The sequence below is a fragment of the Trachypithecus francoisi genome, unplaced genomic scaffold (assembly GCF_009764315.1).
Source record: "Trachypithecus francoisi isolate TF-2019V2 unplaced genomic scaffold, Tfra_2.0 Contig01461, whole genome shotgun sequence".
NCBI lineage: Eukaryota > Metazoa > Chordata > Mammalia > Primates > Cercopithecidae > Trachypithecus > Trachypithecus francoisi.
The window spans coordinates 6,623,353-6,695,441 of record NW_022681433.1 but is presented as its reverse complement, the minus strand read 5'-3'; the positions used below and the strand labels follow the sequence as shown (position 1 = coordinate 6,695,441).

The window sequence follows — 72,089 nt, the reverse complement described above, 5'->3', positions numbered from 1 at the left end:
CCTAGAGGGAAAGGTCAAAGGAGCAGCCCAAACGTCTGGATTCTGACAGTGTGAGGTAAAGGTTCCGTTTAGGTACCATAATGATTCAACTACTGTCCAACCAACATCAAGCTTCTCAGGGGTTGTGGATGATGTATTACATCAGGAGTTGGCTAAATCTGGCCCACCATCTGCTTTTGTAAATAAAGTTTTATCGGAACAAAGCCAGATCCATGTGCTTACATATTGTTTATGGCTGCTTTTGACTATAATAGCAGTGTTGAAGAATTGTCACAGAAATTATATGGCATATGACTTCCAAAGCCTAAAGTATATATTATCTGGCCATTTACAGATTAAGTTTGTTTACCCCTGTATTATATCAATGGTCTTCAATTTGCACTGTTTCTATTTATTTTTCCCTATAAAATTCCAAGGGATGACATGTTTTAGGGATAAGACACTTTCCTTTTACTCCCTCTTATTTTACCCCAATCAACACCATGTATAGGTAATCAATGCCAGAAAGGTGGCTGGATAATATTTCGAGATATTAATTTAAATGGTTTTCCTTCCATTTTACCTCTTTACTCTTTTCTCTCTTTCTAGCAAGCATAAGCTCACGGTCTCGAGAGAGAGGTAATAAAGAGTATTGCAGAAGTACCTACAGGATTCTGTGTGCTAAATGCCTCCCTACTTAGAGAAGAAACTTTCATGACCACTTGGAGAGGGAGAGAGGGAAGGGGGGTCATTATCCAATCCTACATCTCTGCCTAGAGTAGAGTAATTATCTCATAACCTGTAGAGAGAGCTCTGTGCACAGAGCTGAACACCGTCAGGATCATAGACAAACAGCAAATATGTCCCAAGCACAGAAATGAAATAGCCCAAGACCCAGACCTGAAGGTGAGCAAGCAGAGATAATGGATATATGGTGGGCATCCTGTTAGGTTAAGTCATGAAGACAAGATGCGCATTCTTAGCACTATGTAAGATGTAGAAACCATGTACAATCTCCAAGAAGTGGTGAAGAAGAGGCAAGAGAATCCCTAGAAAGACTAAAGTCAATTGATTGAAAGAGGACTTAGAGTCAGAAACTAAGAAGAATTATAAAAAATAAGGAAACTATTTTCTGCTTATCCCAGTTTGCAGCCTGAGATGTTGTTCATTATATAAGCATCACTGGCTAGCTGAAGGCATTCATTCATTTCTTTATCCATACAGTGAATAATTATTGAGCATCTACTACATGCTAGACACTAGATATACAGACATGCTCCCTGTTCTCATGAAGTTTATAGTTGATACAGATAAGACAGTTTGAACAAACACAATATGAAGATCTAATCATGGTAAGTACTATTCTAAAACATACCTGAGTGTGCATGTACATGCAGACGCACACGTGCATGTGTGCGCACATGCACACACACACACACGCACACACACACAAACTAGAGACGTAACCAAGTTCTGAAGCTAGAACCTGTCCCAGGAATAGTCCCTGACAGCTGCCAGTTTCACTCTGTGCAGAGACAGAGCAGGCTTTGGGTCTGTTGGAAGTAAAGAATCACAACTGAAACTCCAGTCATAAAGCTACACACCCAGTGAAAGGGCAGATCAGTAAAATTCTACCTGTGGCAAAAGAGAGACTGCAAGGAGATGTGTCTGTTTCCTCTATGTCTCTGGGTGGGGAAAAGAAGAATCCCCCCTCAAAACTCCTAATTACAAAATTGCCCTTGCAGGTTTGGTGTAGGGACCTACACAGTCAGTGATAGTGCAGGAAACAATAATCTAAAAAGTTAGATTAGTTTAGAGTGACCCTAACCTGGAAGAAATAAAATTAAGTTCTGTCTGGAGAATAAACTCTCAACCAAACCCTTTAGGTTTTCCTAAAAGGAAGTAAGCCTTTATGAGTAAAATTCAGCATGAATGAGAAACAGTTAAATTAGACCCTCAAGTAATTAAGATATTGCAATTATCTCATAAATGTGGAAAATAAGTATGTTTACAATGCTTACAGATTGATATATGATGCAGCAATTCCATTTCTTGGCATATATCCAAAAGACTTGAAAGCCGAGACTTGAACAGGTATTTGTACACCCATGTTCATAGCAGCATTACCCACAATAGTCAGAACATGGAAGCAAACTGAGGTTCTCCCAACAGATGAATGGATAAGCAAAACATGTTATACACACACCATGGAATATTATTCACCCTTAAAAAGAAAGGAAATTCTGACGCATGCTATAACATGACGAACCTTGAGAACGTTGCTCTAAGGGAAAGTAGCCAGTCACAAAAAGACAAATGTTGTGTGATTCCATTTATATGAGGTAGTTAGAGTAGTCAAAATCATTCAGAAAATAGAATCATGGTTGCCAAAAGCTAAGGAAGGGGGGAATGGAGCATTACTGTTTAATGTTTTTAGTTTGTACAATTTAAAGATGGTAGATAGATGGTGATGACGGTAGCACAGCAATGTGAATGTATTTATTTTTTAATCATTTTATTTTTGACATGTCATTGTACATATTTGTGGGGTAAAATGTGATGTTTTGACACATGTATACATCGTGTCATGATCATATCAGGGTAATTAGCATACCCATCGCCTCAAACATTTATCGTTTCTTTGTAGTGGGAGCATCCAATATTCTCTCTTCTAGCTATTTTCAGATATATAATACCTTACTGTTTACTATAGTTACCCTGCTGTGTAATCAAACACCAGAACTCATTCTTCCTTTCTAATTGTAACTTTGTACCCATAACAATGTGGATGAACTTAAAGGACCTTATGTTAAGTGAAATAAGTCAGACACAGAAAGCACTGCATGTTCTCACTCACATGTGGAATCAGAATGTATTTGATACCACTGAACTTACATTTAAAAATGGTTTAGATGGTAAATGTTATGTGTATTTTAACACAAAAAGATAAGTTTTTTGTATTATTATACTTTAATTTCTGGGGTACATGTGCACAACGTGCAGGTTCATTACATAGGTATACATGTGCCGAGTTGGTTTGCTGCATCCATCAACTCGTCATTTACATTAGGTATTTCTGCTAATGCTCTCCCTCCCCAAGCCCCCACCCCCTCAACAGGCCCCAGTGTGTGACGTTCCCCACCCTGTGTCCATGTGTTCTCATTGTTCAACTCCCACTTATGAGTGAGAACATGCAGTGTTTGGTTTTCTCTTCTTGTGTTACTTTGCTGAGAATAACGGTTTCCAGTTTCATCTATGTCCCTGCAAAGGACATGAACTCATCCTTTTTTATGGCTGTATAGTATTCCATAGTGTATATGTGCCACATTTTCTTTATCCAGTCTATCACTGATGGGCATTTGGGTTGGTTCAAAGACTTTGCTATTGTAAATACTGCTGTAGTAAACATACGTGTGCAAGTATCTTTATAGAATGATTTATAATCCTTTAGGTATATACCCGGTAATGGGATGGCTGGGTCAAATGGTATTTCTAGTTCTAGATCCTTGAGGAATCGCCACGCTGTCTTCTACAATGGTTGAACTTATTTACACTCCCACCAACAGTGTAAAAGTGTTCCTATTTCTCCACATCCTCTCTAGCATCTGTTGTTTCCTGACTTTTTAATGATTGCCATATTAACTGGCGTGAGATGGTATCTCATTTTGGTTTTGATTTGCATTTCTCTAACGACCAGTGATGATGAGCATTTTTTCCATAAGTTTGTTGGTTGCATAAATGTCTTCTTTTGAGAAGTGTCTGTTCATATCCTTCGCCCACTTTTTGATGGGGTTTTTTGTTTTTTTCTTGTAAATTTGTTTAAGTTCTTTGTAGAGTCTGGATATTAGCTCTTTGTCAGATGAGTAGATTGCAAAAATTTTCTCCCAATCTGTAGGTTGCCTGGTCACTCTGCTGATAGTTTCTTTTGCTGTGTAGAACCTCTTTAGTTTAATTAGATCCTATTTGTCTATTTTGACTTTTGTTGCCATTGCTTTTGGTGTTTTAGTCACGAAGTCTTTGCTCATGCCTATGGCCTGAATGGTATTGCCTAGGTTTTCTTCTAGGGTTTTTATGGTTTTATGTCTTACATTTAAGTCTTTAATCCATCTTGAGTTAATTTTTGTATAAAGTGTAAGGAAGGGATCCAGTTTCATCTTTCTGCATATGGCTAGCTAGTTTTTCCAGCACCATTTATTAAATAGGGAATCCTTTCCCCATTGCTTGTGTTTCTCAAGTTTGTCAAAGATCAGATAGTTGTAGATGTGTGGTGTTAGTTCTAAGGCCTCTGTCCTGTTCCTTTGGTCTATATATCTGTTTTTGTACCACTACCATGCTGTTTTGGTTACTGTTGCCTTGTAGTATAGTTTGAAGTCAGGTAGCACGATGCCTCCAGCTTTGTTCTTTTTGCTTAGGATTATCTTGGCTGTGCTGGCTCTTTTTTGGCTCCATATGAAATTTAAAGTAATTTTAAAAAGAAGTTTAAAAAATGTTTACAGATTGAAAAAGAGAACAGAAAATATTTGCAAGGAACTGAGATCATCAAAAATGACTAAGCAGATTTAAACAAGAAAAAATAGAATTTCTGTAAATGAACAAAAGCATATGTAAAAATAAAACCTCAGTGAACAAGTTAAACATAATATTAGATACAGCTCAAGAGAGAATATGAACTGAAAGACAAATCTGAAGACATAATCCAGAATTATTTCTGGATAAGAAAGGGTGCAAAACACCGAAGAAAAATAAAAGACACTGAAAACATCCAAAGAAAAAATGCAAAGTCATCTAAATGGCAATTAGATTCACAGCAACATTCTCAATAACCCCATTTAAAGGTATCAAACAGCAGAATAACATCTGCAAAATGCTGACAAAAGTGTCAACCTAGGATTATATGCCTGGCTACATACACACACACACACACACACACACAGGCGGAAAAAATAAAACATTTAAAAAACAGAAAATTAAGTCTACCACTAATTGATCCTCACCAAAGAAACTTCTAAAAGCTTTACTTTGTTGTATTAGTTTCCTAGAGCTGTAGTAACAAAGTACCACAAACCGAGGTGGCTTGAAACAACAGACATTTATTCTCTCGCACTTCTGAGAATTTAAGTCCAAAATCAAGGTGTTGGCAGGGCCATGCTGTCTCTGAAGTCTCTGGGGAGAGTCTGTTCCATGCCTTAGCTTCTGGGGTTGCTAGCAATCCTTGGCATTTCTTGCCTCATAGATATATCGCTCCAACCTCTGCCTTCACTGTTGCATGGCATTCCTCCTGTCTATTTCTTTGTGTTTCTTATTATAGGATACCAGTCGTATTGGATTAAGGGCTCACCCTACTCCACATGACCTAGTCTTAACTAATTGCTTCTGCAAGAACCCTTTTTACACATAAGGTCACATTCTGAGGTACTAGGGGTTGGACCTTCAACATATCTTTTTGGCAGATGCAATTCAACCTGTAAAATTCATAAATTTATTAAAAATGACTCTAAAAGGAAAAAGTGAAATGGAAGAAAAATATTGTAAGCAAAGAAATAGGTACACATGTGAGTAAAACTAAACAAATATTAACCATATAGAACTATGAAGGAATGCCTACACTGAGTGTAAAAAATTAAATAGAAAAATAAAATATAAGATAGGGTAGAAATCAAAGCTCAAATTATCTAATATAATATTCAGGAAAAGAACAAAAATATTGAAGAATTTTAGATCTTTGGTCAAGTGTGCAGTTTAAAAACTTAAGAGTAATCATTAAGATAATAGAAATTGAGAGTAATATATCTTTCAAATAGTATTAGAGAAAAAAAAAGTCATTTAAAAAACTCATTCCAAAAAAAGTCAAGAAAGGAGAAAAAACAAGTAACATTTAGTGTACACGTGATAAAATAATAGAAATTATTCCAAATATACCAATAATCATGTTAAATGTAAGTACGTCAAACTCCCCAATTTAAAGGCAAAGACTATCAACTAGACAAGGGATGCAAAGTAAAAGAATGGAAATAATTATATTAAGCAAGCAATAGTATAGATAAGAAAACAGACTTTAAGACAAAATCATTATTAGAAATAAAAGAGTAACTATACAATGATTAAAAGTGAAAATTCACTAAGGTGATAGCCAATTCCAAATTTATATGTACCTAACAACATGGTCACAAATATACAAAAGCAAAATTTCCCAGATTTACCACAATAAATTGACAATATACCATTATCATAGAGGATGACTCCTTTCTCAAAAACTCAAAAACTGATCAAGACAGATATTAGGAAGGATAGAGAATATCTAATTTTAAAAGACAATTAATAAGCTTGCTTAAACTCTTAGACATCCTGCCAATGAGAACATATATTCTTCTTATCTATGAAACATTTTCAAAAATTGGCCAGTTATTAGGCCACAAAGCAGCTTACAACACATTCAAAGAATCAGTATCAAAAAGGCCATTTCTCTCCCCATAGTTTGGAAATCAATAATAATGTAACTTTTTAAAAACTATTTATTTGGAAATTTTAAAAAAATCCTTCTAAAAAATAAAAGTTATCATATTGAATATTTTAATAGTTGAAACTACACAATAATAAGAATTAAAAGAGGACAATGTGGTAGAACCTCTTGACTTCTGCTTCCAGGATGATGGTGTAGATGTACTTTTCCCTACTTCTCCTGCTAAGTACAGTTAAAATTCCTTGCTGAGTGCCATGGCTCATGCCTGTAATCCCAGCACTTTGAGAGGCCAAGGCAAGTGGATCACCTGAGGTCACGAGTTCGAAACCAGGCTGACCAACATGGAGAAACCCTAAAAATACAAAATTAGCTGGGCATGGTCGCACATGCCTATAATCCCAGCTCCTTGGGAGGATAAGGCAGGAGAATCGCTTTAACCTGGGAGGCCAAGATTGCAGTGAGCCAAGATGGCGACATTGCACTCCAGCTTGGGCAACCAGAGCAAAACTCCACCTCAAAAAAAAAAAAAAAAAATCCTGGACAATATATATAAAACAACAGACATATGAAGAGACAGGGAGATAGAAAAAGGCAGACCAATTAGGGCATCTCAGAACTCAAGGAACGACATGCTCATGTATTCCCTGGATTTTCATTTGCTTCATAAATCTCAGACTGTGTGCTGGAGAAGCCAACCACGTGGAAATGCTGAGGTGCACATAAAGGAACAAATAATTAAGACCTATTTTCTCTAACCACAGGACTAGGAAAAGGGGCAACCCAGCAAGACAGAAACTTTTAGACAATAACCACTCTACTCCAACCAAACACCACAAGAACAACCGCTCTGTGTGATTTTTCAACTTATCAGTCTATAGTTACCTTAAGACGAAAAGTTTTTTTTAAGTGATGGTGATGTGATAGTAAGTAGCTGAGTGGCTAGTTTATTTTAGAGGTCGGAGAAGCACTTTCTGATAAGGTGACATTTTGGTTGAGACCTGAGTATCAAAAATTGAGGCAGATGAAACATCTAGAGAAAAGTCACTAAGGTGGAAGTGAGTTTGGTGTGTTCTAGAAAAAGAAAAAGAAAAAGAAAAGTGAGTTTGGTGTGTTCTAGGTTGAAAAGTACAGGAATAATGGGATATGATACAAGACAAGTAGAGATGTGAGCAAGACCAAGACATAGAGTGATTTGTATATCTAATTAAAAGTCATTTAAATGATTGAATTATATATTCTGATTTAAGCTATTAAAAGGTTTTAATAACTTAATTATGCAAATAACTTTAATCATGCAAATAACTTTAATATTTTTAATCTTTAATCATGCAAATAACATTAATATTTTTAATCATGCAAACTTTTATTGGAAAACAATTATTGTCCAGCCAAGCTGCAAGCAGAGGAACTAAGGAGTCCCATGAGTTGGTGAGAGATGGTGATAGCTTAACATTTGAGATAACCATGGAAAAATTATGAATATGTTTTGAAGATATAATAGACAGATTTTTAAAAATGTATTAGATGTAAGAAATTTAAAAAAAAAAAAGAGCAGACGGAAGGGAAACTGCTCAGTTGTGGTTTAAGAACTGGGTAGATGGTCATGCATTAACTGAGACTGAATATAGGACAGAATACAGGCATGGGGTTGGGGGTGGGCAATAGAAATTCAGAGTTCTATGCTGACCAAGTTAGATTTGAAATTGGATATGTAAATGAAGGTGGTAGGTGGGCCTTTCTGGGGAGAAGTCCTATTTGATATATACATTAGAGACTTATTAGCATAAAAATGGTATTTCAATCACAGGATAACACCTCCCAAAGCAGATGTCTGTTGATAGAAAAGAAAAAGAAATTAAGACAGAGCCAGGGAGAATTCCAAACTTAGAGATCAAGATGAGCAGAAGAAAAGCAAAGGAGATTGAGAAAAAGTGGCTAGCAAAGTGGAATAAAAACCAGAAGATTGTAGTGTCACCTCTTCTAGAAGGAAGAGGTGATCAATGGATCTTAGACAAGAACAGAGAAGCGGTCACTGGATTTGGCAATATGGAAGCTATTATTGTCCTTGATGGAAGAAGTCTCCATGGAGTGGTACAAAGGAAGTCTATTTGGAGTGGACTGGGTCAACAATGTAAAGTAAAGAAATAAAACCATGACTATAGAAAACCCATTTTTGAAGTTTAGCTATGAAGGAAAGTAGAGAAATGGGGAGGGCAAGGTATGGAAATGGGATGAAGAATTTTTTTGAAATAGAATATACAAAAGCAGGCTAATTAAGCTAATGAGAATGATAATCTATAAAGAGATATTGGCAATGATCCAGGTAAGAGAGGATGACTGCAAGGAAAATATTCTTAAGAAGCTGAGAGAGAATGGGACCCAGAGCATAAGAGGAAGTGTTGGACTTCATCCATAGTAACAAGAGGGAAGGGAGACTACGGGTGCAAGTGGAGGCTGCTAGAGGAAAGATGAGACAGTTCTTATTTTATCTCAACCATTTTCTCAAGGAAGTATGAGGTAAGGTTGTAAGTTACAAGTTGAGATGTGGAAGAAGTAGCATAGGAGTTTTGAGGGGGAGAAAAGAAGGTGTGAAATAGTTGTTTAGAAGTGAGAATTTGAACATGCCGGAGAAGACCAGAGCATTGCTAGGCAGCATGGTGTGTCCTTCCAAGAGCTGTGATCATGGACCCAACGTGAAACCAGTCAGCCTGGCCTCCTGTTCCTCTCTAGCAATCCTGAGCTACTTGAGTGCAGGATTGATGTTGGCAGGTATTTGGGTTTAAGTCGAGCTGGACAGATGAGCCGGTTGCCAGATGAGAGATTAGTGCGATGACAGAAGAGAAGAACGAAGGACTCAAAGGTGTTTGGGAGAGAGTGACTACAGTGTTGCGTGGTCTTCAAACTCTTTTGCTTGCATAGCCCCTAAAAATAGTTTTGAAAAACTATGTACCCACACATTTTAAGATAACATCTAAATTTTTCATTGTGAGTCTAAATGTGATATATTTTTGACATACAGTACACTTTTATATCTCACTTTTTAAAAAATGTAACCAATGAATTTAAATACCATATAATTTTGGTACCTACCATCATCCATTTAAAAATACATTTAGAAGTGCTTCTTAAATTGAAATTGTACATCTTTTCTTTCTATTTGAACCTGTACTTTCAGTCTACTCCCTTCACACCTACCCCCACAACTAAATTCTACAATATATTTTTGTACTCATAAGATTTTTATTTATCATTCTCACACATTCCTCTGCAACAAAAATATGTATATAAACTAAAGTTCAATGTAATTTTTACATTTTCCATGAGTATAAGCCTCTAAGTGTTGAAAATTGTCTTCTAGACTGACTTACTATTGCAATTATGATTGATATACAAGTGACTAAAATAATTTTTATATATTCAGACTTTTATGAAAACACAAATATGTTAACATTTTTATAAGTATTAAACATAAAAATAAACATTTTATTGTAAGTTCTTCTCTTCATACAAACTAGAACAGTTTAGATAAGTGAGGAAACCTTTTGCCAGTCGATTGTTTCATCCATGGGAAAAGTTACTTATTTCTAGATTAAGTCATAGAAAATATAGACCATCATTATATATTTTTATCGCTACATATACATGCTGAGAAACTTTTTTCTCATAGCTACGTAGATAAGAATAGAAAAACATTTTATAGCAATGTCACTCAACCTTTTGAATTCCTTTTGAGCTGAAAGCCAAAAAAAATCATATAAGGATCTATCATCCTTTTGTTATATGGAATATATTAATAACCTATCAGCTGAAAACTCAATTTATTGGCAGTCAAGAATTAGAAATCCCCTAACTTGCAAATGGACTTGTTATCCAGTTATTGGAATCATTTATTTTTCTGAAGGAACATATGCCAAAAAAGCTTTACTAAGGCTTATCTGAATGTAAATTACAACTTGCTACTCTTTCACTTAGAGGCACTTTGTTTAATTCAATATATTCAGATTGAAATTTGGAAAAGTAAATAATGTTAATTTGATTACGCCTTGGTCAATACAATTTGTTTGATAAAATGCTTTAATCTAATCACATTTTGTTTCAACTAAACTTCTTTTTTTAATTTTTAATTTTTGTGGGTATATAGTAGGTGTATATATTTATGGCATACATGAGATGTTTTGATGCAGGCATGTAATGCATAATAATCACATCATGGAAAATGGAGTATCCACCGCTCAAGCATTTATCCTTTGTGCTACAGTCTAATTATATTCTTTTTGTTATTTTAAAGTGTACATTAAATTATTATTGACTATAGTCACCCTGTTGTGCTACTTCTTATTTATTTTTTCTGTTTTTTAATACCTGTTAAACTTCATATTTTGAGATAATTGTAGATTCACGTGCAGTTGTAAGAAACGATACAAAGAGATCTTGTGTGCTCTTTATTTGGTTTCCCCCTCTCATCACATGTTCTTTGTACATTTTCTTTTTTGAGACAGGGTCTCGCTTTGTCACCCAGGCTAGAGTGCAGTGGAAGCGATTCAAGTGATCTCAGCTCACTGGCACTTCCACTTCCCGGATTCAAGCAATTCTCCAGCCTCAGCCTCTCGAGTAGCTGGGATTACAGGCACTCACCACCACACCTGGTTGATTTTTCTATTTTTAGTAGAGACAGAGTTTTGTCATGTTGGCCAAGCTAATCTTGAACTCCCAACCTCAGGTGATCTGCCTGCCTCGGCCTCCCAAAGTGCTGGGATTACAGGCATGAGCCACCACGCCCAGCCTATACATTTTCATCAATACTTCAAAGACGTAGACTTGGCTCTTTCAATATAAGGAAAACGCCCGCCATGCAATCTAACTGGCAAAGCCAATATCAGTGCCAAATCAGCAGCAATATCAGACTTTATTGCATTCAGAAAGAGGCTGACTTTTTACAATTGTATCTTCACATGTATTTTGTGGATAATACTGAGATAGAAACTACTGAATATATTTTGCAAACTAGATTACTTGTTTCTGCAGCCAAGATTAAAATGATATAGAATTCATATAATTATTTTGTATGTCTTTCAGCTATTATAAAAACAAGACCACAATAATACATTGTTTCTCAATAGTTATCTGGTATAATGAAATGTAATGTGCAATGAGATGGTAATTTTTTTATGAAATGAGAAGTATTATGATAACATGAATGACCTTCCTCTGGTAAGTGAGTTGTGTACATGAATCAAGTTTGTTCTCATCCTTTTGGAATGAGTAAATAAGAATTAATATGAAATTAGAAATTTTCTCTTTTTTTTCTCCTTTTATAGCTATGTTGCCAGAAGAGGTGAATAGAACATTTTTTTTAATTAAAAAAAATTTTTTTAACTTTTATTTTAAGTTCAGGAACACATGTACCTACATAGGTAAACTTGTGTCATGAGGATTTGTTGTACAAATTATTAAGCCTAGTACCCATTTTCTATTAATTTTCTTAGATACAGTAGTCTTCAATAATAAATTTAGACTTTTCCTCTGAATTAAGGAAAAAGGTACATATTGCTAAAAACTCACTAGCCCAGCAGCCAACACATAGTACTATTTATTGTTAACAGGAGGCACAATTATTAAACATTTTATAAGGCAAAATCTTAAATTTGTTAAAAGTAAATTTTAGCTATTTTATTGAATAATGAACATGAGCTTAAATTATAATTTTTTACCTTATATATCTTGAAAAATTGCTAATCTTGAAAAGCATTCCACTGATAGTTGTAAGAATCAGTATCATGAACCTATTCTACTTTGACAGTTCAAAGGTTCTTTTCATTTCACTTGATAAAATGTGCTAGGAATGGGGGCAAGAGTAACTCTATGGAAAAGAAACCTGCCAAACAGTACTTTAGTCAGGTGATCAAGGCTAGCATCAACCGTGATAAGTCATGTTGATAGTGTGTGCCCTGGATATGATGTGAAGAAAATGGCACTTTACCTCTGAGATTTTTCTCCCAAAACCTAGAAGCCCAGTGTAATCATGAGAAATTCATCAGATGAATTCCAATTGAGGGACATTCTACAAAATACTTGGCCAATATCCCTCAAAATTGTAAAGGTCATTAAAAGCAAGAAAGTCTGAGAAAGTGTCACAGCCGAGAGTAGAATATAAGGAGAGATGAGTGCAGTATTCTGAATAGGACACTGGCATAGAAAAAAGATATTAGGTAAAAAATAAGAGAAATAATATGGCCCTTAGTTAATAATGACATCATTATTGAAACATTAATTGCTTTATTAATTATGACAAATATACCATAATATTGTATGATGTTACTAATAGGGGAAGTTAGGTGTGCACTAGATGGGAATTCTATTTTTGCCAATCTTTGTAATCTCTCATTGTTCTAAAATTTTAAAATTTAATTTAAAAAATAGTCCTAAGGATAAGTATCTTGAATAAATAAGGTAAAAAAAAAATTGTTCAGGTATGTTTTCTAACATGTTGTTTTTAATTCTCAGCATTTTCTGATGATATCCTCTTTGCTTTGCCTTCATAGGACTCTACTTTCAGAGCAGTAGTTTCCTTGGTAACAGACCAAAGATAAAAGAGTCAAAGTAATTAAACAAAAAAGATTATTATTCTCTCCATATCATTCTATCCGATATCTGACTCCAGAACATCCCAACATGGGAAAGATACACTATTTACAGGACCAAATACATAGAAGACAGGAAAACCAGGAAAGTCCTAAGTGTTTCAATTAACTGTTAAGAACATTCTCCTAAAAATAATACATTGATGTATCACTTCATTTGGCACGCTGAAGGTTTTATGGCCCAGTTGCATACACGATAGTAAGATTCAGGATGGGTGACGTATGTGTCTTTCTCATGTAGAGGAGGTGAAGGGGCTCCACACACACCTGTGAGTTCTCAGGTGGATCAACTTAAGAAGAAGTATCTATATGATTAAGAGTTTCTTTAAAACTCTCTGCACAATTCCTCCCTTGGAAAGTCTTCCTGTACCTGATAGGCACCTAGTTTGCAGACCACTGGAGGGATGAATTATGGTGTCTAAGCTGGACAAGAAGGGAAGTGAGAACAGAGGGGGATGACCGACTGAGAAAAGCAGTGGGCACTGGTTTGGAGGGTCCCATGAAGGTGGAGAAATACCTGGAGAAGTAGGAAAAGAAAAGAGAGAACAAGAGCAAGAAGATGGGAAATGAGATTTCTTTAAAAAGAAATGGAAAAAAAGCATAAGAAAAGGCAAGACTGGAGTATGCATGCTGTTGTGGGCAGGACAGTACCAGGACCAGCAGCATTTTCAGGCAGGCCTGTCTTCTCACACACCTTCATGGCAACTGCCACTGCCGGTGCTCAAGTCTGTCTTCTCCACAACTGTGTCTCACAAACCCAGAACAGTTCCTGGCACAAGGGAGGTGCACAATAAATATTTGTCAAATACATGAAAGTATTTATGACATTTAAACTGCAAGCACTGTTCAGGGAAAATTTTCTCTACCTACCTGCCTGCATATCAAAGCAAGAAGTAGAAATCCTACTGCTACTGGCTCTGTTTTTATGGTACCATTTCCCAAAACACTTTCATTACAGGTACTTTGCATGGAAGTATCTCCTTGAGCGCCTTTGAAAAACATTTTTAACACATGAAAAAAATAGTTCAATATGCAATAGTAAGTCTGTTGAACCTGCTGCTCTTTCCTGTCTCCCTCCTGCAGTGTCTGTGGAAGTGCCATGCTTTCTTATTCTGCACACATAATACTCTGCTAATATTTGCTGTACTGAAAGCATCAGGATCCATCTCATTTTCTCCTTTCTTTGACTTGAAAGCACATTTGCTCAAGATGCACATTTTCCCAGGCTACCAACTGTTAATTCATTTTCACCTGAGTGTCTGGGGAGCAGCTGCCTGCACTGCAACTGTCCACTTGACAGCCAGTGCCATTCACATACCACACTTCTGATGAGGATCCCTTGGAGTAAAACTGCAAAATAAGGCAAAGAACACAGCAGATGTTTGGCTCAGAACTATCTCAATAACAATTTTCTGTTTTCTTCAAGATCATCAATACTAGTATTGTTAAATTACATTGCTGGGTTTTTAACTATTTTTCCACAAGAGAAAGCATATTTTAGTCATGCTGAAGGCTGTAAGTAGACTTTCCCAGTATATCTGAGGGTTAAGCTAAGGAAAGGATGGCAACACTCTTGCCAGACAATGGAAGTTCCCAGTAACAGACATTTTGGGCTCCAGTATCTCAAACCTGTTCAGCTCTCCTCCATTCCACTCCATATTTCTTATTAATTCCTTCAAAGTTAGTTTTCTGTCCTAACACCCCAAGTTGCCCTTTTGCTGTTATTAAATTGTAAACCACATCAAGGAAAACCGATCTTTGAGAAGTACCTAAGTGGCACATTATGAACTGCAAAGCTCCCACAGAGCAATTTAAAATGATGAATATCCTTTTCAAACATCCTCTTCAAAATTGCACATGGACCTGAGCCAGTCACAAGACAGAGCTGTGGAGGATGCATGAAGCTCCCCGTCTGCTCTTCACGTTGCTCATCATTGATTTATAACCCGCAGTGCGTCATCTGGCCACACAGACATTGCTGGGGCTCGTACCCCACGAAAAGATGCATCCGTGGCATTAACGTTTTTCTCCTACCTGCACCCTGATGTGACTCACATTCCAAGAGCATTTCCACCCACTATTCTGAAAAGGAAAAACAAAAAAAAACAAAACAAGAAGCCTGTGGTATATTTTCGACTTTGAAGAAATAAAGCTCTTTAGAGATAACTTGACTTCTGCTTTCTTTAAAGCAGTTTTGATATGTCTTCTCTCCCTTCAAACACAGCAGCATGAGTAAATCCACTCCTTCCTGCTTCAAGTCTCATAAACAGAATCTCTCTTTTTTTTTTTTTCCTCTGCAGTGTGTACCATTCACTGCCTGGGTAAGACATACAGATATTTCCTTTCAAATAAGCCATGAGAGAGCACTGTATGTTGCAGGAGATAAAAATGAAGGCCACAGGCTGGACACAGTGACTCAGGCATGTAATCCCAGCACTTTGGGAGGCCAAGTTGGGATGACTGCTTGAGCCCAGGAGTTTCAGACCAGCCTGGGCAACATAGTGAGACCCTCTCTTTACCAAAAATTAAAAATTAGCCATTTATGGTGGTGCATGCCTGTAGTCCCAGCATCTAGGGAGGCTGAGGCGAGAGGATTGCCTGAGCCCAGGAGGTTGAGGCTGCAGTGACCTATGATCACGCCACTGCACTCCAGCCTAGGCCATAAAGCAAGATCCTGTCTCAGAAACAAAACAAAACAACAACAACAACAAAAACAGGAAGGCCACAGATTCCCGTAAGTAACCTAAAGGCGTAACTCACGCTGGTATAAGTTCTGAGCAGAACCTCAAATCAGGCAGGTATGATGCCTGTCTTCCTCGGCCCACTTTAGCCCGGCCCCATCTCCTGGAGGAGCCAAAGGGTAAAGGAAATCATGCAAACTCACACTCTGCAGCTGGCGCAAGGCAGGCTGGGAAGTCGGGCTGTTTGGTGCTGGTGTCCACCTCATTAGAACAGCCACCATGCTGGCCCTGCTGCTCCCCAGTCCTCTTCACACAAGGCAGCCCGCCGGGACCTTCCTTTTTGGGAAAGTTCCATAACACATTCCCTTAGAATGTCCTGGGACCTCTCATTGCCATTTTCCATGATCTACTCTCTACTCTCCTCCTGCCCAACGCCCAATTCTTCTGCCCTCTAAATGGTTCATTTCCTAAGATCAGACCTCTGGGAGTTCGCATTTGAGAGTAAACTCATACAATCTGCTTCGGTGCTAATGGCTAGTGCACAGAGAAACACCCCTGGCTCTTCTTTCCCTTTAGGGAATAGAGTACATCTTAAACAGGGGCCTCTTATAAAACATTAATTTTCCAGCCCAGAGGAGGAGGTCTCCTGCTGGGGATCAAGGGGATCAAGTAAGACGAGAAAGGGACATCTTGGAAAAGGCGGATCAGTGACTTTTGAGTGACTCTATTTGACAGCTATTTACTGGGTCCTAGTCAAAACATCACTGCAATCCTTGGAACATTTTGGTCACAAAAAAAAAAAGAAAAAGAATTTTGCCAGGTTACCTCAAATAATAGGGAAGCTATGGTAAGGATACACATCAACATAAGAGCAACTGGAATTTCAGGGGAACAGGTGAATAGCCAGGGTTATTCAACTTTATAGACATTGAAATGTAGTTTAGAAATTGGAAAAGAGTTCAGGATTCAAGGCAGATCTAGTGAATAGGTTAGTACAGAGTCCCCTGAAGAGAGGGGTTCATTCATTCCCTTGCCTTCATGTTCCTCTTGGCTTCAACTTGCCTGCCACTATCAGTCAACCACCACTCCCTCTCTTCTGCATGTATTTTGATTTCTGCTAGCTCATAACTTCTGCTTATTCATAACTTCTGCTTACTCATAATTTTAACCTACACATCTCTTCTCCTTTCTCATAGTTTCTGGGTGTATGGTTTTTGCTTCTGTTATGGATTCTAATTGACCCATTCTAATATTCCAGTGCAAATGCCCTAGATGGAGAAAGTTACCTGGATCAGTTAATTAGCATTCTTCTTGTTGAAGTCCAGCCTTCGTATCAGGCCTCAGCTAAAGTATTCTTAGTTGTGAGCAATAAACACTGCTTTGGCTGGTTCAAACAATAACAAACAGGAATTTATTGAAAGGATTGAAGAGATGCTCAGAAAATGAACGGAGGTATTTTCTCAGAGTTCCTTTACACAACACAGGTCCCTGATATTGCGGCTGATGGAATAAGAGACTTGCTTGAAAGAAAAGAGAGTGAGTATGAGAGAGAAGATAAAGTTTGGAAAGTCAACATCAAAAGGAGGCTGAGATGAAGGAATAAATGAAAGTGAGAGACAAGTTAGTCCAGGCAGTAACCATGGTAGAACATTTAAAAAGTTTCCCGATAAACTAGAAGAAAATTAGTAAAAGTACTTCTGAATGTTGCTTTCAGAGCATGGCTGAAAGGAAGGAAAGACAGAGTTAGTATTTTTGAGCACTTACTAGACAGCAGACAATAGTTTGGAACTCGTGTGTGAGTGTGTGTGTGTGAGTGCGTGCACATGTGTGCACAAGTATTTAGCACTCAACAACCATTTAATAAAGCAGACATGATTTTCATTTTATAGATCAGGAAAATGAGGCTGAGAGGTTAAGTGATTGGCTTAATTCACACAGTTAGTAAATGATAGCATCAGAATGTAATAACTCTCCGTCTGATTCCAAATGCCACGCTTTTTTTTCACAACACATTTCTCCCTGAATAAGACTGAAGGGGAGGAGCATAATCACTGTGCTCCCTAAATGTTATGTCTCCAAACGTTGCCTATAAATTCCCAGGCCTTTGAGTGATACCTGTCCTACCTATGAAGACACCCTATGGAAGTAAATTTGCCAATTAAAATGTTCTAGATATCTTATATGTAAATTTTTTAAACTAGAGAGAACAAAAGCTTTGTTTCCCATATCAGACTAGCTTCCCAGATTCTTCACTGTACTTGGAGGCTGATATTGTTTGACTGTGTTCCCACCCAAATCTGACCTTGAATTGTAATAATCCCCACGTGTCAAGGCCAGGTGGAGATAATTCAGTCATGAAGGTGGTTTCCCCCATACTGTTCTCTGGTAGTGAATAAGTCTCATAAGACCTGATGGTTTCATAAATAGGAGTTCCCCTGCACAAGCTCTCTCTTGCCTGCCACCATGTAAGACGTGACTTTCCACCTCCTTGCCTTCCACCATGATTGTGAGACTTCCCAAGCCATGTGGAACTGTGAGTCAATTAAGTCTCTTTCCTTTACAAATTACCAAGTCTTGGACATGTCTTTATTAGCAGCATGAGAACAGACTAATACAGAGGCAATAAAGGAGTTTTGTACCAGACCAAACAGAGGATGTTATCAAGATACCCTACCTTAAGCCAAAAAGATAAGGAGAAAGAAGAATTCGACAGAATCACTGAGTTTACAAAGTAAGACCACAAAGCACATTTACATGTTCTCCCAGTGTCATATTTAAGTGGCCAGCTTTTTTTTTTTTGAGAATTGCAAAGTGGCCCTATTGACTTTGGCAGTTACCCAAAAGCCTAAAATCACTAGAGTTTACCCAATGTCACTCTGAGGAGGCAGAACACCCTCACACAAAAGCAGAGGGTTTGGGCAATCACTGATACTAATTGTAGAGGGCTGAATGATGCCTCCCCCAAAATAGATATACACCTAGATCCTGTCAATGTGACCTTATTTGGAAAAAACAGTCTTTGCAGACGTAATTTAATTGAGAATCTCAAGATAAGGTCATTCTGGATTATGGTGGGCCCTAAATCCAATAAAAGTGTCCTTAGGAGAGAAGGGAAGAAGAAACACATCAGGCAGATGATTTGAAGTCAGAGGCAGGGACCGCAGCATGCATCCACCTACAAGCCAGGGAACACTAAGGGTTGCTGAATGCTGAGAAAAAGCCATGTCCAGTAGTCCCCCTTTTATCTGAGATTTCACTTTCCACAGTTTCAGTTACCTGAAGTCTGTGGTCTGAAAATATTCAATGGAAAATCCCAGAAATAAACAATAAGTTTTAAGTTGCTACAATTCTGAGTAGCGTAATGAAATCTCACACTGTCCTGCTTCATCCCGCTTGAAATATTAATCATCTCTTTGTCCAGTATGGATACCTCCTGTGGATATAATGGTGTATGCACAGCGTCTAAGCTCCCCACCCATTAGCCACTTAGTAGCCGTCTTGGTTATCAAATGGGCTGTCATGGAATCACACTGTTTGTCTTCACGAAAAGTTTATTTGACTTCATAATGGCCTCAAAATACGAGAGTAGTGACACTTGGCAAGTCGGGTATGCCAAAGAAAAACTGTAAAGTTTCACCTTTGAGTGAAAAGGTGAAAGTTCTTAATAAGAAAAGAAAAAACACACCGGCTGAGGTTGCTTAGATCTACAGTAAGAAGGAATCTTCTATCCGTGAAATTGTGAAGAAAGGAACAGAAAGTTGTGCAGTTTTGCTGTCGCACTGCAAACTGCAAAAGTTACGGCCACAGCACGGGATAAGAGCTTAGTTAAGATGAAAAGGGCATTAAGCTTGTGGGTGGAAGACATGAATAGAAATGCGTTCTGATGAACAGAATTGGGCTCACTACTATCTGTGGTTGTAGACATCTACTGGAGATCTTGGAACACACCCCCCATGGACAAGGTGGGGACTTCTGTAATGGATTCTCTTAGAGCTTCCAGAAGGAACCAACCAACAATTTCATCTCTGGACTCCAGATCTGAGAAAGAATATATTTCCGTTGTTTTAAGCCACCCAGTTTCTGGTAATTTGTTACCTCCAGGAAACTATGGGAACTAAGAAACTAGGAAACTTAGGAACTAAACTAGGAAACCAAGTTTAGGAAATGTCAAGAAAAGCCTTATAAAATAGACACTGAGGGAAAGAAACACCTTACCTTGTCACCAAACGGAAGACAAGGAAAAGAAAACTGCTTTACCAGCCCGAATAAAAAGCCTGCTCAGCAATCAACAGCTCTTTTCCCCTCTCTGACAATTACAGGATGTTGGCAGGGTTTCTCAATGGACAAACTGCATTAGAATCGTGTAGAGTATGGGCCGGGCACGGTGGGTCACGCCTGTAATCCCAGCATTTTGGGAGGCCAAGGCAGTTCGATCACCTTAGGTCAGGAGTTCAAGACCAGCCTGGCCGATATTGAGAAACCCCTTTTCTACCAAAAATACAAAAATTAGCTAGGCCTGGTGGTGGGTGCCTGTAATCCCAGCTACTCGGGAGGCTGAGGCAGGAGAATCGCTTGAACCAGGGAGGCGGAGGTTACAGTGAGCCGAGATCACACCGCTGCACTCCAGCCTGGGCGACAGAGCGAGACTCTTCACCGAAGGCTCACATCAGGCACAGAAGGATCCACAGGGAAAAGATTCACATCCACCCACAATTGCCCTGGAGAAGGAAGGGGAGAGACAAAACAAACGAACAAACATGTAGAGGATGAATGAACCAGACAATAGGGTTGGGGCCTAGGTATCTTACGTACAAAGAAATTTTGAGGACCGCTGTTTTGAAGGTCAACAGTTCTAACTGCCCCCTCATACGCCTCAGTGTTTCACAAAGTGAGTTGTGAGAACAACCAGTGATGTTCAGAATGATTTTAGCATGGAAGACTTATGCCTTTATTTCATTGTGCATTTAAATGTTAAATACAACCGGTATCTCACAAACCAATAATTTCACAGATACTATTGCTTACGATGAAGCCAAGTAAAAATCTAAGGTGAAATTTACTAAGTGCATAAAGGAACAGACTGTAGATGGATATAAGGTAACCCATGAGGGTGGCACATGAACAGTTGAAATTCAGGAAGCCAATCCAAGTGTGCCTAGAGGGAAGTGGTTCTCTGAATCTGCCCTCTTGATAACAGGGCTCATTCCATCCTCGCGCATTTTATATCAGGCACAGAAGGATCCACATAGAAAAGATTCACAGCCACCCACAATTGCCCTGGAGAAGGAAGGGGAGAGACAGAGAGCCTTTCCTTACATACCACAGAGCCTCACAGTTAAGCCAGGTGACCCTGCCTGTCTCTACGTGGAGAACAACTGAATATGGGTGGAAGTAGCCGGCTCCTAGGAGCCGGGCCCTGGTGGGTGGCAGTATACCTGCATGTGTTGGTGGTCATTGAGACTGGTGTGGCCTGATTCTGTATTGTGCATGATTTGCTTCTCTGGCCACAAATAGGTCTCACAGTGAAGACAGCAGAACCAGATGGAGTAGGGGCTCAAGGAACAGGTAGCCACACCAGCACTTCCCAGGGGTTCAGCCCTTTGCAGGCCACAGAGCAACAGGATTGTTGAATGTCAGAGTGAAAGAGCCCGCAGACACCAAGTGATCCAAGTCTCTCATTTTCCAGTGGAAAAACAGGAATACAGAGAGAGAGTCTTCTGGTCAAGGTAGCAGCACTGACTGGTAACTGAAGTTGGTCGTATCAGTTAAAGCGTCCTTTTCCGGAGTTCTGTTATGATATATGACACTCCAGTTCCCTAGGAGGGACTCATGACTGCCTGTCTCCCTGGCAATGACAGAAATGCCAATCCTATTCGACTCATTTGGTGATTTGGTATAGGATTCAGAGGGGCACGCGGCGAAGGCTGAGCGAGGGCTGTCTGTGGTGAAGCTCATCACGGGATGAGGCCATGCCCCACGCAGTTCAGTCACAGCTGGGCTTGCGATGATGCACCCAGAGTAGTTGTTTTGGGTGGGGGCTGCGAGGAACTCATAAAAGATGTCAGAGGAGGAGAAAGTTGGCAAGAAGTGGATGCTTTCATCTGCAGAGACAGGCCCCTGAGCCCTAAAAAAAAAAAAAAAAAAAAAAAAAAAACGCCCCCCCCCCACACACACAAATACACACAAAAGTTCACCCACTACACCTGCCTTCCCCAGATGGGGCTCCCTGCGCAACGCCTCCTAGTCCTCCGGGATTTTCCAACAGTGGCGCAAGCTCCTCCCTCGCCGGAGCTGGACCCAAGCGCCCGCCAGAGCCGAGACTTGGGGGCGGTGAGGAGTGGGCCCCGCTCGCGGCCATTGGTTCTGCGGCCGGTAGGGGCGGAGGGACGACGCGCGGGCTGTGCAGAGCAGGCGGCGACGGTCCACTCCCGCTGCGCCCGCTGTCCGCCGTGCGCCCAGACTGCGCGCCGCGCCGCTGCGCCCGACATTTCCGAGGACGGCTTCGCGGGCGCGCATCGTCCAGACTGGAGCACAGCCCCACCGCGAGCGCAGGAGACCGGCCGGAAAGTCGCGTGTCCTGACCTGCAGGTCAGTGAGGGAGACTTGCAGGGTCCCGAGCTCTGGGGGTGAACTTGCCCTACGCGGAGGGCGCCCCGACTCCTTGTCTGGGGCCGCCTCGGGTCCTGGAGGCGAGCTGCCTCCCAGACTCCCCAAGATCTGGGCTCCCGGAGATCTGGTTCCTTTCTGTGGAACACCCTCAAATCTATCCCTTTCGCGGTGTCTTTACTGTCCCGAGAAGCAATCGCAGCCCGGCTCTCCGAGTCTGGGGGTGACTCCACGGGCTGCAGTAGGAGCTGCGAGGGGCCCTGAGAGCAATGTCCTTGGCCCCGGCATGACCTGCCTCAGTCCCAGACACGGGGAGCCGGGAAGGTCTACCCTCGCTCTGCAAGGTGGATTCCTCCATGCAAGTGTAGACAGTTCTACACTTTGCAGAGTGTGTGTCTAGGTGCATTTTGTTTGCTTTTGCCTTTGTGGTGTGTGGAGTGTCATTCTTGGGTTTGTTTTGCTCCTGTCTGATTTTCTAGGGTCATTTGCGTCCCTTCCCGGGAACAGGGACTCGCCATGCGCACACTGACAGCTGGCTTTGCACCTTAAGGCGCTGGAGAGTCTTTTGGCTCGTCTTCGGGTGGCCCTAAATCCGGGGAAGTTTTATGTGGCACTGAACACTTGCGTTTCCCAGGGGTGTTTTCCCTAGCTCCCGGAAACCCAGTAGGTAACTGCGCCAGCGACCCTTCCCCTTTTCCTGGGTCTGATGAGACACTGGAATCCTGCCTTTCCCTGTCGAGGTGTGAGGAATGATGGGCAAATTGCTTCAATTCTGATTTAGGAAAGGTATATAGAATGTGCCCTACCCCAGGGAGCAGAGGGATTCATTCACAGACATATCTATGCCTGCCCGCTTTCCTCCACCAGATGCCCGGGCTCCATCGGACTCGGGTTTGATCTCAGACTCTGGAGACGGGGTCTGTTTGTTAATGTTCTTCATTTCCTCTCCCTGTTAATTTTCCTTCGGAAAATGTTCTGCTAAAGTAAGTACTTCGGTGATTCTTTGTGGCAAATGATGGGCTCCGATGGCTAGAGGACGTCTCAAAGCCATCGCAGCTGGTACAGTCTACACTACAGGTGCAAAGGGCGGGGAAACTGATAGCGTTACTGTCCTGGGGCGGACCCGCGGGACTACTCCCTAAGACCTTTCTCCTAGGTGCCTTCTCCTAGGTGCTTCCAGGATTCATTGTTCAGACAACAGCCTGTCAACAGGAAAAGAGGCACAAGTAACAATCTTTTCTTAAAGGGTTTGCCTCTTAATGCAGTCTTGCAGAGCCCCATGCACCCTCTGAAAAAAAAAAAAGCGATATTTAATTGCTGAATTATACAACTAGTCTGGGTGTCTCAGCTTATTTGTGATCGTGCCCATAGAGGTTCTTAAATATCTTTTTGTAACTAAATTCCCTTCATTCTACTAAGTAGAGTGGTGTCTTTTCCCCCGCCACCACCACACACAGAACACCGTTTTTAGCTGATCTGTAATGCAAATTGCCTTTTGGAGGGCTTGTGAGTGAGGCTGCCTGGTCTCAGAGCCTCCCTCAGCCCATGCCCTAGTCACCTTCAAATGCTGGACATCGTAGGGCCGCCAAAGCATCTGCCAACCTCGGAAGTAATCTGGAAATACCGAGATCCAGCACGTGGGTGGGATATTCCATTTTCGCGTTTTGGCTTTGAGGGGCTTATTATTTTTGATTCCTCTATATAAGGCAAAGTGTTTTGAAGAGCTGGACACACACACACACATTGATTGTTCTCATTAAAGAAACCTAAAGAAACCTGTTGTAAGGTAAGATCGAGTCCATTCTCCCTTGCTGTTGGTTCGTTCAGTTCAACAGATTTTACTAGATGTCTACGATGTGGACAAGAGCATCAGGAGTTAAGAGAGAAATAACCATGTGATTGCATGTGGCATCAGATCCACGAGTTTATTTGCAGGTTTCCTGGGTTTCTTTTTCTTTTTTCTTGTTCTTGTTTAGTGAGAGCAGATGAAGAATGACAGAGCTGATTTGTAAGAATGACCAACCATACTAACCTTTAAGCAAACTTGGAGTTATACATTCATTATCAGAAAGAAAGACTAACTCGTCACAGGCAAAATTCTGATTCAGCCTCTGCTAGATCAAGTCTGAGCTCATTTGATGATCGTTCTTCTCTGGCTTACTCTTCTCCCTGTACTTATATTACAACATTTGGGGGGGCTCCTTTTTTGTTTAAAGTTTGTAGAGTTTGTATGAGTATTTTTATACTTAATTAGTTTATAATGAAGAAGTGAAAAATAAAATTATGGCTGAATGTTTATGTTTCGTTCATCTGAGTTTTTTAAGTAGTAATTTAAGAATCTGAAAAAATACATTTCTGAATGGCCCTGGATGCCAGGCACTATGTAGGTCCCACTTACCTGGCTCCTGGTACCCATAAGCCATTCAGTAAATATTTGTCAAATGAAACTAAAAGTCAAAAAGTAGTGCCGCAGAGAATGTTATTTTCTTCAAATATCTACTTGTGGAGCCTATTATATTATATTAGTATATTAATACAAAGTATTATAGGCCAAATTTTTATAGACTTTCATGATTGTTTATAATGAGAGCTAAAAATAATAATAATAATAAAGCCTTTAAGTTAGTTAATGGAATAGGGAACCCAACAAGGAAGAAGGTCAAGCTTTAAGCCCACAAGTTGGCAGGATTTCTTTTAGCCAACATATGTGCCTAGAGGATTCAAGCCAAAGACTTAGATGAAGAAGGCTTTGGTATGCATACGTGGCCCAACCTTTGATTTAGAATTCAGGAAGTCCATCTGTGCATTCACTGGCCATTTCAGGGACCGGGCAACAGTCTACTGGGCCAAATTCTGTGGTCCCTTCTGTTCTGATTCTGATTTGTGGCAGATGTGTCCCTAGGATAAAATGTCTTCATACTCAGTCTCATGACATTAAATGCATCCTTCAAGAGTTCCTTATGAATATAGGAAATAGTCATTATTTAGCCTTTACTAAGTTTGGAACATTTTTTTTGAAAAAAAAAAGATAAAGATATCTGAGCCGTCAGTCGTACACACTTTAACATATCTCTAAGTATGAAGAGGGGTATACTATTCTCATTTCTTAAGTAGAACATCGACAACATCCTGTAAAATGCGATGCTTCCTCAAAGTACATTTAAGCCCTATTAGGAAGATTGACTTTCTGGCATCAGCCTGAGAGTCAAACTTTGAAAAAAAATGGTAGAAATGAACTATTTCAAAGGTTTGTGTTAAGTATAGACAGTACAGAAAAAGAGAGGAGAAGGAGGAGGGGGAAGAGAAAAACAAGTCCTGGGCTTAAAAACCAGCAGTATTTTCATGGCATATGCTATCATCAAATTTTATTTCTATTTCTTAATGAGAATACCTTTATTATTTTTTCTGATGTTAATACACATTCTTTTTGTCAAAATATAAATATAGAAATGCACAAAATAGAATGTTAACATGCCCCATAATAGTAGTACCCTCTAACAAAAACATATGTTAACAGCTCGGTATATAACCTCTTGTTTTGTTTTGCTGTTTTCGCATCTAAAATATGTGTGTATAATAGTAGTAGCAGTAGGCCGGGCGCGGTGGCTCAAGCCTGTAATCCCAGCACTTTGGGAGGCCGAGGCGGGCGGATCACAAGGTCAGGAGATCGAGACCATCCTGGCTAACACGGTGAAACCCCGTCTCTACTAAAAAATACAAAAAAAAACTAGCCGGGCGAGGTGGCGGGCGCCTGTAGTCCCAGCTACTCGGGAGGCTGAGGCAGGAGAATGGCATGAACCCGGGAGGCGGAGCTTGCAGTGAGCTGAGATCTGGCCAGTGCACTCCAGCTTGGGTGACAGAGTGAGACTGCGTCTCAAAAAAAAAAAAAAAATAGTAGTAGCAGTAGTACTTGTTGTTTTACAAAAATGGAATCATACTATACACTATTCTGAAGGTTACTTTCTTGACTTAGTCATAGATGTTCGGCATCTTTTCATGTGAGAAAATACGGTCCTTTTTCACAGGGAGGGGAATAACACACACTGGAGCCCTTCGGGGTGGGGTGGTGGGAGGGAGAGCATCAGGGAAAATTAGCTCATGCATGCTGGGCTTAATACCTACGTGATGGGATGATAGGCGCAACAAACCACCATAGCACGTGTTTACTTATGTAACAAACCTACATGTCCTGCACATGTATCCTGGAACTTAAAATTAAATTAAATTTATATATATATATATATATAGTCCTTTTTAATATAATAGGATCAAGAGACTCCACTCTGTGACTCTTCTGTCATTTCTTTAACTAATCCTTGACTCATGGACATTTTAGTAGCTTCAATGTTTAGCTGCAGAATACATCTTTGTGCGTGTACTTTTAAACTTCTCTGATTTTTTTCTCCATTGGATAAATTCTTAAAATGTATCATTTACACTATTGTCCTATAATGCTACCTAGTTTGTGTGGAAAGAGAAGGACTCAAATAGTTCATGCAACAAGCAGTAGACCTTCCTCACTATGACCCGTTCTTCCCTATGCCTGGCACATAATACTCTTTTCCTTAAAAAAAAATTTATTAGAAGTTAACATTCATATAGAAAACTACGCAGATCATAAACACAAATCATAAACACATAATTTATGTGCTTAATTTGACACACCCATATAAATGGTACCAGACTCAAAAAAAAAAAAAAAAAAATTTACTAATGCATGTTGAGCATCTCTAATCCAAAAATTGAAAGTCTGAAGTGTCCCCAAATCTTAAACTTTTGAGCATTGGCATGATGCCACAGTGCACAGTACCCTTTTCATCAAAAGGCAGCATGGCAGATTGAGACTGGAAGCCTGCTGTTTGTTGTCGGTGCTGTTGAACAGCTGATTCTTGAGATGCAACTGTACTGCTTAGTCAATGTTTTTGTTTGTTTGTTTGTTTGCTGTTTGTTTGTTTGCTTTGAGATAGAGTCTTGCTCTATCACCCAGGCTGAACAGTGCAGTGGCACGATCTCGGCTCACTGCAACACATGTCTCCCAGGTTCAAGCAATTCTCCTGTCTCAGCCTCCTGAGTAGCTGGGATCACAGGTGCCCACCACCACACCTAGATACTTTTTGTATTTTTAGTAGAGACGGGGTTTCACCACATTGGCCAGTCTGGTCTTGAACTCCTGACTTCAAGTGATCCACCCGCCTCAGCCTCCCAAAGTGCTGAGATTACAGGTGTGAGCAACTGCACCTGGCCTGCTTAGTTACCCTTGAACACATTTTTTTCTGTGTATTAATGATGTCATATATTTTAGTGTTTCATATTTATGTGTGAATAAGTGTAAGAAAATAATTGCTATGAGTAGCATATAAATTCAGTCAGGAATTATGGTGATACCAAATAACCACAAATTGTCCCCATGGGTGGCTAAGATAGTGACATTTTTGCTTTCTGATGGTTCAATGCACACAACTTTGTTTCATGCAAAAAAAAAAATTAAACGTATTGTATAAAATTACCTTCAAGGCTATGTGTATATGAAACATGAATGAATTTTATGTTTAGACTTGGGTCCCATCCCCAAGATATCTCATGTATATTCAAATATTCCAAAATCCAAAAAAAAAAATCAAAATCAGAAACACTACTGGTCCAGAGCATTTTGGATAAGGGATACTCAATCTCTACCCTCTGCCATTCCCCTCTCCCCTCAAGGCAAAGCTGTTGTTCTAACAACTACTCATGGGAAAGTCCTTGGTGAGCTTGGATGCTAGTCTCAGACCTTCAGAAAGACTTCTTGCCAACAAAATGGGTCCAGTTGAATGGAATGAGCTTCCAAGATCCTTCCAAGTCTGTTCAAGTGTCGCCTTATTATCCCTGTCGGTTTTGGTCTTACATTTTTCCACTGAACTCCCTGCTTGGCACATATTTTGATTCATATGATGAAAAGCCTCTGGTTTAAAAAAAAAATCAACGTCTTTTTTGTCTGCCCTCCTCTTGTTAGCCACTCAGCTCAGTTCTGAGTACAGAGTGGATTTAGGGTTGGAAAGTGGGTGCTGGACCCTCAATTTGTGGTCTCTGTCACTAGCTGGAGTTCCTACTACATATCCTTTTTCAAGAACAAGTGACATATAAACAATGACCTTCAAACTTCACTTAACTTTTGGGGGCGTCATTTTCCTGAGTGCTAAAGACTTGTAGCTCTCTGATTCTGTGAAAATGTTTTTCTTTTGTTGTTATTGCTGCTTGTGTGCTTTTGGTTTTTGATGGTTTTACTCATTTTTTGTTTTGTTTTGTTTTGTTGTTGTTGTTGTTGTTGTTATTGTTTTGTTGTTTCTGGTTTTGGACGGAGTCTCTCTCTGTTGTCAGGCTGGAGTGCAGTGGTGCGATCTCTGCTCTCTACAACCTCCACCTCCCGGGTTCAAGCAATTCTCCTGTTTTTTTTTTTTTTTTTTTTTGAGGCGGAGTGTCGCTCTGTCACCCAGGTTGGAGTGCAGTGGCCGGATCTCAGCTCACTGCAAGCTCCGCCTCACCGGTTTACGCCATTCTCCTGCCTCAGCCTCCCGAGTAGCTGGGACTACAGGCGCCAGCCACCTCGCCCGGCTAGCTTTTTGTATTTTTTAGTAGAGACGGGGTTTCACCGTGTTAGCCAGGATGATCTCGAACTCCTGACCTCGTGATCCGCCCGTCTCGGCCTCCCAAAGTGCTGGGATTACAGGCTTGAGCCACCGCGCCCGGCAATTCTCCTGTTTTTTAACAGGGGAAGGTTAAGATTGAGAGGGACTACAAAGGAAAACAAAAGAATAAATTAGGTATCTGATACATATTTGCAGTTAGTTGTATGATTAATGAAAAAAGAGAATATTTGCTTCTCTTGTGCTCATCTGTTTTCATTCCTCTTATTATTTTCCTAAGAAGCTGAGGTTTTTGGACTCGTTCCCTGGCATAGTGCTGGTAAGGAGATTGCTGCTCACATCACCATGGCTATGATCTGCGTCGAGTACTACTTGAAGCACAGTCTATGCACCAGCACCCATTTGAATTATTACTTATTCGTCATGAGATACAGAACTCGTGCCAGAATATAAATCAAATAAGGCACTAGGCATACTTTTTAGTTTAACTATTTCTTTTCTTTCTCTTTCTTCTTTTGTAGCAAGACTTTCTTGATGAAGGAAGCACTGTATTTATTGCAAGTTTCTCATCTCACAGGGACCTGTAACCAACATGTCACTGAGGGAGCCAGGTGGCTGCTTTGAGTAGCCCAGATCTCCAAAGTAGTACTTTGTAGTCAAATTGAAAATTTTATAAAAATGTAAACATTTTCTTTTTCTGTGCTGATTTGCTATTGAATTTTTCGAGCATTTTTGTTGCATTTTGGTTTGGTTTGGTTTAGCATTGAGGTGGAGTAGCTAACAATCCTACGGTATGTGATATTCCTGAATGTAGTGAATTATAAGCTTCCCCTACAATGATCATGAAATGGGTATTTTCCTTGACCCTTTTTATTTCCACAGATGAGCACAGTGTCATAGGTCGTGATGATGAAAGACTTGTCATTTTCAAAGGATGGAATTATCATGGAGTTTAATTTAACGAATTCTTTTAAAAATGCATTCTGGTTCATATTCAGCTAGAGCTTCATCGTCTCACTATGGTAAACTCTCTTGACTTTTGTTGTGCCCTTCAGAATACATTTGTTACAATCTTCCAGCTTGTTCACAAGAATGTATTTCAATATTTCCAGCACACTCCTCCATCCTTTCCTCAATTATCCTGGTGAACACTTGACCAAATGAAATCTATGCTTTCTTAGACATTGTTGGTTAATTGGTTTATTTTTTAAAGTATGGGCAGAGTTTCCCCTAGAACCAGAAATTATTAATTTTATTGCCATAACTGAAGCATTTCTAAAATTTAGAGAGGGTTCATCATCATTATTCTTTACTGTTGATGCTTACCCCCTTTGAGTAATCTTGACGATTTTATATAAGATCATTTATTCATTTGTTAAATAAATATTCTTTTGCTTGTAAAGACAGAATAAACATGAGCTATCTCTCCAAGAAACTTCAAGTTTCTTTATTCCCTTATTCTTTCATTCATGCAGCCATCTAACAAATGCTAATTGATCATCTTTATGCCACATTCTGTACTGGTCTGTGGATATAAGATAAGTGAATTGTTATTTCTTTATTCTAGGACTTCCCAGTCTGTTAAAGCAGATAGGTGAATAAATACCATAAGTATAATAAAATGTGAGAAATGCTAGCGTAGAAAGGTACAGAAAGTATGCTGAGAATACAGAGGAAGGAGCCAGAAATTTGCATAGAGAAAGTAGGTAGGGATTTCTATTAGGTGAATAATAAACAGATGAGACAGAGAATGGATGGCTTGAGTAGAGACCTGCAGTGAATAAATTGGATTTGGGTTCAAGTTAGGGAGATGATATGTACACATATAAGGATTAAACACAAGTATTTTTCAATTGGGGAATTGAAAACAGTATGTTATAGCTGGAATGTGAATCTTAGGTACAATGGTAAAAATGAGACTGGAAAAGTAGCCTGTGGCCAGATCACAAGGGACAGATCTTAGCTAAGAGAAGTCTTAGCTTTCTCACTGTAGCTGGCAACTATACAAATTATAGATGCATTAGACTTATGCACATAATGATAATATTCTATCCCTTCCTGTACATTGTTAAAAAGTATTTGTGCAATGTATGACTGAATGCAGCAAATAATATAGTTTTTCTTTTTCTTCTTTATTTTATTTATTTATTTATTTTTTGAGATGGAGTCTTGCACTGTCACCCGGGTTGCAGTGCAATGGCACTATCTTGGCTCACTGCAAACTCTGCCTCCTGGGTTCAAGTGATTCTCCTGCCTCAACCTCCCAAGAAGTTAGTTTTTCTTAACCAAAGGCAATACCACTGACCCTTGCACGATGAGTTGTTTTTTCCACTAGAAGCCATGAGTTAGTCTTAATATCCTTATTGCTGCTCACCGGTTCCCATTGGAAACTATTTGGCCTGTTTAAGTGACAGCTGGTCAGGATTATCCTTATACAGTAGCAGCTCATCATATTCGAGCTTGTTAAGGAACATGTCTTTGGCTCTACCAGTAGCTAAATTTCATGCCCTTAAACCTAATGCTTCTGTGAAATTAAAAGCTAACCAAAACAGCCTTTAAAACCTTCTTTCTCACCAGTGCCAAAAGATAGTTTTAATATATTACATACACAATTCATACAACACTCAGTTATTCATAAGTTGACTTATTTATGGTCAAATTCGTAGAGACCCATAATAAACTCAGCCATCAAAGTATAGTGAGACCTTATGTTAGTTAGTAGAAGAAGAATGATGCTACAGTAACAAATAAGCCCCAAATCTCAGTGGCTTAAAACAACAAAAGTTTATTCATGTTGACTAAGTGTTGATGGGGCCACAAGAGGTGAAGATACTCATTGTGGTCACTCAAGGATGCAGACTGATAGACATCGGCAGGTACTTACACCATTATACAATAACTGCAGCAGAGGGAAGGGGTGTGGCCAATCTCACACTAGGTCTTACATTTTCTATCCAGAAGGGACATGTCAACTTTCGTACATTTCATTGGTCAAAACAAGTCATACAGTCACCCTAAATTCAGAGGGACTGGGAACATGCAATCCGACAACAGTCCTACAAGAAGGGACATTAGAAACATTTCATGAACAACATTAGTGACTACAAGTCTCAAATACATTCCTCCTCAACAAATACAGCCTCCCCAGAGAGAAGGAATGGAATGAACATACAATTTAGAGATGGAGAGATATAGATTTGAATTCTAGCCCTGCTTCTAAGTGGTTGGGTGAGCTCGGACAAGCCTTTAATTCTCCGAGCTTGTGGGGCACAGTGGCTTATGCCTGTAATCCCAGCACTTTGGAAGGTGGAGGCAGGCATATTTCCTGAGCTCAGGAGTTTAACACCACCCTGGGCAATATGGTGAAACCCCATCTCTACTCAAATACAAAAATTAGCCGGACATGGTGGTGGGTGCCTCTACTCCCAGCTACTGGGGAGACTGAGGCACAAGAATCACTTGAACCCAGGAAGCAGATGTTGCAGTGAGCTGAGATTGCGCCCCTGCACTCCAGCCTGGGCGACAGAGCAAGACTCTGTCAAAAAAAAGAAAAAAATTCTCTGAGTTTTAATTTTTTCATTTGCTAAAAAAGATGGTAGGACATAATACTAACTGACTTAATGTGTTGTGGCAATTAAATAAAATACACATACATATACAGACACACATCCAAAATGGTACATGCTTTTATTTGATAAATACTAGCGGCCATCATTTATGTTGCCCTTGTTCTTGTTTCTCGAACTGATTTGTCTGCACATTCTTTCTCCTCCACAAGCATCCTGGGTTTGCCTTCCTCTGCCAGTCATGCTCTGAAGACAGACTGCTACTCCTCAATGACTTGAGGATGCCCTCATCACCTCTTTCCTCTCTCTTGTACCTCCCATCACTCTTCTGCCATAATGTGTCCCTGCATAATGTGTCCCTGCATAATGTGTCCCTGCATAATGTGTCCCTGCATAATGGTTATCTGTCAATTAACCAGTTGTTAACATTGAAACCAAAAAGAACTAATACCAGATGTAAGAATAGTGAATAATGGGTGAAAGTGTAGGCTATTTCTACAAGTGAATTTACAATGCAGAGCTCACAACCTCTAAAAGTAAGGTAAAGAACTCAGCCTTGATAAAGAACAGTCAAAGTCAGTTAAATCTTGTATTAAAGATTATCTGTAATTTCCTCAAGTAAAAACATATTTATTTATATTTTTAAAAGAATGTGTAACTATTTTCTATAGGTCACTACTTTGGCAGTCTGTTTTCCACAAATAATTCCTCATTATTTTTCAGTTTCACCTTCTTACATTTTCAAGTTGAAATGCGCTCTGGGAGAATTTGAGCCTACACTTGTCTATTGCTTCCATATTGTCTTTGATAGACTCTGGTCTTGAATCGTTATCTAAAATGACAACAGGCTGCTGAGGACTTGATTTCCACCCACACTTGATAGTCTGCCATATCATTTTGTTCCATGTTATGAGGAACATGTAGACATTTTCTTTGTTAACCAGACTTTTGAGTCCGCTGTGCCGCCTGTGAGAGAAAGAGAGAGCGTTGGCAGGCTCGGCCGCTGTGTTCACACTGAGGATTAGCAGGACCACGGGAAACCCATATGAAAGTGCTTTCCTAATGAATGACACAACGTCCTCTTTCTGTTTTCTCCCTTCCCAGGTGTCCTTGGAAATCCAGGTAGATGAGTAATTTTGCAGCCATGAGAGAGCACTTAGTCTCCTTGTATAGATCATGTTTTATGTAACCTCTGTCTGATATCAGACTCATCGGGTACTGACCATTTCAGGTCCCTACCTGTATCCTTAGTCATATGATTGGTGATGACTGGGGAAAAGCACTATTCATATCAATGTTTCCTATTTTTTAAAATTGCAGCTGTATTTTGCCATGACTAGCTTCAATTTCTGAACTGTTCATTGGCCCATATGACAAAAGAGTCTGCCCTGGACTGTAAGTGAGTTCATGGGGTCAAGTTAAGACTCTTGCTACACTAGAGAACTCACCCCAACCAAGGTAATTAAGGAGGTGGTTGCTAGTTATAAGAGTTGTAAAGAGTTTGAGGTTTTTTTATCTGTGGAACTTGCTATTTGCAGCCTCTTTGACTCAGCTGCCCAAGTAAAGTCTCTACTTCTGTTTAGTTTATCTGCTGCTTCTGTTTCCTGAAGTCCCTACTTTACTTTGAACCTGGACCACATTGGCTCTTGTGGGTTCTCCCTGATCTTCTCACAGATCACCTACTCATTGGTCCTCATTAGAAAACTGCTAGTCCCAAGCTTTGACTGGGTGTTTAAACTGCAGGAGAGATATCCTTGGCTGCCTCTGAAGATGACTGATGATGTAAGATGCACATAACAGGATTACTTGCTCCTGGAGGCCCAGATGAGATTCAGTCCAGTGGGTGGTGGCAGGAGTAGAGTTGTGAATAAGGCTTACTAGTGAGTCATCATTCCTGGTCTTCAGGCAGCCTCTTCTACCACCATAGACACAGTTTCCTGGTCATATTCAACTTCCTCTAGTTCATCCTCTGATGCTTCACTGCAAGTGTTTGTGGCTTACTGGGCATCATGAGCTGATGGCAGCACCAAGTAGTTGACTTTTCTGATGCCCACCGAAGAATCTGGCTTCTATCGTTGTATTTCCTTAGAAGCGTCTAACATTTTGGCTGACTTACTGCATATTTTTCCAAGCATATTTTCTTGAGTTCCTTGGAATAAATTATTTTCTTCCTCAACTTGTATGTTGAAAATTTCTAAAACTGTTGAAAAGTTGCAAGAATAACAATAAATACCTATATTTATTGTTATTGTCAATTAACCAGTTGTTAACATTTTGACACATTTGTTTTATGTATGTATGTATGTATATGCGTGTGTGTGTGTAATTTTTTTGCTATTTTGGCCGAACCACTTGAGGGTTAGTTGCTGATAATATGAAGCTTTATGGCTAGACACTTTAATATGCATTTCCTAAGAGCAAGAACATTCTCCTATATTACAACTAGGAAATTTAATATTGATATAATGTAATTATCTAATGTACAGTCTATATTCAAATTTCCCCAGTGGTCCTAATAATGTGCTTTATAACAAAGCTGGTCTTTTTTAATTGATTCAAGGTCCACCAAGGATCTTACATTGAGGATCCTTGTAAGGGAAGAAATCTTGAAGTCTGAATCCTACTTTTTCTCTCTGAGTATTCAGCTGACTACAAAACAATATAATATGGCCAAAACTGGATGTATCCAAAACCTTAGCCTGCCTAAGCTGCCAATTAATAGGCACTATTCTTTTTAAATAGCCATTTTACTGTTGAAAGCATTATCATACTTTGACTGCCAGCCACAGAGGACTGGAAGAATGAGATAATTTATTTGGCAAAATTCATATGTATATGTTATGCCAAACACTTGGCTAATATCTGGATGAGATGGGCAATTTACAGACTATGTAATCAACTAGGGTTCTATCTGTAGTTGTGTTATGAGAAACAATGGTTCATTAATTCAAGGAAATGTTATGCCTTGATTAAAAATGTCATTAAGTGAAAGACTCTGTTAGCTTGAATTCCTACTGAGAAATGCAAGACACATAACATTTATGCATATTTGTGATGTTCTAATCCATTTTTAGGGAATAGGATATTATATAAAGCACTCTAGTTTAAACAAATACATGACTACCGTTGTCAATAGAGATAGATATAAATAGTGACCTGTGTAATTATTTTGCTAATGCTGAATATTTTTTTCAGACAAGTGGATCCAAAATCTACCAATGATCTTGCATTACATTAAAGGGAAAATATCTCCTTAATGGGGAGTCTTTACTTTTTTTTTTCAAATTGTGCCTATACCTGTGATCTTATGGATAGATAATGGTTGTTATTCCTTGCTGTATTCTTATGTGCAAAAATAGAGAACTTGATACATTGGTTAGTTTACATTGCTCTCTTTCTATGCATCAAGCCTCAACTATCAAGATATTTTAAGTGGCAAAGAAGTTTGGGGTCTATGTTATAGAGTGAATAAAATATTTACTGCATATCCATTCTTATAAATTAAAAATACACACACACAACAACAACAACAACAATAATAAGACATTTACAGGAACAGAGACCAACAAAAAGGTTCTCATTAAACTCATTAGCCTGGATGCCTGTGAGAGATGGAATTTCAAGTTCTTCCCTGCTCTCTTAGGACAGTTTTAGAGGCACACAAAGGCCCCCTGAGGTCTGAGGCTACCTAGTAGTTTACATGCAAAGGATTAAAAACAAAAAAAGCTCTGACTGACTGATTCCCAGGGATTTATGACTCACAAATTTATTTTACAAGCACAAAATCTTTACAAATTTCACTCTCTATGTGGAGACTGTTATGAACATTTTCTGATTGGACAAAAAATATATATTGGATACAAATTACTTTGCTATAGAAACAAAATGAGACTCACAAAAAAAGGAACAAGCACCATCCCATTGTCCTAGTACAGCATGGTTTTATGAGAATTCTATTTTATTTCACGTATTTTTTTAGACAGGGTCTCTGTCACCCTGGCTGAAATGCAGTGACACAATCATGGCTCACTGGAGCCTTGACCTCCCAGGCTCAAGCAATGCTCCCACCTCAGCCTCCAAGTAACTGGGACTACAGGCACATGCCATCATGCCTGCATAATTTTTGTATTTTTTGTAGAGAGAGGTTTTTCTACATGTTGCCCAGGCTGGTCTTGAACTCCTGGGCTCAAGCGATCCTCCTGCCTCAGCCTCCCAAAGTGCTGGGATTACAGGCATAAGTCACCATGCCCAGCCCAAGAATTTTTTGAAAGGTTCTGCTAAGAATAAGCAAGACTTTTTACTTTACTAATGCCATGATTTAACCAATTTTAGCTGCTCTGAGATTAAAAGATGTTTTTCTTAATATACTTCTAAAATATTGGAAATGATCAGAGCAGGGTGGAGGGAAAGAATTGATCCTGAAAGCTCTCATTTAAAATGCTGTAACATCTTGAAAAGTCAATCTTGTTTTTACCTTCTTTCTTCCCATTGATTCATTATGATCTTGCTTATGATCTTCAAGTCATTGTTTCTCTGGTTGTTGGCTTTTTCTGTCAATCAAATGTACAGCCAATGACCTTTTCTCCTGCTCTCTAAAAGTGGCTTTCATCATTCTGCTACTTCTTAACCAGTTCGTGTTTTCTTCAGCCTTCAGGTTACTCCTTTTCTTGTTTTGATTTAGGCCAGTTACGTTAGCCAAGATGGGTCCAGTCTCCCTGAAGTGCAGGAAGTCTACTCCTTGGTCTTTTGTAAACACCATAAAATAATCATGAAAATGCTATGCCTGGACCTGGTTTTGTACTTGACTGTTTTGTCTAGAAAATTACCCATTTAGCTATATATTTTATTCATAAAAGACAGTATATTTTTAAATAATTATTCTTGCTAAGGCAGTGATTTGGATACAAAATCCTCTCATGGATATAAACATACCAAAAAATGTATTGAGAATAATAGTTAACATCCGGGCATGGTGGCTCATGCCTGTAATCCCAGCAGTTTGGGAGGCTGAGATGGGCAGATCACCTGAGGTCAGGAGTTCGAGACCCGTCTGGCCAACATGGCGAAACCCCATCTCTACTAAAAATACAAAAATTAGCCAGGCATGGTGGCAGATGCCTGTAATCCCAGCTACTAGGGAGGCTGAGGCAGGAGCATCGCTTAAACCCGGGAGGCAGAGGTTGCAGTGAGCCAAGATAGTGCCACTGTACTCCAGCCTGGGAGACAGTGTGAGACTCTGTCTCAAAAAAAAAAAAAAAAAAAAAAGAATAATTGTTTGATTTCCCCCAGAAAAACAAAGCTAAATAAATACAAGGGACTTATACCTATCATTACTTTTGAGACTGTATGAGGTAGATGATCAAAACAGTTAAGTTCATATCCTTTTTTGAAAGATTCTCCTGGGTTTTTTTGTTTCTTGGTTTTTTTTTTAGCTTCCCTCAATCAGCTGTGTTTTACATATCAAGAAAGATATATTGTGAATATTCTGAGAAGTATACCTTATGTAGATAACAAATTTTTAAAGAATTAGTGCAAAATAAGTTCTCTAAAGTAAAAATATTCTGAGTATAATTTATATTTATTTTTATTTTTGCTAAGGAAATAGTTTACAAAGCCTAAGAGTAATCCAGGTAGACAAAAACCATCACTAAGGGAGAGATGGAGGAGACTGGACTGAACCCAAAGCAACCTAATGACCTGCCCTGGAATTGATTCTTAAAATAAATCACTGATACCAAGCTATTAGTTTGTCATTTCTATAATTTTTACCCACCAAAGTACTATGAAAAAATTCTGAGTGTATTTTCTGATCATTAATTTAAGCTGTAGATTTAAAAGACTGTTCATTTTTATCTTTTGTCTCACATCATCCAGTCCAGATCCATGAATTCCAACGGACGATTCAGAATCTCCATCTCCCCACCTTTCTTCGCATAACATGCCCCTCTAATTCAATGTTCTCAATGCACGATAGCAGATAGATGCAGTTGTATTTCCTTAACTTGACTTTGGTTTTTCTCGTGCCAATGGAAGGATTCATAATGAGAGTTCACACAAAACTCTACTCTCCCAAAGCATTGTACTGATTAAGTAAAGGCGGTTCTCAAATAGGCAACTCTATGGATGGCTGAGTCAGCTTTGAGTAAGGGTAGCACAAGGCTCAGGGGTAAATGTTTGCCTTTGAATGCAAGTGAAGATTTACATTTAGAGAAGGGGGGGGCAGTGTGTGTTGTCAGCAGTAATCTTCTCTCAGCTAGTATGACCTAAAAGGCCACTAAGCAGAGAGAAAGCATTAAGAGAGAAGATAATCATGCAAAGGGTAAAGGAATGGCTGCAAGGCCTTACATAAAACATACATTTTCTAAATAGAATGAAAAACAGCTTTGCTCAGATGTGATAAGTTCCTTTCTGGATTCTGGAAATATTCGTTTTTAGGTGTTCTACAGAGGGAAAGATCTAACACATCATCTAAAACCATTAATTCCATTCCACTATCAAATCTTCCTTTTGTGTACCGGAAAAAGCATTTCATTATGTTGTGTTAATACTTTATGGCCACTTTCCTCATGGTTTTGAGAGGATCACCTTTTGGAGTATGACAGCAGAACCTGATAATGATGGAACATTGATGTGGCATCTAACAGCCAGGCCACTCTTTAAATATAAAGTCTGCAAGGGAACAAAGCAGCTGGTCCCAGATTTCCACAACAACAACAAAACCTTTCAAACAGTCGTTATTCACATAGAAATGTATTTGAATAAAGGTCATGAAATTTAAAACTGCTGTGCCATATTTGAGGCTGGCTGGTAGCCTGAGTTTTACAAACCATTGTGTCATGGAAGTCAAGGACGTGGTGCAGGCTGTGCCCACACGCTGACTGCCATGGCTCCTGCAATGCTTATGTAAGAGCTACTCACTCAGAGATGAGAGCTGGTCAACTCTCCTTCATTTATGGAGAATGAAGGTACATGCTAGAGAGTACGTTTTTCTTCTTCCCAAACATTATAGTCCTCATAATCCTTCCGTGGGAAGGAAAGCTTCCATTCTTTAGAACAGGTCGCAGGGCTGTCGTGCTAAATGACTCAGAACCAGAGACCCCAGGTCTGCGCTGTCTATGTTGTCTCTCCGTTTCCCCACCCCACTGGGCATACGGTGAGAGACTGCACATCCCTCCTTCCTCACTTCACTAGGAGGCTGCTTTTTTGTAGATTTCTTCCCAGCCCAGGCTTTTATTCCAAGAGACAAAGGGAAAGTTGGCTGACCATGAGCTAAAACATTTCCACAGGTCTTCATTTATAATGTTGTGATCCAGCTGTCTCATTTTCCTTTCTCAAAAATCACCTTCTGAGGACAGTGATTCTGAGGAGAAAAAAAAGCAGCAAAATCCCCATGTGGCTTTAGGTGTCACCTGAAATGAGAGTCTGCTGGCGCTGCCCCGAGACAGGTCAAGGCTATGCATTTAAGATGAAGTCTCTTTCTTCTTTTCCTCAAACCTTATCTGTTTGGGAGCAACAGCCCAAGAAGCATCATCTTGAAACACACTCATTTGATTTCATTTCCGCAGTGCCACGTCCAGCCTCATTCCACACTGTCACAATGCCTAAACACATACCGGCTGGGTCACCCTGAGCATTAGACAGCTACTGTTAAATCAAACCAGAGAGAAAGAAGATACTCCAGTTTTTAAAACTTCAATAAGGAAATGAGAATTAACATCCAAATTAAAATTCTTTCTAACAGTGCACATACTCTGTTGTTTCAGAGTAGATGTAATGGTGAAATGAAATTTGTGTAGCTGTGATTTTAAATTAAGAAGTACCCTGGAAATGGTACTAAAGCTATAATATTTAGGGGGGAATACTTAAGGAAGAAGATATTTAGTTGTGAAATGTCAACTAAGGACACAAGGTTTCATTTCCTTGTTTTCTTCTATTCTTCCAAGGCCACTTAAAAGATCAGATGCTTTGACCAAACCTTCTGAGCCTCATTTCTTATAAACTCTCCTGTCAACAGTTGAGGCTCATGGTGGGGTTTTGATCTGAAAGAAGGCAATCTTCAGGAAGTAAAAACCTACTCTTAGAATATTTACCCTGTAAAATGATATTAGCAAGAGGACTGGTAGCCGGCTGTGAGATTTACCCACTGAATTGCTGATATCAGAGTGACATTGGCTGTGCCTCCAGCCCCACCCCTAGAAAATGATACAGACTGGGGTAGCAGAGAAGGTAGCTTTAGAAAAATCAGCCAATTTCAGCTGAATCTTTGACCTGCACCTGTCAAAACTGTAGGACTAAGAGAGACCTTAAAAGTTCCTCCAGACTTTCTAGAAGGAACTACCTATCTACTGGTACTTTACTTGGGATGGCCTTTTATGATTTTCTAAGTAAGATTATGGAAAACATTATCACATCTTAACTCAAGACCTCCTGGAGAAGTAGGAAAGGTAGGCATCACTGTTGTGCAAGTGAGAAAAACGAAAGATCAGGACTAAACTGTGGGCTTGCCCAAGTAAGTGGCAGATAGGAACTAATTATCCAAAGCATAATTTGTCTCTTCCTACCACAGTTGAGAAAACCAAGGACACAGTTCAGGCATGGATTCTAGCCACTTTTCTGTCACTCTCTATTTATGTACCCTGAGTACATTGCGATGTCTTTGCATGTCAGTTTTCTCATCTGCAAAATGGGAATAATTCCTGCTTTACCTGCCCTGCAAAGCAGTCATGAGGAACACACAAGATGCATAGTCTTTGCCTTATCTGCCCATGCTGAAAAGAAATTATGTTTACATTTGATCCTTCCTACCAAAAGCCCTTGCTTGTCTTCTAATTACACGTGACTTTTGTCAAATCAATTAGCTTCTTTATTTCTCTGTTTCCTCTGCTACACTTAGGAGGTTGTACTTGAACATTTTAAATAGTTTTTCCCTTCCAATCCGTGAGGCTTCTGTCCTAGTTTTCTTTTCTATGCTACCTCTGTGACTCTTTGCTATATTCCCCAGAGATGAACGGCTGGAACATTTATGTGCTGTAAAAAGCTAGGTATTGCCAAAACAGTGTAACACATTTGCAGTCCCACTGCAATTCTTCTTCTTCTTCTTTTTTTTTTTTTTTTTTTTTCTTTTTCTTGAGGATGGTCAGGAACCTGTAGCAGCCTAATGGAATTAAAATCACCAGGCAATGCAAAATGAGGAGTAGGAGTCAAATTATTTTAGGAACTACTAAGGCACCATCCCTAGCCTACTCAAGAACTCACTAGGACTCATTAGACTGCGCGTCACCCAACAGGGACAGCCCTCTCTGAAGTGTCCCCACCTTAACAAGGATCATTAGTGCTGTTCAGCTCCAGCCACAGTGGCAAATGTCAACCCCTCCAAGAATCAGCTGCTTAATTAGATTTGGAGAACAGAAGGAAAAGGCAAGTTCTGCAGATAAAATGCAGGGCAGAGTTTAGGAAGAGAAAGCTAGAGGCAGAGTGAATGTTTTCCTGTTAGTTTTGCACCACAATGGAAGCAAGATTTAGAAATGCACAACAAAATTATCTAGAGCCATACAGAGCTAGGAAGAGCATCTTTTCTGGACTAGAAGAAAGACTTATCTAGCAGGAGGGATCCTCTTGTCTCACAGCACGAACACAGTGAAGAGCTTTTCTTTGCACCTGGCTAAGAAGAAATGGTCCCCCCTCCACACCCCTTAAAACACAATACCCTACACCCACCCATCCACCAAGTCCCATTATCTCCCACCACACACTAAACTCATTTTTTTCTCCAATGCTTTACAGTTCAACATGTCTATCATGTTGGTCCATGCATAACACCATGAGAAGATGAAGCAGGTGTTGGACCATTTTACAGATAAGAAAAGTGATGCTCAGAAAACATAGGTAGTTTGCCCAGTTTCCCCAAGATAATGGAGAACTCAGGCCTCAAACCTAAGTCTCTTGACAGCCAACCTGATACTCTCTCTACCATTCAGAGAGAATCTAACCTTTGTTCTTCTTCTAAATGAATCTAAAGTTTTTAAATTAAATGCCTAAAGTATGTAAAACAAAGTACCTAGGTACGTTTAAGGAAAAGAGTTACATAGAAATGGCACCTGAGGCCAGGCGCAGTGGCTCATGCTTGTAATCCCAGCACTTTGGGAGGCCGAGGTGGACGGATCACGAGGTCAAGAGTTTGAGACCAGCCTGGCCAATGTGTTGAAACCCCGTCTCTACTAAAATACAACAATTAGGTGGGCATGGAGGCGGGCACCTGTACTCCCAGCTACTCGGGAGGCTGAGGCAGAATTGCTTGAACCCAGGAGGCGGGGTTGCAGTGAGCCAATTTCGTGCCACTGCACTCCAGCCTGGGCGACAGAGCAAGACTCCATCTCAAAAAAAAAAAAAAAAAGAAAAGAAAAAAAGAAATGGCACCTGATTTCAAGGAGATAAAATTTTCATAAACAAATCAGCATCTTATAAACATTCGATAAAAAGCAAGCTCACATGTGCAGTGATTTTCCAAAGTGTGCTAGAGGGATTTACTGGTCAGGAATTATGCTAATGAGCTGGCGAATGTATGGAATTAATTTTCTGGGGGAGGGAGGTTTGGAACTAACTTTCTGTGTTCTCATCTCAGAGTATATACTTGGAGCATCTATTGAAATCACAGCAGATGGAGCACATCATAAATGTATTTTCCCTTTTATTTTATCTTCGGATCCTTGGAGAAACTTAGCACCTACGGTACTGTAGACAGAAAATAAAAGTTCATTTTTATATCATCATTTGTAATATAAAGACATAAACATGACTGATTCCTAGGGGAGTTATTTCATCTTGTTTCCCCCCTGGTGAGTTTTCTAATTAATCCTTACTGAAATAAAAACTAAAAATGAAATTTAAATGTGATTTTTCTGAAGAATGCACTGAGTTGCTTTTTTTTTTTTTCCAGTCTCAATGCACACCTGATCCCCTGCTGCCTTTGAGAAATAAGTTTTGTTGTGCTGATTTAACAGCCTGTGAACTCTGCAAACACGATCGTGAAAAAATGCCAATCTGTCCTGTGTAAGCCCTGTGTGAAGTTTTGACTTTAATCTACCAGATCACTGCTTCGCCTTCCATAAAGATGTCTGAACCTGACGCTTCCTCGGGATTTTCGGGAAGTGTGGAGAATGGAACTTTTCTTGAGCTGTTTCCCACATCCTTGTCTACGTCAGTGGACCCAGCCTCAGGCCACCTGTCAAACGTCTACATCTATGTGTCCATATTCCTCAGCCTTTTAGCGTTTCTGCTTCTGCTTTTAATCATTGCCCTCCAGAGGCTCAAAAATATCATCTCCTCCAGTTCCTCCTACCCAGAGTATCCAAGCGACGCTGGAAGTTCTTTCACCAATTTGGAAGTCTGCAGCATTTCCTCACAGAGGTCCACTTTTTCAAACCTTTCATCCTGAGGAAAATGGAAGAGTCCTGGAGTGTGGCAGCAGTTTTGACGTCCCCTTACGGAAGTGTCGCGTGAAGCGTTGCCTCATGAAAGAAATGACCCTTTTGGCATAGACCTGCTTCTCCTTCTCCTTTTTCTCTGATTTCTTTTCTGTTCATGATGCTTTTCATTTGGGGATGGAGACGCCAATGTTGGTGGAAATGTATGCAAATCCCAAGGTGCAGAGTTTCACATAAATGGCTTGATGAACCTAGACTGGGCTTCTTTGGGTAGGGCAGTTCATTCCACTTTGCTGGGCGTCGTAGACTCATCTGAGGTGGCCTCTCTGTGGATGATGGACATGGACTCTTGCACTTCGTTTCTTTTACAAAACCGCGAAATCAGCTGAGCCTGCAGAAACTGGCAAAATCAAGTCTGGCCTACATAGAAGTTATTTTCCATATTTAAAAGATAAAGTGGAGACACCAAATTTAAAAAGGAAGAGAGTCAATTTAGATTTAATGTGTAACATTTCTAAAACTAAGGGTAAATATATGCTAAATATTTTCTTTAACTTCACTTTAACAAGTGAAAATCACACTTATTGATGAATGTAAGTCAATTGGAAAAGTTTTGGAAGAGTTTACATTTTAATAGCAAGACAAACGTGTATTATGATGGAGCTTGTAATGTATTTCTGCCTCCTGGAGTTTTATTTTGTTTTTATGCTAATGTTTTAGTCATAATGCCCCAAAGTTGTGGAATTTTTGTGATTAATTGCTGTTGCTAGTACTAAGAGAAGCACCAGAAGAGATGGCAAGAAGTTTTTATATGAATAATTTCTATCAGTGACAATTAAGCATATGGAAAACATTCATTTAGTTGTATTTTATACAGTAATAACTCTTAGCTGTCGTGTAAGTTCCTTTATTCAATTTCATAGTCTTTATAATTTTAGTGCAGAATTATATTAAGCCTCCAAGATGTCTGATATTTGTTCACTCACATTAGGCTGCCAAACTTAGAAACGAAATTGAAAATATATGTGTTATTATATACTCCACGAATGTTGCGTCTCTGCTAATTAGTTGTTGTATGTTAACATAATACTCTACATTAGGGTTTCAGGATGTGAGTTTGTATTAAAAATTGTAGGCCCTCAAGTTGTGTAGCTGCTGGGAGCTTTAGGGATCCTAGGAGCTGCCGTGCTGCAGGCAGCAGAGTATGTCTGAACTGGGCGGGCGGGTGGCAGGGGCTGTCTGTGAAATCAGGCACACATGTGAGCTCAGACATGGAATGTGGAGGAACTCAAGATGCCCCTGAAAACAAAACAATCAAACTGCAGCTCCTTAAGAGTAAGAATTTTAATTTAATTTTGAAAATAAATGGCCCACAGGGTAAACACTGAACATACTCAACCTACAGGAGGCCGCTGCATCAACATGCCACGGTCTTCCCATAGCAACCGAATCATTCCTTGTTCAAAACATTTAATCATCTTAAGCAGTGAGGCTTCAGCACACCCTTTGGTTGAATTGTGCAGTCAGCACTCCCCAGTGACTAGAATGGGGGAAAGAATCCACTATTTGCACAGGGTTTATCTTTATCATTCTAAAATGCTGAGTGAGTGGAGATCTGGGAATGAAAATTGGAAGGCTGCTGCTTCTTTTAATGCATAAGCCTCACTGAAATCAGACCACATTTAACTATTTATATATCAAAAACATCCCCAAACACCATAAGACCAGCACAGAGTGGCTGCCCTAAAATGTGTAATTAGTGAAAAATTTACCTCTGCTTCTGTTTAAATCATGGCAGTGGGTTGGGTGTCATTACATAGTACAAAAACTGGACTAGATAAACTGCTATTTTAGAGCATTATTAGCATTCTCTGAATATATATATATATATATATGCTCATATACTCCCAATTAAAAGTCATATGAAAGCTACACAGGATTAACAGAGGCATCTATATTATCACTTTTGCTCTTTGACTAATCTTATGCTGCTTTGGTTACAGAGAGAAAAAAGGACATGGGTGAAGTGATTTTTTTTTTAAATAAAAGGACAAATTTGCCACACAACAGAACAATCTGAGTATGATCTGTCCTCGGGGTATCTTTATATCCTTTCCTTGTGAAACAGATATAAAGACTTCTGACAGCAAAACTACTTTAAAAATCAAATCAAATCAAATCTACAGGCACACTCCCATTCCTCCCCTGCTGCAATGGTTCTTGCTCTCAATGTTTAGTAGAGAAATTAAGAGCCACATTCAAAGATGGAAAACAAGATTTGTCATTAGAAGCTTGCCAAGGTAACAGATTGTACAACTTGAGATGAATTCGTGTTGTTTAAGAAGTTCAGAAAGGTTGGAAGATGGGTTTATAAATAAAGAAGTGGAGTCCATTGAAAGCCTGGTTCTTTCATTTTTTTCCAGTGAGGTGATTTATAATCTCTTCTAGAGAAGAAGCTTTTCCTAGGAATTTTAAGCTTATACCACACACACACAGAGATGTATAGAGAGACATATATTTACATATAAATATATCACTCCTTTTCTGTACGTTCTCTCTGAAGCAGGGTCAGTAATGTGTGACCCAAACGTCAGCCTCTCCCCAGCCCTGCAAGAGTCACCTCCTTCCGGGACAGTGAGTCCCACATTTCCCAGATGAAAAGAATGATCTGGGTGCTTCGACAATATAGAGGATCCCACGCCACACCCCAGACCTTCAGGAGTGGAGCCCAGGGTATTTCTGAATATTTTTAACAACGACTTCAGGTGATGCTGACGATCAGTGGGGAAACTGGCAGAGGAAGGATCACATATATTGTGCTTACGTATTTGTAGAGGACAGGGGTCTTATCTCTCAGCCACTGCCCTTGTAACTGCAGTTGCTCCAAGCTGAGCATCCCCCGCACAGCTCAAAACCCTCACTGGGACCTACTTTGCTGCTCGAGTCTGAACCCAGCCACTCTCCTCCTCAATGGAAAGCCGCTGCTGTCGTAATAAGCTTGGTAGAAGAGGGAAGTGCAAAAAGTCACATCTCTTTCTTGTCCCGTCTCTTAATTCCCCACAAGATGATACGCATATAATAGACAAGGTTAGAGGACTGGGCATAGCTGACAGGATTTATAAGATGAGAGAAAATATTTTACATTGAGTACTAAGCAAGACTATTCCCACAGTCCAAAGGAAAACAAGAACATAACTAGGAAAACGTTATCTAGGAGAAGCACCAGTTTCTAAACTTGCTCCCCTGTCTTGAAGTATGCCCTCCCATCCTCTGAGAGAGGCTGCCACTTCAATCTAATGCCAGGTCCCACACTCCCACTCTCTTTTAGAAAGTCCCCTGGGATACATTCCTATCAGTCCAACACCCTGGACCTAAGACTTCAGAGAGCCTGAGTTATTCAACAGAGAATACTCCCAGGCTGTGCGTGAATGGGTGTGGTATGGATGGAGTCCTGGAGGGAGGTCTGTAGCAGAGGAGTTCATGGTAGGCTCTGGATCTCCCAGAACCAGCTCTCTGCAGTATCTCTGTCTCTATCAGTGAGAGGACAACTGTGCTTCTCTTGGTTCCTGGTTATCCAGCCAGCCCAAGCATGCATCTGTGTGCACGAACACACATTCACATACACACAGAAACTCACAGACACATGCTCTTCATCCACACATACACCATCCAGGAACAAACAATAATCCCGTGTTCAAAGACAGTACCTCAGTTTTCAAAGTCCACTTACTTTGATTTTACCCTGCCTTCAGTGATGAGCCAAGAACAGTAATTCCCTCTTACTCATCCTTCTCCTTCAAAACCATGCCTAAACATCTACGACTTTGTAAGAAACATTTCCTACTAATACTGCTTTTCATAGCAACAGAGCCCGCTGGCCCCTGCAGTCACTTCTGACTGTGCAGAGACCTCATCAAACCATTGCAAGCATAGCTTTTCTTTATGTTGGATTGGGTCCACTCTGGGTTAAGGTGTTTGTCACCCTGGACACTGTAATAAGACATTATTATCAATGGGAATTTATTAAATAAATGAATACAAGTGGTGTTTGGTTTTCTGTTCCTGTGTTAGTTTACTGAGGATAATGGCTTCCAGCTCCATCCACGTCCTGGCAAAGGACATGATCTTGTTCCTTTTTATAGCTGCATAGTATTCCATGGTGTATATGTACCACATTTTCTTTACCCGGTCTATATTAATTGGCATTTGGGTTTATTCCTTACCTATGTAACAAACCTGCACATCCTGCACATGTACCTCAGAACTTAAAATAAGAATTAAAATTAAAATAATAAAATAAAATAAATGAATACATCCTTTGGCACTAGATAAAACAGATGTAGTTCCTGCCCTCATGGAGCTTATAATCTAGTAAGGAAGATACAAAAACAAATGAGCAAACAATATGTGTAACTGCAATTGCAATTTGCACTATGAAGAGAATAAAATTGTGAAATAATAAACAACAAGGGAAACTCACCAGACACGGGGAGTCAGAGAGGGCCTTCCTGATGAGGTCATAGTATTTGAAGGGTGTTGAGGAGAGTCTTCTCCACAAAGGGATAGTGTCTACAAAGGCCCTGTGGCAGGGAAAGGCTAGACTTGTGAACAGAAAAGTCAGAGTGCTGGGATGCAGAGCATGAGGCTGGAGAGGTGGGCAGGATAGGCTACGTAGGAACTGGTAGGTTAAAGTAATAACTTGGATTTTATTCAGAGGGTGAGAAGAATCCATTGAAGAATTTTAAACAGGTAAGTTATATAATTGAATTTTTGTTTCAGAAAGATGACTGTAGATGCTTTGTAGAAAATAAACCAGAGATGGACAAAAAGTCCTATTCAGATCCACCCTGGGTGGGGTATGGGAGTGGGTGGAGAGTTGTTCTCCCAGCTACAAATATCTGCTCATCTTCTAGCCATGGAAACGGCTGAGCTGAGAATGAGTGTTGCCACACACCCCCCTCCCTACGCCTCCCGTTTCTACCACGCGCTCACCTCCCTCTCTCCCTCTCCTGGTCTCTCTGTCTCTGTCTCTCTCTCTCTCTCATACACACAGACACACACACGCACACACACACACAGACACACACACCTTCTCAGATTCTTCTCTCCTCACCTAATGTGTCCCCATTTGGCCTCATTTAAGTATTTCAATCATGTTTCAGTCCATGTAACTATTACTCCAGTACTTTTAACATGATGTGTGACTGATATTGTAATGAAACTCTAATACTGCAGCGAAGTTGAAGCATTGAAAATTGTTGCTCTTTTTAAAATTCCATTCTCAAAACAGCTATTATTGTTGATGCACTATGTAGCTCATTCCTATGATTCCAGGCTCTTGTGGAGAGTTGACATTTTTGGGTGGTTTCTCCTTGGTTATCTATCTGCCCTGTTTAGTTAACGCTATGTGCCATAAGACACAGAATTTGGATTCAGACCAAGACCTAAATGTTAACTCTACAACCTTAGGCAACCTTCTGAGACTCCAGATATTGGTAACTAGAAGAGAATAATAACCTCCTTACAATGTTGTGAGAATTAAGAAACTATGTGTGTTAACAGTGGAGGGTGTCCAGGTTCTCGGAATCTTGAACAAAAAATTGGACAAAATGCACAAACAAAACAAGGAAGAAATGAGGGGTTTTATTGTAAAGAAAAGTACACTCCACCATGTGGGAGTGGGTCTGAGCATAGGGGCTCAAAGGCCCCATTATTTCGAATTTTGGGGAGTTTCAATATCCTCTAGAGGATTGGGGAGCACAGTATATAAATGAAGAGGATGAAGTAAAGTTGCAAAGTCATTTACTTGGCCTATGCCCTATGGAGAGGATATTTCCTGTCATAGCTGAAGTGTGAATTGTCCTTATGTTTCCTGCCTCCAGACCCTATTTTCCTGCCTCATCTCCCAGAGAGATGTGATCCCATAAATCTTTATGGGAGGCAGAGGGACTGATGATCTTTTTTGGTAACTGCTTCATGCTGGCTTGGGGCATAGTCCCTACCTACCGGGGATCACAGAACTCTCCCTGCTCTATCTAGTGGACGCAGGGTAGCATCTTGATGTCCAAGGGTGGTGTCTTCACCTGGAACTGGCTGGAACCTTTGTTGCATCATCATCTGAAGCCTGACGGTCTCCAGGTGAGAGGAAATGAATTTGGTTAAAAGATTTAACGGGAACTTCAGGGGGTGGATACCTATGTTGTCAGAAATGTTTGCTATAGAGATTTGCAGAAGAAAAAAAACAAAAGCTTGTCTGTTGTAGAATCCATGCGTTTCCGTAAAGTCTGAGCACAAACAACTCCATCTGGGTTTGGTTTGGTCTGTTGGGGCCCAGGGCATGAGTGCATGAGCTTAGTTCAAAACAATGGCCTCCCAGAATTTTGTTTTAAAAATTCCTCCTTTTTGGTCAGGTTCTTACTTAGGTAAGTGTATGACCAAAACTTAGGGCTTCAGTGTCCTCAGTTACCATCATTTTGGGTTTCCAGTCTCAGCACATCATTCATAGGTTACGGTGTCCTCATGGTTGCACATTTCTTTCAGCTCTTATCATTCCAGTTGAAGAGAGACCATTTGATGTTCTAGAGATGGTTGCATGCAAGCATTTAAAACCTTTGAGGGAATACAGTGCACCAGGGAGACTATTATTATCACTACTAGAAGGAAAATACCCAGAGTTCAGAGTATGCTCCTTAACCAGGGTCCCTAGAAACCAAACCACCTACACTTCCATAGGTTAAAGAATGAGCCAGATGAAGAGTCTACTCACTTGACTAAGTGGTCTTTTCATTCATCCCCTACAACTGAATTCTCATAATCTGCATTTGACGTGTTTCTCCATATGCCACAAGCATAACAGCCACACAGGAACTTCTTCGTTTAGCCAATTCTATTACTTAGCATAACTTTCACAAGAGAATTTAAAATCTGTTGTGTGTAACGATAGCCTTTAAAGTAGAATTTGCTATAGAGCCTATCATGAGGGATACATTTCTAATCATTGCTTCTTTTACTTTAAACCATGGAAAAAAGACCCAACAAATGATACCCTTCTAGAAGAGTGAAAGCCTCCTGGCAATGTTCTCTTTAACCCATGATGTGGGTTAAGAGGGGTGAACCAATGTTTTGTTTTCAACTGATTATGAGGCAACGTATGAACCACTAAAGTTTTTTACCTGCCTTGGACCTTCATCTTCTATCTATCAAAGTTATCCGTGTATAAGAAGGTTATTCATGTATAAGGTTGGCTGCAAACTTCTTTACAAACAAAAGTATACTCCATAAGTGCACATAACAGACCCGAAAAAGGGTGGAAAAACACTGCGGTTGTTGTAGAGACATAAGCAGGAAAAAAATATTCAAAGATAAGAGTTTCATGATAGTAGAAGTCTTATTCTGTGAACTTGGGAAAAGCTGTTCGCTTCAAGGATGCCATCTTCTTGGGAGAAATTTCTCTGGTTAGCTTTATCTCAATGGTTCCAATGGGTGCACAGTTCCAAAAGTGTGGAGGGACCCTTTTCACTTGCGAGACCATGAACCCAAAGCCCAAGGTCCTCAAGTTTAGTTGCAGTGAGGATGGTAAGGATAGTCTTTCTCTGGTGTTATAAGAAGATTCAAACCATGAAAAGCTTTTTCACCTAGTGAAAATACACTGTAGCATAATAATCTACTGTTATAACATCAGCCCTCTCGCATGGGAAAGCTTATATACAACCAGAAAACATGCATTGGAAATAATAATTGAATGAAATCCCTTTATGAAATGTTTAAATGGCCCACAAGGTGACCAAATGCACATGAAGCTTTAATTGTCTTCCCAGGAATATGGGACCAAGCATTGCTTATAAACTATTTTAAAAATTTCAGTATCAGCTGGTTTAACTTGAAAGTCTGACAAAGTATTTTCTTGGTATTTAATTAATTTTTGTTCTACTTGGGTTAGTAGCTTTATACAAGGATATTTAGTTATTTCTGTGGTTTAAAATAACTTAACATAATAACCATAATTATCATTGATAGCATGTACTATTTTAGAAATCCCATACAATTTTGGGACCTATATTAGCATTATTCACAAAAATATAACCTAAAGAAGACTGAACATCATTTTGGCAATCCCATATACCTAAAGACATCAAATAATCCTGTTTACCTCCTTTCTGGATGTTTTCAGGGGCCCTCTGATCCATCGAGAAAGCCAGGCATTAGGAAAGACAATTTTGAAACTGAAGTTTGATTTTGGAATTCCAGATTATTTATTTTGCCAAAATAATGACTCAGAAATTTTAAAATAGTAAAAATCTTTTACAAAACATGCATACACACACACACACACACACACCACACACATACACACTTTCTACTGTTCTTACACACCTTGCATGTAAAACTGTTTCCAGTAGTCTTAAGTGCATGTTACAATGGCAACTCTCAGTAATTTTAACTTTATGTAAAACCTGGTAAGTTACGTTCTGATAAGGTTTGACTGTTTCCAAAATAATTAGGGGCGTGGCCAACTCCTCATGTCCCTAGGCCTTACCTAGCTGGAAAGCAGGCAAGTTAAACAATTTTCAAAAGCCAAAGGAGCAGTTTATGACCTTAAAGCATTTAGCAAACCTAATATTTGAACATAATTTAGACCACATGTTTACATTTTAAAGACATTGTATTTTCCCAATAATCTTTCAAATTCTCTTTACTTCCCAAAGATTGCTAAAGTCATGTGAACTAAAAGGCATTAGGCTTTCTACTTTCCTGATGAAATATTTGATTTAAGCTCTTATTATTATTAAACCAATTAATTTAAAACTTTACAGAGGAAATTAACCAGTTTTCACAGAGAGAAAGAGGCCAGAGACTGGCTGGTGAGAAATTCTTACCCTTTAGCTGGCATGCTGGGTTTCAGGGTTCTTTCTCTCTGAGTGGCCCTAGGAACTATGCCCTAAGGAGACGATATTTCCTGTCATAGCTGAAGTGTGAATTGGCCTTATGTTCCCTGCCTCCAGACCCTATTTTCCTGCCTTATATGTAAACTGTCTAGTTCACATGCTTGGGGAGTAATATCATGTATGCAAATGTTAAGCAAACATCATTAAATTTGACTTCTGAAGATTCACCTTTTCCCGTTATTTCTGCCCACCACCTACTTTCTCTGCCTTCATGCATCCAATTCCTCTTCCATTCTCCCTTTCTTCGCACACCTGCCCTAGTCTCTCTTTTGCTGAGCCCTTACTGCTCTGCTGTCATCCTCCTGCTTTCGCCTACCCACTATCTATGTCTCGCCATGACCTCAGCAAGGATGCATGGGGGGAGAACTCTTTGAAATTGTTTCTCCCAATGGCAATATCTACTTATTTCAGTCTGTCCCCTTCCCAAGGACTGAGGGTGTTGGGAACAGAGTCATGTGCCATAATACAAGTAACAGTGGTGGAGAAACAAAAGAGAAATAAGGGCTGCCAGCAAGCACCCTGTGGCTTATGAGGCATAATGAAGGTGCTGAGGGATTTGGGGTTATGATCAAACTTGAACTGATCCTAGGAAAGTCGGACTGGGATGCAACAGTGCTGGATAAATCAGACATCATGCTCTCTGTCTATATGTTCAAATTCTCCAGAGCTGGTCCGATTCACCAGCACCACTGTGCCTCCAGTTCAGCTGCACAGCACATTGCTGATTCTCAAACTGGCCTTATTTTCTTAATTTAGAGTAGTCATCACACTACTTATCCCTAGTATTCAACAGCACTTCTTGAAGGACATTTGCACATTGTTATTTAAGGCTTACCAAATTAAAAAAAAAAAACAAAAAAACAAAAAAACTTTCTTTGTAATAAAATTCACTCACCCCCAAAGATATAGTAACTCTGATGATTCAGAAGCTCATTCAAGATCTTCCAGTGCCTCAAACTTATTGTTATATACATCATTTTTTGTTCCCTATGCATAGATGCCAGTCTAGAGGGAATTCTGCTTAATAAAATTCCAGATTAGTCTACTATAATACAAGTTATAATAACATTAAAAGTATTTAAACATGCTTATTGCTAGTAGTAAAAACAAAGCGGTTTATCTCAAAGTGATTATTCAAGCAAGAATAATAATAATAAATAATATTAACTGCTAGCACTTACATAGTCATTGCTGGCTGTCACACTTTTTTATATTTACTCTTGACATCCCATGAGGTAGGTACTATTATTATTTCCATTGTACAGACTGGGAAACTGAGGAAGATCACGAAACTAATGAGTGGTAGAATCAAAGATCCAACCCAAAAAATTCAGGCTCTAAGTTCTGTAAATTAACTACTAAGTTTCGCTCCACCTCTTTCTTCCCTTCAAACATTGTCACTTTTAAAATAGATATGTTTTAGAAAATGTTTATTCACAAAAGTAGTAGCTGAGAAATAAATGTATAACCAAACATTAAACTTTGTAGTAGATCCCAGGCCAGCGTAAACACACACTTGCTGAAAATGAAAGTGGCACCAGGCTATATACTGCTTTCTTATGTAAGTGTGGACACAGATCCCACACAGCCTCCTTACTCACTGACATGCCCAAGGCCAAAGCACTACTAACAAGAGTCCTGCTTCCCAGGTGTGGCCACAAAGATGACTCAGCTCCCAAGCAGCCTGGGGACATAGAGATGCTTACACACAAGATGCACCCAGCAGCCCCTTCTTGGGGAAGATTCATTTCTCATAAAACGAAGAGGTATTCATCCATTTAGCAAATGCTTCTTAAACACTTACTCTATGCTAGGCATTGTTCTTTGCTTTTGGGATTCCACAGTGAGCAAAACAGACAAAAATCCTGCAAGAAGTTTGTGTTTTAGTGGAGAAAACAGATAAGTATAAAATATATAGTAAATTGGATAATTATAGGTGCATAGGAGAAAATATGAAGCAAGGAAAGGAAATAGAAAGAGTTGAATGCAGTTGTAAGTTAAGACAGAAGTGAAAATAGAGACCTTTCTCAGAAGATGCTATTTGAGTTGCAAAAAGCATCTTTTTGCTCCTCCTCATCATGAAATTACAACCCAAAGGATGAATTTCGGAGGATTACAGTGTGAAAATGGTTGTTGGACCTCCACTATTTCAACCATTTGGAGTCAGTCAACATAAAACACAAAACATGTAAAACAAATAATGTAAAACCAATCAAAATAGAGCTTTCACAGATTTACCTGGCCAGGGGTTGGGGCAGGGAGAAGAAAAGCTCTTTCATACATTGAACCGACATCTCATTTGCTCTGTCTTCCATTGCTGATGTGGTCTATATGGGCAATTCCAAGTCCAAAGGTTTGGATAAGTTTTTTTCACCTAATTGGAATGAATACATACTTTAATGTCCTGCCAACTCAGCCTCAGCGAAATGGCTAGAAGCAAAATAAACTGCTATTAGAATTTTCTAGTTGGAAAACTAGCTCTACTGGAAGTAAGTATAAGGTATGGCAGAAACAGAGGAAGAAGTTTGCTCCCAAGTTGGGGATGCTTGAGCCAGCTCTTGACCATACAGATGAGTGCCAAAGAAGGCATTCCAGTATCAATAGCAAGTCCAAAGGCATGCAGGCTGAGAATGCTTAGGATGTGCAAGGAATCACTGGGCATTCCATATTCTCAGCACACAATGCAAAAGCAGGGAAACAGATCAGTGCAGAACCACCTTCAAAGTGCCCCTGCCTTTCACTCCTAGTGTGGCACCTTAATTCCCAGTGTTCTGGTGGCTGAACAGAATCTCAAAGCCTGTAGCTAGATACTGTATGCATCACTTCAATGGGATGGGGAGGGGGAACTGGAAACCCAGGATGAAGGACAGCGGCCCTGCCAGAGAAGGCTGCACCTCCATCTCTGCAGATCTGAGGGTGTGGTTTCCTGCTGATGACCCCAGGATGACAAAACACTCATTAGGGTGCCTCCAGGCAGTGGTGGGAGCCAGGGTGAGCCAGGACCCAGCTGTCCAGGACTCCCTTTTAGGCCACATTAGATTTGAGCATTATCATGTGGCTGGGGGTTGCCACATGATAATGTGAGCTGAGCCCTCGTAAGCAAGGGAATGACATGATCTTCTGACTTCACAAGTTTATTTTAACGTAGAAGGCATAATATTTATTATTATTACTATTATTATTATCTAAATGTCAACAGCTTTAGGGGTACAAGTGGCTTTTGGTTCCATGGATGAATTGTTTAGTGGTGAAGTCTGGGCTTTGTGTGTACCCTTCATCCGAGTAGTGTACATTGTACCCAATAGGTGATGTTTCATCCCTCACCTCCCATCCTTCCCCCTTCTGAGTCTCCAGTGTGCGTTGCTGCTCTCTGTATGACTTTGCATACCCACATCTTAGTTCCCACTTGTAAGTGAGGACATGCGGTATTTGGTTTTCCCTTCCTGAGTCACTTTACTTAGATTAATGGCCGCCAGTTCCAAGCAAGTTACTGCAAAAGACATTATTTCATTCTTCTTTACGGCTGAGAAGCATTACATGGTGTATACACACCACATTTTCTTTATCAGCTCATCAGTTGATGGACATTTAGGTTGACTCCATATCTTTGCATTTGTAAATTGTGCTGCAATAAACATATAAGTACAGTTGTCTTTTTTGTATAATGACTTCTTTTCCTTTGGGTAGATACCCAGTGGTGGAATTGCTGGATGGAATGGTAGGTCTACCTTTAGTTCTTTGAGAAATCTCCATAGAGTTTTCCATAGAGGTTGCACTAAATTACATTCCCACCAGCAGCACATAAGTGGCCCCTTTGACGTATTGCTTTTCCAGTTCTTGAAACAAATGATGGCTCTGTAATGTTTGTAGGATGAATGAGGGAGTAAAAGACAGACCAAGCAGGAAGACACAAATTCCCTCCACTCCCTGAGAAGGACAGCATTAGAATCCTTAAACTCGGAGACGAGAACTGACTCACAGTGATTTTACTGGCACCATCTGAAACATCAGTACAAGCAACTTGACTTTCTGAGGATCTTCCGAGGAGCTTTCCATGTGTCTGTTGCATCATGCCAGCTATAGCAAACATGTTTTTGCTTAGAAAAGTCGGTGGAAAGAAGTGAGACTGCAAGACATGTAACAAATTGGGTCACTGAGTTTTCAAATTGAGTACTAGTTTAGTAAAGCAGCGCATACTATATGCCATGAAAATATTCATGGGGACATGAGGAAAGTGGTAATAAGCCAAAGAACACACACACACACACAAAATGCTGAACAGGAAAAAGGATCTTATTTGGTTCAGTGAACTCAGCCTCTTTGAAACTTTAAACCTCTCTCTGACTACGCTCTTGCAGCTCTCAATCAGCTGTTCTATATAAATATGGAAGTATTTCAAGCTTGTTTGTACTCTCTGCTTCAGTGACCCTGCAGACAATTTATCCCACACTGTTTACAAGGCTGTATGAAATCCACAGTTCTGCCTGAATTCTTTTTCCCCTTTAAAGGTTTGGCTGCCTCCTGGTTTGGGCTCCGTTTGACTTGTGAGAATAATTTGTTGCACTCTACCCCTTCCTTCTGATGTTATCCTTCATTAGCCTCAAAGCCCCAAAGTTCCTCTTCTCCAAGATGTCCCCTGGTCTCTTCAACTTTTCTTCCAGGAACAAGCTCTAGGCTGTGTTCAGTCAGCAATGCCTGCTGGCTTATTCTTCTGCACCCTGGGCTACTTCAAACTGTCTTGACTCGTAATCCCAGCAAAGCTAAGGTCTTAGAGACATTCATACTCCAATCTATAAAAGTCTCTCCATAGGATTTGATTTTCAATTACATTGTCATAAGAACGTGCTAAAGGAGGAAATTCATTTATGAAATCAATATGCATGTTGAAATGATTTGTGACAGAGCTAACTATTAGATATAAATTTTTCAAAAAGCATTTAGAATGATCAGTTTTGCATTGATGATTGAATAGCTTTTTCTTATTCTTAGTACTACCTCTGTTCCAAAATAAAACTACAATACGTGGGATTATTTTACTGTAATCTTGACACAGTTCTTTTTTCCTATATGAATGCCACATTTAGTATCTCAAATTTGATGTAATAATTTAGATGAGGAATGTGGCCAATGTGTATGAGGAATAGCATTTTTATTTTTTTTGAAACTGACTCTCACTCTGTCACCCAGGCTGAAGTGCAGTGATATGATCACGGCTCACTGAGCCACGACCTCCTGGGCTCAAGCAATCCTCCTGCCTCAGACTCCCAACTAGCTGAGACCACAGGCACGTGTTACAACACACAGCTAATTTTGCATTTTTTGCAGAGATGGGATCTCACTATGTTGCCCAGGCTGGTTTTGAACTCCTGGACTCAAGCAATTCTGCCACCGCGGCCTCCCAAAGTGCTTTGATTACAGGCATGAGCCACTGCACCCCGCCAAAGAATAGCATTTTTACAGGTGTTTATTTCCTTATGATACACTTTTTTCTCTACATAAACCTCCATGGTTCTAGCCTGAGCTGGGGGAGAGGGAGGAAGTAGGGAGAATGTCAAGAGCTTAGGAAGAGGGTTCAGGAAGTGGGGAGAGACCAAGGTCACGAAAAACAGCCAGAGCAGTTACGGGGGGAAATAGTCTGGTTTATAAAGGCGGGTCTTTAGGAAGGCACTTGAGTGAGCCAATGCCAACGTCCAAAGCAGTGGGGACCTCAGCCTTCCCTCTCTCCTTCCTTGTCATGTGGATTTTCTGAATGAGTTCCCTCCACTTCCTCAGTCTGTGTTTGCTGCCTAACTACTTACTGCAGTCTGGTTTCTGCTATGCACACACACACACTGGCACACACAAACACACACTGACACACACAACCGTGACTAAAATTGCAGTGCTCTTTGAAGAATGTCGCTTCTATCCTTTCCTTGTCTGAACTCCCTGCAGCACTTAACACACTGTTGACTATTCCCTCTTCAAAACGTGCTCTTCCCCAGTTTTCAGAGACCCCATACTTCTTTGGTATTCCTCTGGCCACTCCTTTCCAATACCTTTCTCTGCATCTTTTTTCTCAACTCTTCCTTTTATTTTTATTATTATTTTCTGAGATGGAGTCTTTCTCTGTCACCCAGGCTAGAGTACAGTGGCATAAAATTGGCAAACTGCAATCTCCGCCTCCCAGGTTCAAGCGATTCTCCTGTCTCAGCCTCCCGAATAGCTGGGATTACAGGCGCCCACCACAACGCCCGGCTAACTTTTTATTTTTTTTGTACTTTTAGTACAAAAAAAAGTAGACGGGGTTTCCCCATGTTGGCCAGGCTGATCTCACACTCCTGACCTCAGGTGATCCACTCACCTCGGCCTCCCAGAGTGCTGAGATTATAGGCCTGAGCCTCCACACCTGGCCTAAAACTCTTCTGATAAATGTGTTCCCCAGACACTTGTCTTTGGCTATCTTTTTTTTCACTTCACACAATCATGTCCACTCCCACGGCCTCATTTCCATGCACATACTGTCAACTCTCTGCCGACTTACAATCTAACTACCTTCTGCCCCAAACTCAGCACATCCAAAACTGAGTTCCTCATCTTCCTGCCATGAAGCCCCCAACCTTCTCCCTCTCTTGCTGACTCTGCTGACACGTGCCTCCACTGACTGCCTCGCCTCCATTCAAACAACCACAGCATCCTCACCTTCAGGCCCCCCTGGAGTTCTTGAATTCACACGTCTCTCCCTAATATCATTGCCCTGTTTTGGGCCGCATAGCTCGGATCCTTCACTGGTTTTCTGGCCTCTAAGCTCATCTTCCTGCAATCCAATCTCCAATCTACAGGCAAGGAAGTATTTTTATTTTTATTTTTATATTTTATTTTTTTTGAGACGGAGTCTTGCTCTGTCACCCAGGCTGGAGTGCGGTGGCAGGATCTCAGCTCACTGCAAGCTCCGCCTCCCAGGTTCACGCCATTCTCCTGCCTCAGCCTCCTGAGTAGCTGGGACTACAGGCGCCCGCCACCTCGCCCGGCTAGTTTTTTGTATTTTTAGTAGAGATGGGGTTTCACCATGTTAGGCAAGGAAGTATTTTTAAAAAGAAAATCCGGCCCATCATGTACCATCCTTCAGTGGCTTTCCATTGAGCTAAGAATAAAGATAAAATTTCTCCAGTGGGTCCAAGGCCTTTGGGCATTGCCCTGCAATCCTTCATGTCTTACCACTATCCTAACTTCCTTCGATGCACCCCCACCCATCTTTATGCATACTGCTCTGTTTGTCTGGGACCCCAATTCCTCCCTCATCCCTAATGCCTGGCTAGATCATACACATCCTTGCTTTTCACTGAGACATCCATTTCTCCAGGGAATCGTCTGTGATATTTGCAGGCGGGGTATCTCCTACAGGTTTCCTATCACCTGCTGTTAATGGGACATGCAGCACTCACCCCTGGGGTGATTCATCTGTCTCCCCTCCCGCATGGTACTCTGAGCTCCTGAAGGCAAGGATGCAGTCTATCTCACAGCCCAGGGCGAAGCCCACGAAACCCCCTCAATACAGAGTCCACACATGAATGAGTGATAACCTAGGAAAAATAGAAGTAAAATTTCCTCATGTGCATCCGTGTTTCCATACGGAATCCATTTAAATTAACAAAAGAATTTTCACTTTTAAGTGGTTGTCTATAAGCTACACAATGCCCCATAAAACAAATGAAAACGGAAAAAAAAATCTTAGTTTAAATGTTTTTTCCAAGTCATGTACTGCACAAAGCTCAGCACAGCCTCTTTCAGTGTTTGCAGGTCCCGATCTCTGGCTGCTCCAGGCTTTGGACCCGTTCCTTTCAGCTTCTTGTGAGGCAGGACTGGGAGCACTGTGTCCTCCACCCCATGCCCTTGCTGTGGACTGTGCGGCCCCCAGCTGTTACTAATTCTTTTCTGGAGCCACTTTCTCCTTGTTGAAGGAGCCCCTGTGACTCAGCAGCTTGTAAATGAGTTAGACCTTTATGCTCAAAGCAGACTGAACACAATGATCCACCACATACTACATGGCAATTAAATTAGAGAAACATTGAACAGATCTCTGCATAATCAGAAGGTACCTGCTTATAAACTGCAAGTAGCTAGAATCTTTTTTTTTTTTTCAAGGCAAGATCACAATTCAACCATGCTCAGCCACATTGTCATAGTGAATGCTAAACTACAAGTAATTTCTTGTGAAGGAAGCAAGATATTAGTCCTTGGTGCTCCAGTTTCCCTCCCACAGAATGAAGATGTATTTTACCAAAAATAACTTATACCTTGGCATCCAGTGTAATGCAAATTTGATAAAAATATAAAACTCTGTTAAAATTAGAGACATGAGAACACCAAAACTCACTCTTCCTGTTTAACTGTAACTTTGTACCCATTGACCAAACTCTTCTGGTTCCCTCCCTCCCATCCTCCCCAGCCTCAGTTAACCACTATAGCAAATAACAATGCAGTGAATATTTTAAGATAGCTAGAAGAAATCAGAAATGTTTAAAGTGACGGATATGGTAATTACCCCAGTTTGATCATTACATTATGCATACACACATCAAAATATCACATTGCATCCTGTAAATATGTACAATTATTGTGTCCATTATATATTTTTAAAATTAAGCAAAAGAAAAGAACTAAGAACATGAAATCCTTTAGCTCACACAATATGCAGACTGAGAACTTTGGTGAATTTTAGAAGTGCAGGTTTCAAATTGGGCCCTGAATGCGCTAATATAGGGTGTATAGATCATCTGTTCCTAATGCGTGTGAAGACACACTTTTTGTAAATAGCTGAATATTTATTGTAATCACAGTATAGAGTTTATCCTAAATTTTTACTTTTTTGCACCTCCTTACAGACTGAATACAGAAGCTGAAAGATTAGCAGCCTCAAAGAATTTTAAAGACTTATCTGGAATGTCTGCTATTATAGGTCCTGTAGTTATATAGGTTCTGTGATTCACTAAACAATTACTCAGCATTGAGTATGAGGAAAGCACAGCCTCTGTCCTCACGTTACTCACAGTCTGGTAGGGGGCAGAAGGAGAAGAAGTAGGAAAGAAGAAGAAGAGACAAACACGTGCTTGATGTCTGCTGTGTATCAGGCACTATATGAGATGATAAATGATTTCATGGAATATCCATGATAATCCCATGTGATTTAGATTATTATCTCTGTCTTTCAGAGAAAGAAACAGAGGTTCAGAGAGATTCATTCCCCAAGATCACACAGCTTGTAACTTGCTGCAGAGCAACGCAATAAGAGCTCTACTAGCCAGAGAAGGGGGTCCGCCCATGTAATAAGTACAGTGAGAACAAATAGAAAGGTGAGAAGGGGCTTTGCTTTGTTGGACAGCATGAGTTTAAAGATTTTGATTTTGACATCTAAGTTATCCCTGAGAAGACGTGCTTTAGACAGCTGGATAAATGGGTCTCGAGGTCAGAAGAGAGCCAAAGCTGAAGGCACGAATAAGATCCTTTGGGATTATGTACAAATTCAAAAGAGAAAAGGATGAGGATTGAACTTTGTGGCTTTTAAGAAAAGAGTACTTAAGCGGTACATAGGCTGGACATGATGGCTCACATCTGTAATCCCTGCATTTTGGAAGGCCAAGGCAGGAGGATCACTTTAGGCCAAGAATTGGATACCAGCCTGGGGGCAACATTGCAAGACATCTTTACAGAAAAATACAAAAATTAGCCAGGCATGGTGGCGTGTGCATGTAGTCCCAGGTAATGTAGTCCCAGCTACCTTGAGACGATGAGATGGAAGGATAGCTTGAGCCCACGAAGTTGAGGCTGTAGGGAGCCAAGATCATGCCTCTGCACTCCAGCCTGGGTGACAGAGTGAGGTGCTGTCTCAAAAAAAAAAAAAAAAAAAAAAAAGCACATAAAGAAGAGGAATCCACGAAAAAGTCTAAGAAGAAACAGGAGAACATAGTGTCATGGAGTAAAAACTGCAAAAGAAGAGCAGGTGTCAAAGGAGGGCTGCATTGAATTATTGAATTTTGCTGTTAATATGGGAGGGCCTGGGTTGTGCTATGGCCTAGGAGGTAGCCCATGGCATGAGAGGCAGGAGATGAACAGGAAGGCGGCCATCTTCTCCCTCTAGATGGCAAGCTCCACCTAGCACATCAAGTCAGGCTTGTCTTTTCACCTCTTTACTTCTAGATCTGGAATAGGGCTATCCATAGTCTCTGAAATACTTGTTGAATGGCTGAATGAATGATTTAATCAACTAATGCTTAAAGATGTGAGGTCCTAGAGAAGAGGGGAGGAAATAAAATCCAGAGCGAAGATGGTGACCTCAGCGCTGGACAAGAGGAGGTTCACCTCTTCCTTTGAAACTAGAGTCACCAACACCGAGCGTTCTGCTTAGAATAGAGGAGACATTCACGTTTGTGAACCAAATCAATGAATTATGTTCAGAGTGTTGTAACTCATCCATGTTCCTTAATTTCACAGTTAGAAGGTTTTATTGAAAAAATTAAGTCCAGTAAACTAAATTGGATTTTGGTCACCAACAATGATTTAGTGATTTTTAGTAGACATGCTAAAATGGCCTTCTCTTGAATTTTAATTATGAACGGCATAAGCCCTTTGCTGTTGATAGCTTAATATTACATTTGACAAAGGAAACTGGCTATTGAGCATTGTAGAAATTAGGTTATTTTCAAATCTGATGAAGATTCTCATGCTACTGTAATATAGGATTTATCCATGAATATTCATGGATAAATAAAATATGAGATGCATACAAATAAGAATGAAGTGTAGAAATTTGCTTTTCTAACTTGATACTAATCCAACGGATGAGCAAGAGACCATAGGAGAAAAAGAGATAAAATGTTAAGAAACTCTTAAAAAGATAATCAGATAGGCCTAGAATCTCATAGGGTATGTCAAAAGAAATATAAATGTGTGGAGAATTGAGAAATGGCTCAGGAGGGTTTATCTTTTCCATTTGTGTTCTCCAAGAGCCATCCGAGGCAGCACTGTGACCCTGGTCCCCAGATAAGAGCAGAGCCTGTGCCCAGAGTCGGTGACCTCTGTCACAGAAACACCAACTGTCTCAGTGCCCTCTGCATTTGCATTTTCTTCCCTGACTTGGAAAGTCTGCATTTCCACATTCAGGCTTCCATACTCCAGTTGAAAGATCACATGGCTGCCTGTCTAGCCCTCCACTGACAGGAATAGGAAGCTAGTCACTTTCAAATGATGTGACTGCCCCTATGGGTTATGGAAGACTGGAGAATCATGGCAGCTTCTCCCATTGTTCAATGGGTAAACTTGTGTAGCTCTGGTCCTAGATTCCTAAGAGGACACCAGTTTTCTCCAAACTCCCCCCAACCCCAATGTTTTCCTCAAGGAATGATGTTTGGATAATAAAAAATGATAAAGTAATTTCCTTTCCTCCCCATTCCCATTGTTGCCACATGGACAACTGGGATTGAATGATTGAAACAACTTGGAAAACTGCTAAAATCTCCACACTGCTGTCTCCCATATGTGATCCATGCTAAGCCATGCTGGCAGATACATCTTCTGAGCACATAAGTGATTTTCCATTCTGAAGCCATGTTCAAGAACATGCAGTGGCTCCTGTTGTCTACCATGTCAAGTCTCCCTTCATGCAGCTTTGAAGACCTTCAGAATTTGGCTCCATTCCTACTTCACACTCCTGCCCTCCAAGTCACCCTCCTCCTGGATAGAACCACCTCCTTTCTGCACAGGGCCATTCTCATCTCTACCCACTGTCTACCCTGGCCTGTCTCCATTCCCCCACCACCCCTTTCCCAACTCCTTGCCAGTCTCTGCAGGGCCAGGTTAAGCCCCACTCTCTGGGGAGTTCCCTGCTGGTGACACTGGCAGAAAGAGAGGAATCTTTCTGCCTGAGGCAGACAGTCCAAACAAGGATATACTTAATTGTATTTTGTTTGTTGGGGTTCCCTTGGAAACATATCTTAGACTTATTTCTATATTCCCTCTATAACTAGGGAAAGGCAAAGCCAATAGTAGGCATACATACTTACTGCCCCTTGATTGTGGAGCCTCTACCTGTCTTCTTGCCCTGAGGCTATAGGGGTTTATCTCTAGTCGAATGTCTGCAGCTGGGGAGCCAGGTATTAACATTCTTACTACAAACCCAATTCTCACATTACCTCTTTAGCAAATGCAAATCTTTACTGGTTGAGTCAGAGAGAAGCGTCTATAAATTCATTCAGTGTTAACCAAATTTTAATGTTAGCCTCTGGCGGGTTTTCGCTGCTTTCTCAGATATGTGAAGTTGGTTGCAAATCTGTGTCCTAGTTGAAATGTGATAAGAAAGCTAAAGAGAGTAATTGATGGGGGAGCTTACGGCTATGGAAACTAAGCTTCCTTTGGTCATCCTCAGCTCTTTTATGTTATCTGCTAGTCTGGACCAAGCTCACATATTCACACTGCCTGAAAACCTTTTTATGATCTCAAATGGCACATTTCAGGGCTACTTACATTTAGTGTCTGTTTCAACACTTTTGACTCACTGAGGAGCGACACGGTGGCTGATGTGCACAGAAATGGAACTCGTAATTCTTGGTTTAACTCTTAAAACCCTGTTCCTCAGATACTTACAGAAGATCCAGGCCTTTCCTAGACCCTCAAAAATCCCTTTTGTCAATCGTTTCAAATATTAGAATTAGCTTCCCCTGAGATTTTTACTCTAAATGTTAATTATACATTAACAGAAGAACTAGAAATAAATAGCATTTATATTTTTGGTTTTCTGTGATTATTTATGTCTCTGCCTTCAGAATGAAATCATTTCCTTCCTGCCTAATCAGTCTGAATTTAGGTAACAGAATATAGCTGTGGACCTAAGCTAGATTTCAAGAAAGAAAAATAATTTCACAGCTGACTATGCATGTCTCTATTGCCATTACTAGTTCATCTTAATTGAATGCTGTCTGTGCACTTCCTGGCAAACCACATATTCATCCTTCAAGACCCAGTTCAAACGTTGCTCTGTGAAGCCTTCCCCAGCTCCCCTGGCAGAGTTCAGCATCCCTTCTTTATATTCCAGCAGCTTGTGTTTGATTCCTTGTGAGTTCAAGGAATCAAACACTTTATTGAGCATCCACTTTCCATGACTCAGTGCCCTTGCCATAGTATACTTTATGGATTGTATCAATGGACCTGTCTGTCTTCCTTTCTCACTCAAATTGCTCAGGGTGAGTGCTACGTCTTACTCATGTTTGTATCTTCTGCGCAATGCCTAGCACACAGCAGAGGCTCAGTGGGATGATTTGTATGAAAGGCCACAGGAGGCTGGTGGTTCCTGAGCAGCTGCTTGAGTAATATCACCAAAGATAGGCAGATTGATTCATGTAGGCTGAGCTTTTGAAGTGGAAGAGTTTGTCTGGGATTCTAGCCACAGAAAATGGAGAGAATGGAATGGATGAGGAAATGGGTTGCTAGTCAGAGAGTTTGAGCCATCAACAGGAACCACGTAAATAGCTCCTGAATGTGCTTCTGTTACCTCTCTATTACTACTGCCTCCAACTTTTTCAGGTGTTCCTCGTTTCTTGCCTGAATTTACTAATAACCACAAATTGTGTCTCCAGTTTCCTTATAGTATTCTTTTCCACCGTTGTCTCCTCTTACCCATCTTCAACATGACCTCCAGCCTGAACTTTCTGAAAACAAGTCCAATATTTGTTTGCTTAAAATCCTTTCAGTGCTTAAAATCCTTTCAGTGATCACACACACGCTTGCGCACACACACACACACACATAGGCAAAGGCACGTATACATTGCCTTCATTCTGTAACCCAGAGTCCTTGTTGTGATGTTCAAGGTCCACGCATGATTTGAGCCCTTCCTTTTTGTCACTGTTATCCCTCCACACACACCCTGCTCTCCAGTTATATTAAACTACTGGAAGCTCCCTGAATGGTCCAAACCATGAGACCTTTGTGCCTGGGTACATGATGCTCCTTGCTGTTACAAAACCCTTAATATCTTTTGTCTTACTCAATTTGCTTACTTCTGCCTAAACTTCAGGTTATTGCTAAAGTGCCACCTCATCTGAGATGGTTTCCTGAACCACTCCCCACTCCCTACTGGGGTGAGGTACCCAGTGCGCCCTCTCCCATACCATCCTATGTATTCCCCTGTCTTGGAGTCTCTCATGTGGTGCGCACTGTCTGACTCCTCCAGGACACTGAGTTTCTTGAGAGTAGGCATTTCTTATTTGCATTGGTCAATGTCTAAGTAAGTGCTTCCCTGACCATACCACTTAAAATAACACACACGTGTGTGAACATGCACACACACACTCCATATTTCCTATTCTTATTCTCTACTTTATAGTTCTCTCCATAGCACTCATCACTTTCTAATAAGCTGTATAATTTACTTATTTTGTTTTTCTTCCCTCTCCTTCATTTCATGTAAACTGCACGAGGGCAAGAATCTGAAAGCCTGTACTTTTTTTGTTTTTGAACTGTCTTGAATTTCCCTGGTCTGATACTGATATTTCTATTCTACTCAACCCTAAGTTAAGATTGAGTTACTAAGAAATAACCACATGTACCTTTCTCAGAGAAACTGCAGGAGTCCTTTTGTTATTGTTCATGCCCACCAATATCACTGTGATCCTGTTTTTCCAGAACTTGACTACTAGAATGCTCATAAGTTTGTTCCAGTTTCTGTTGTCAGAATTTCTACCTGTTCTCAGACTGATTTCTTCTCCTAACCCTATAAAATACTTCCATGGTTTAGTATTTCTAAGTAGCTGCTTTAGAGCTGTCTTCCCTGATGCCTGCCAAGTTGGTTAATGGAAACTTTTGTTCCTCCTTGCTATAGTTTGAATGTGTCTTCCAAATTCCATGTGTTGGAAACTCAAATGCTCTTGTAATAGTATTAAGAGATGATTAGGCTTTTAAGAAATGATTAGAGATCGAGTGCAGTGGCTCCACACCTGTAATCCCAGCACTTTGGGAGGCTGAGGTGGGCAGATCATCAGGTCAGGAATTTGAGACCAGCCTGGCCAACATAGTGAAAGTCTGTCTCTACTAAAAATACAAAAATTAGCCTGGTATGGTGGCACACACCTGTAGTCCCAGCTACTCGGGAGACTGAGGCGGGAGAATCACTTGAACCCAGGAGACAGAGATTGCAGTGAGCTGAGACCGTGCCATTGCACTCCAGCCTGCATGACAGAGTGAGACTCCATCTCAAAAAAAAAAAAAAAGAAAGAAATGATTAGGCCATCATGACTCCACCCTCACCAATGGATTCTTAATGCTGTTATTAGGAGAGTGGGTTAGTTATCTCAGGAGCAGGTTCCTAATAAAAGAATGAGTTCAGCCCGCATTTTTTTCTGTTCCTGGAATACATTTTCTCACCATGTGATGCCTTTTGCCATGCGAGAATCCTCACCAGATGTCAGCACCATGCTCTTGGGCTGCTTAGCCTCCAGAATCACAAGCCAAATAAACTTGTATTGTTTGTAAATAACCCAGTCTGCAGTATTGTGTTACAGCAGCAGACAGCACAGACACTCCCTTTTTTGCTTGTTTCAGTGGTTTTGTCTGTTTCATCCACTGCTATTTTCCCAGAGTCTAGAACAGTGCATGACATAAAGCAGGTGCCCGTTAAATGTTTGCTGTGACATTTGTCTCCTCAGTATTTAGAATGATACCTGGCACACAATAGACCCTCAATACATGTTAACTGGACAAATTAATAAAGGATTGAAAGAAATGGGTGTGCAGAATTACATCAAGGAATAAAGTGGGTGAAAATGTCATTCTAGACGCTTCCTTCTTTCTCGTGTCCTATGTCTAATCAATGATCAAGTTGTTGGTTCATTTCTTTAAAACTTTCCTAATATTTTCTTTTCTACTACTTAGTTCAGGTCCCTGTCATTTCTAACCTTGACTATTACAATATTCTTCTAGTTTCCATACCTTTAGTCTTGCTCTCTTTCGATCAATTCTCCTCTTAGTGATGTTTCCAAAATGTGTCCAGGAGTATCACTCCCCTGACTGGTGAATCCCATCATCTGAGGGATAACATTTGGATTCCTTTGTGAGAACAACAACGTCCTTCATGACTAGGACCCTTTCCATCCTCACCTTCTACTCCCCTTCTACCAGCCCCACATGTGCTCTGCACTCTTTCCATTCCAAATTATTGCATTTCTTCAAGCATTTCTCTTTCGTGCCTCTGTGCCTCTGTTCTCTTTGCTCGGAATAGTTCTCATCAATTTTGTACACATGATTAACTTTTATGTATCCTCCAAAATTTAGCTTTACTGTCATGTCCTCCTTAGAGCCCCCTTTAATTTCCAACTAGATTTTGTCCTTCCTTCTTACACCTCCCAAAGCACCCTTCACCTTATATACTGTCATCATTTGCTTATGTGTCTGTCTTCTTCCCAGGAATGTGAGTTCATTGAAGGCAGAGACTATGTCTTATATATATTTGTGTACCCAGAGCTTAGCCTCATATTTGCCATTCAGTGGGGACATGAAAAATATTTTTTTTACTATGAAGACTTGCACATTAACCTTAACATATGAAAGTCCTACTTTTTGGAAATCATTTAATTTTTCAGCCTTTATAAAGCCCGTCTAGCATATTTCACATTCTAATGGTAATTATGGATTCTTAGTTGAATCTTCTTCTGTAGGTTTCATGGCAAGGACCAGTACTTTATAAAGATTTTCTTAGCTTCAACCTTATGTTTATGTATTGAGAAGCCCTTTTACAGGCAGACCTTTCTGCCCAGATTTTCCTTCTTCTGTGTTATGCACAGTTTATACAAATTATTGAAAACCAGGTTGCTTCCTAGGTTCAACACCACACATTAATGTTCCTCATTTACTGCCTGACTCATTCTACACAGTAATATCAATGCCCCAGCAATTCTCCTGAGTTGTCACTGGGACAGAGTTCACTGTTATCCTGAAGGGAAAGATGAGAATTTGAGCATAGGCTTTTTCAAAGTTACAGTAGAGTAGGCCGGGAGCTGTGGCTCATGCCTGTAATCCCAGCACTTTGGGAGGCCAATGTGGGCGAATCACCTGAGGTCAGCAGTTTGAGACCAGCCTGGCCAACATGGTGAAACCACATCTCTACTAAAAATACAAAAATAAGCCGGGCATGGCTGCTCGCGCCTGTAATCCCAGCTACACAGGAGCCTGAGGCATGAGAATTGATTGAACCTGGGAGGCAGAGGTTGCAGTGAGTCGAGATTGCATCACTGCACTCCAGCCTGGGCAAGAATGAGTGAGACTCCATCTTAAAAAAAAATAAAATAAAATTACATGAGAGTAGGTTTAGGGAATTTTTTAAGCCTCTCAATCTTTCCTCATAAGCTTGTATTAGAATGAAGAATAGCTCTTTCCATTAATTCTAAAGTTTATGACATCAATTATACTTTTAGCTACCCCTGCAACCGTTACCACTTCTTCCTGCTTAAAAAGTAAAATGGAAAATAAAGTAATGAAATACACAATTAGCTTAAAGATAATTTACTAAAAGGGAATTGATAATATTTGGCAAACGAGGTAGAATTAGATTGAGTGCTATCCCAAGAGCTATCTTGAATGCAGAGGCAAGAAAAAAGACAAAATTATATTCAGGAAGGAAACAGCTCAAATGCAGAAGAGACAGGATGGGGCATTAGGGTGAAAGGGCAAGATGAGAGCACTGATGGGCAGTGAAGATGGTGACTTGAAGCATCAAGCAAACAAAGCACGGAGTGGAGCAGGTGAGACTGGGCAGTTCAGGACATTAAGTCATGAATACGCCTTGTTCCAGGTTGCCATCTAGACACACTTCTTAAAGGCGCCGCACTCCATTTATCACCATCTGCATACTTAGAGTAACATTCTAGTCAAAGCAAGGTCAAGGTTTCTTTAGGTTTCCTTGGCAGAACTTTGTGAACTTTTGTGCGTGTGCTAGAGATGGGCCACATACTTTCTGGTGCAGACCTCCATGCCACAGCTGAGGTACGGTTAGATCTCTGTAAACCTGGACATTCATACTCCAGCTAGGCTACCACAGCTGCACTTTCTTGGCCATTGCTTGAGTCCCATGGGATCCCATGATCCAGGGAGGGTTTCAGCTATTCCAGGCCTAGCAAGGCAGAAATCAAGTACCGAATGGATACATTTTCACAGAGTAGAAAATCAAGAAATGGCATCCCTGGGATGAGCCCAGGAGCCAATTCTACAGTTTTCAGCAGGGCCCAGTGGCATAAATGAGAGAGTGGGAATCCCCTCAGGCTCTGTACCGGACCTGATGCCTCAAGGGTTATCTTGCAGGTACTCCTATCCTCCCAGTATCATCTGGTCTATGGTAAGCAAGAGTGTGTCTCATTAAAGGCACTACAGCAGATTTAATACACATGAAGTCAAAGCTGTCGAATCCTCTGTGCACCTGAAATGTTAGGGCTGGTGCCCATTACAGAGAGAACTTACGAACAGCTTTGCTGGTGGGAGACCTCATGCTTGAGGTATGCAGTGGAGTGTTCCCCCGTCAAGTAGACTGCCAAAGCCTGAAGTCCTTGACATCTAACTCTTCATCCAGGCTCACCCTGGCCCTCTACAAAATTAATATATTTGAGTAAACATATTCTAATCAGACTATAAAAACTTCAGTTAGTTACAAGTGCACAAGCTCATCATGCCAAATCTTTGTTGGAATTTTTCCTTCCTGAGTCCCCCTACCCTTCTCCACTTCTAACTCCTTTAGTTTGGTCCTTATGAGACTATTTCTTCTTGGATTCCTGAGATGAAAAGCAATAGAAGAGGGCAGGTGTATCTAGAAATAGAATAGGTTAGCACTGACAAAAGTGGCTGAGGTCAATGAATACTTAAAAGAAGCCAAAAAGTAATTGATGAGGACTCTTGCTTTTGAAACTTCATTTTCCAATCCTACGCACAAAACCTACAAACTGAGGTGAAAATTCCCGTTGCACCATCTTCTTTGACTTTGCCAGTCATTGAGAGAGGAATGTGGAGGACAGTTAGGCTAAGGATAAGGCTAAGTATGTGTTGGTTCTTCATCTTCCCAGGAGAAGTTGCCTCAGGGCTCCCTGGCCTTGGGAGTCCTCTCTGCAGAGGCAGATTGAAGCTAAAGCCAATTCAAACTGTCAAGGTGAACTTC

The 72,089-nt window shown here is 40.3% G+C and overlaps 1 protein-coding gene across 1 annotated transcript; it reads left to right on the top strand.

Moving 5' to 3' along the window:
* Positions 1–22,077: 22,077 nt before the first annotated feature.
* SERTM1 (serine rich and transmembrane domain containing 1) lies at positions 22,078–46,377 on the top strand. Its single transcript, XM_033235184.1, has 2 exons — positions 22,078–22,349; positions 43,493–46,377. The coding sequence occupies exon 2, from the start codon at positions 43,667–43,669 to the stop codon at positions 43,988–43,990; it is 324 nt and encodes a 107-aa protein (XP_033091075.1). The 5' UTR covers positions 22,078–22,349; positions 43,493–43,666; the 3' UTR covers positions 43,991–46,377.
* Positions 46,378–72,089: the final 25,712 nt, after the last annotated feature.

Bases quoted from the DNA above. Each gene is read 5' to 3' on its own strand.
- SERTM1 (XM_033235184.1), top strand. From the start codon at position 43,667: ATGTCTGAACCTGACGCTTCCTCGGGATTTTCGGGAAGTGTGGAGAAT.